The sequence below is a fragment of the Rattus norvegicus genome, chromosome 17 (genome assembly GCF_036323735.1).
Source record: "Rattus norvegicus strain BN/NHsdMcwi chromosome 17, GRCr8, whole genome shotgun sequence".
NCBI lineage: Eukaryota > Metazoa > Chordata > Mammalia > Rodentia > Muridae > Rattus > Rattus norvegicus.
Window position 1 is genome coordinate 90,691,549 of NC_086035.1, and position 72,089 is coordinate 90,763,637.

The 72,089-nt window shown below is 41.5% G+C and overlaps 2 protein-coding genes across 2 annotated transcripts; both read right to left on the reverse strand.

Annotated features, from left to right (window-relative positions):
- Positions 1–362: 362 nt before the first annotated feature.
- On the reverse strand, positions 363–4,173 carry LOC134482639 (sperm motility kinase X-like). Its single transcript, XM_063276842.1, has 2 exons — positions 2,155–4,173; positions 363–524 (listed from the first exon to the last, which is right to left on the reverse strand). Exons 1-2 carry the CDS (start codon positions 3,292–3,294, stop codon positions 363–365), a joined length of 1,302 nt encoding a protein of 433 aa, XP_063132912.1. The 5' UTR covers positions 3,295–4,173.
- LOC134482640 (sperm motility kinase X-like) lies at positions 3,635–47,308 on the reverse strand. The gene is made up of 3 exons (XM_063276843.1): positions 45,943–47,308; positions 4,333–4,424; positions 3,635–3,646 (listed from the first exon to the last, which is right to left on the reverse strand). The coding sequence occupies exons 1-3, from the start codon at positions 47,228–47,230 to the stop codon at positions 3,635–3,637; spliced, it is 1,392 nt and encodes a 463-aa protein (XP_063132913.1). The 5' UTR covers positions 47,231–47,308.
- Positions 47,309–72,089: the final 24,781 nt, after the last annotated feature.

The following is a 72,089-nucleotide window of genomic DNA, read 5'->3' on the forward strand; positions in this document are numbered from 1 at the left end:
TTTCCTGTAGCTCAGGGGATAAAGCACATGAGAAATATGTATGTGATCACAATGGTGGAGTACTATAGGGACATGCTGTTAAACTCAGCACATATCACTGCAGGATTACTATGCCAGGATCCTTGATGTCCTTTGAACAAATTAAGAGAGACACTGGGTCAGAGGGACCCTCCACGTCAGTCATATGGTATTCTGTACACCTCATGCTGTGGAAGATGTTGATACAGTCTAGTTAAAAAGAACACAGGAGATGATATCTTAAGAAATGTAACAGTAGGAGGGACAGGGAAAGCTTCCCAGAAGCTCTCACAAAGGAATTGCAAGGCTGTTTAACTGGGCATAAAAAAGCAGTGTGCAAATTCTCAGGTTAATGGAAGCAGCCTGGGTAGATTTATCCAGTGGAATGCATACTCCAGTGGAGGCCGGAAGCTGTCATGAGCTAGGGCCACACCAATTTGCTGCTCCATCATTAAGTTATTCTTTTGACTCTGCTCATAACACCTGTCCCTCCTCCTTCGAGGAGGCTGGGACACAGGTAGGAATCCAGTTAGACATTTGAAAGTTGGCCTTGAGGGAGCAAACATAGAGAGGTGAGTAATTACAGGGCAGAACTGGTGAGAGAGAGGGCACAGCTGCCTTGGGAGTCACTCCACAGTATGGGTTTTGTAAGCTTTACCCTGAGTTGGGTCTGAGGACTTAAGCAATATAAACTGTGATATCATTTGCAGGGCAGTGGGGATGGGTGAGGGTCTTGTCAAAGTTTGACAGGAGAATTCCCTTCAGAGGAGACATAGAGGTCTCATATTCCACCTGGGAACCCATTTTAGCTCAGGTCTGAAGGGCTGACTAGGGAGACTTTTCTGAGAAGTCTACTTCATGATGAAGACCATGTTCTCTGCAAGAAACAGGAAGCAAAGAACAGTACAGTCCCACAGAACAATCTCTGATGTTTACCTCTGCTAGAAGAGAGGGCAGAGGGCTACTGATCCACTGACACTTTTAGGGCACTGTTCTACTTCATCCCTCCCTTCTGAGCAAGACACAGTGAAAAGGCAGGCCTTCCTGTCTGGGGCTTTACCTGGAGAGACCTTGCTGTGGTGTGGGCAGCTCTTCCTCTGGAGAAGGGGCCTGCAAGCACACAGGCACCTGGACGTCTGGCCTGGCTCCTCTGAGACTGTATAATTTTCAGCCAGGCCAACCCCCACCACTGGCTTAAAAGCCATGGAGCTGAGGCTGCTGTTCTTCAGGACTTGAAAAGGAAAAGACAGAAAAGAGGCTCTTGGTGTCTGAAAAACAGAGAACTTCCTGTGCTTTCCATAAAGAGTCATAGCACCCCACTGGTTGTCTTAGGACTCTCTGCCCCATTTGGGCATGCCCCCACCTCCCTCTCGTCCTGCTTTAATCAGTGTCTCTGATTCCCCTTATGACTCACAAAGCATCAGAACACCCTTCAGGGGTTTCTATGGACTTAATCTTTCTGAAGTTACAGTTTGTCAAGTTTCTGTGTGCCTCAAGGACCATCCTCATTTGTCACAAAGGACAGGAGGGAATATGGATGAAATGAATGAGGACATGCACCCACCTGGTTCTGTGGGTGACGCAATGTTCTCCTCTCTTCCTGAGAGCCAAGTTATTGCAGGAGACTTGATTTTCTGATGGTGGTGGCAGACAGCAGCACAGGTTTCGAAGGCTTCTACTAATTGTCTTTTTAAACCCCTTCCAGTGGTGACGCCATCCCCGACGGGAAGCTGGGCAAGGCACTTGTGGCTGGCCACTAGTGACGGTATCTTCATGAACCATGGCCTCTTCCTTGATGAAGGTGTTTTTGTCCACGAGTGTCTCTCTCTGCCAGGTATCTCCAGAGCAGCCTGCAAGGCTTATCCCCTTAGGTGTCTGCAGTGATGCACAGAAATCATGTGGCGGTATGAAGGAGGACACATTCCGGTCTGCTGTAGTGGAATAGGTGTATTGAAGTCGAGGTGACTGGATATGTTCAGTTAGACTACAAGACAACACAGTCTTGGAGTCTGAGAATGTCTTCCTGATTTGCAGCCTGTTATCCCTGAATTCTTCAGCTATAGGACAGTCCAGGAGATCGAGCTGGAGGGTGTTGGTCCTTGTTTGCTGGTAGCCTACAGCATGCCTTCTGACAACCTTCCTGGAATTCTTCCTATCCTCCTTCTCCCGAATATTGGATGAATGTGAGGACAAGGTGAAGGAGGAGAGAAGAGGTCCCTTTCTCTTAAGAAAACGAGGGAAGGAGTGAAGATCTTCTAGACCTGGCTCCACTTGGTGGTGTGTGCAGACTTTCCTGAGTGGCTTGTGCTGTTGAATCAAGTATGTTGCCAGCACCTCGTTGATATTTTGGTCTATGAGAGACTCAGTGCTTTTCTCAGGTGTATGCCTCATGACTCTCATGGCTTTGATGGTGCTAGGGCTTGGTGTTCCTGTGAACGTCTGTATGGATGTCGGTGGTGAGTAGGCCTGGCTGTCTTTGATCATGGGGCGCATCATAATTTGCTGGATGCTGGGCCTCCTGCTGGGATTTATCATCAGCATTTCCACTATAACATTGAAAATATCGTTGTCAACGTGAGGCGGAATGCTGAAATTGGCTGAACTGATGTGTCTCCTCACCTCTGCAAATGACTTGCCTAGGAAAGGCAAGTGCCCAGTCACCATGAAGAAGAGGAGGACACCTACACTCCATACGTCAAATGGGCGGCCCTCATATTCCTCAGCTTCAAAGAATTCTGGCGCACAGTATGGCAGCGTGCCACAGAAATCAATCAGCTTCTGCCCAGGAAGTGTTTTAGCAGCTAGGCCAAAATCACAGAGCTTGGCATTCGACCTTCCGTCTATCAAAATGTTGTTGGCCTTTATGTCTCGGTGGACAATATTATTGTCATGGCAGAATTGTACTGCCTCTAATATCTGTCTAAACATTCTTCGGGCCTCCCACGATTTTAAATATCCACATTCCCGGATTCGGTCCAGTAGGTCTCCCTGAGAGGCATGCTCCATGACCAGGTGGGTGGCCTCTCTTGTCTGGACCACTTCGACCACCTTGATGATATGAGGATGGCCCAGGGACTTTAGAATGTCAACTTCCCTGCTCATCACTGAGGAGCACTTCTCGGTGTTCTTGAGAACTTTTATAGCTACACAGGTGAGGGTTGGGACGTGGTAGGCCATTTTTACGACTGAAAATCGTCCCCTTCCCAGGGTTCTTATGATCTTATAGTCAGTGGTAAAGTTCTCGATAGACTCTCGGCTCTCTGGGTCCTGCTCCATGATCAGGCCCTCCTTTATATGGCTAGAAGCAAACTTGCAATGAGAAATAAAACAGACATTTAAAAACAGGCCCCAGAACTTGTTGATACGCTCAAATTCCTACATTAAAGAGATGAGAAAAAAAGCTCAGGAAAACATCAGACAATCTAGACATGTACTTTACATATTGGGAAGGGAAGGACAAGGACCTACTGCAAAGGAGCAGATGCAAAATATGACATAGAGGCGGTTGTCAGGGACCAACTGCAAACTGAGAGAATCCTAGACACTAAAAGCCACTAAATTGGAAAAGCTCACCATCCTCTCTCCTGATCTCAGCATTCTCTTTGAGTAGAGGCATCTAGAATATCAGCTTCAAGAGAAGATGTAAAGAGAACAGATCCCCGACAACCTATACTGTGCAGGATGGCGATCTGCCTCTGGAGTTCCCAAATTTGGCTACTCAGGCAGAGGACCTGTAGGTGGTTCTCAGAACACAGGTGCCCACAGCTACCCTAACTCCAGCTCCAGGGGTTACTACACCTCTCGACTCTAAGCACACCTATACAGCACACTCACAGGTGGTATACACCACTTAAAATAGTGATACAAGTCTTTCTATATAATTTTATTAGTATGAGCTGTCAGGTTAGCAACGGAATCAGATTTCGGGGAAGTGGAACTATAGACAGGTATAGAGAGATTTTATTTTCTTACACAACTGAGTTATGCTATGTGAATATGTTATTGTATCAATCTTAGGGATTGTGTGAGAGACTCACAACCACCTGTAACTCCAGACCCAGGAAACCTGACTCCCTCTTCTGACCTCCACAGAATGCATCTGGGATATGGTACTCAAGGCATATGAGGATGCAAATCTGTCATACATATGAAGTGAAAAAATATAATACTCTAACATAGCAAACATAATTTAATAAAACGTGAAATAGAAGATAATAAAAAACATGGAAATGTAAATGCATAACTCAAGCCAGCAAATACAGAAACCAAAATCAAAAAGAGCAAGTTGAAGTGTCCAAAGTTGGAGAAACTCACTATGTCAGGGTCCAACAGCTCCTGAATGTCCAAGTCTAATTTCTGTGTCTTCAAATTATAATTTCTTTCCAGCCAAGCAACAGCTTCTGTACCTGTAAGGACAGAATGCAGCCTCAATCAGAGCTGTAAGTAGACAGGTGTCTATCCATTGTCACAGGGTTCCTTGGGAGGTTAGAGCAAAGGGTAGCCAACACTGTGGCTAGGCACGGTCCATTGCTTCACCTCTGCTTCTGTCTCCATGGACAGGAAGGCTAGTCTTGGTCATTGGAGCACTAGAGGGCAGGTTTGACTCAAGAGTCTGTCCCCAGTGTTACCCACTGACCCATTTCTTCCTACTTGTACCCCTGCCCAAGGACCATAATTGACCCCAAATTGCACCACCTAATGGGAACAATGTTCAAACACTTAACACTCCATCTTTAACAAGGACACTTTTGTCATTAATAATCAAACAAGGAATCCTGAGAATGACAATGGATGCCAGAGCTTTCGCACTCCAGTTTTTTATGGATTCTGATATTCAATTGCAAGTTGATGGACATTGTCTTCCTTCTCACATGGACCACACACTTCATAAGTTTGTAATAATTCATGTCCATATTCAATGTATTCTATTTACTTTTTAAACTCCGACAAGTGGTTGCTAAAGGATTGTAAGTCCTGACTACCTTGATTGTTGTGAGAAAATGCTATTATTCATTGCACCTCTGGGCATGAGACTACCATTTGTGGGGCTGAGAGGAATATGACACCATTAATCCCATATTGCCTGTCCTCAGGCTTGAGACTTCTGACCAAAGCTCAAGATCTAGAAACAGTGAGCTGATATGTTCCAAATGATCAAGTAAACACCCGTCAGCCAGGAACCTATAAACAACTGATGTAGTAGATGCGTTGTTCTGGAACTCTGGGTCCTTCTGCTCTCAAACACAATGCCTTGTGTTTGACCTTCAAAACAACAGAAGTTGATTACTTGTGCATCAGGATGTTAGCAAGGCAAGGACAAGTACCCAACAAATTAATTATGTACCAAGGCTGCTTTCTAATTCTAACTGGCCCTGTGTATGTATTCCCAGAGGGTCCAGAAAAAGTATGAGATCAGTGTATCTTTGGTGCAGGTGACATGTTGTGCCCTGTAGCAGTTTCCTGTGTATCCACATCTTACTACTGTTGAATTGGGGTTGAAGGTTGAAGTAGGAATTGGCACAAAACAGTCAGATAGGAAAAATCTAGACTTGGGTAAGCTACCTGGACCCAGAGTGATGAGAGTCCCTCAGGGTCCTCTGACAGACATAGGACAAAGTTAAAGTCAGGATAGTCTCATAAAGATGAGCCCATGTTAATTATAAAATTTGTGAAAGTGGAGGAGGAAGATCATCACTTCAAGTAATCTTTGGCTACTCGGAAATGATGATTCCAGCCTGTGGTCCAGGAGCGTCTGTCTCATGGAACAAAAACAAACATGCGAAATGAAAGAAAGAAGTGGCTGCTATGTATTTTTGCTTGATCTATGTTCCCAAAGCTCTAGAAAGTAACTTTAGACCCATTGGGCTTACACATGAGATTATGACATTAAGGACAGAGGTGCAAGGGCTTTTGTCGGCCATTTGCATGTGTTTGAATGTATGCTGCTATCCCCTCTCACCACAGCCCATCAGTTTTACACATTAAAGGAATCTGACAGGACTCACTAAGAACCAACTCCATGACAGATGACAAAGGAAATGGACTGCAGTTTAGCAGAGGTCAAGGAAGGACATTCCCTCTTGAAATGTTCATAGTCATATAGAAACACCACATGTGTACACATTGCACACAAAGCATTTCCTAGCAATGCTAACAAGCTAAACCTTCAAAGAATGAAACGGAGGTACAGGCATGGTCCAGCCATGGGCTTCAAAGTCCTACTTGTTAGGTCTCTAATCAGATGTTAGATTTTTGAATGTCCCAGGGAATACAACCCTCCTTCCTCAGCAATGTCATGGAAAGCAAAAAGGATCCTGAAAGGCTCTTTGTTGCTTGACTATGAAGGTTCTGTTCTGCACTCCCATTCCACTAGCAGATAAAAACTATAGGAATGGTGGAAGAAGTTTTATTCAAGCCTAGGTTTGGAAATTTGGAGAGACACATTGTCAATATAAAATTCCCTCTCTTTCTCTAAATGTTGTTGGAGTGAGTCCAGTGGAATGCTGGGCAGACCATTCCAGCACTAGGCACTTTTTGTTCCTGGACGTGTACTTTAAGCTGTTTTGCCAGCAAGACTCAAAGGCCCATGCTTGTTCCTTTGCTTCAAGTTCATTATTGGCCCGACCTCCTGTGCCTGGTACCACACTAGCTTCAGAGTCACATTTGTTCTCCTGAAGATAGAAGATAGCAATTCAGTGGAATGACAGCTGCCAACAGAATGACCCAGGTAAATGAAGGGTCATAGTATCATATGTCCCACTTTGGAAGGTTCTTCTTGGCAGTATAAAACTGGATCTTCTTAGACTTATATCTATTCTGTCCTTGAATTCTATTCAGCTACCTACTTTCATAGTTATCGTCAAAAAATTAGGATCTAAGCATTGCCTTGTAGATTGCATAGGGTCATGAGTTTGCACTGCAAGGAAGATCCCAAGTTAACCCGCTAGGGGGAGGCTTCCTTCTAAATCACATAGACCTGTTGGTGCCTTTTCTTAATAGACCACCCAATGTAGCCTACCAGTCCTCTGAATAGGAGAACTTGAAACAATTGTGCTAGCACTTGGAAAGAAAGGGAACAAACTAAAAGGGAAAAACTGAGGAACCTGAAAGGGACTAGCCAGGGAAAGTGTGATCATGGGAATATGGTCAAAGTTCTTCATGTACATGTCTGGAAATGCCATTAGGAGATTGTACGTGCTGTTTTTTTATCATAAACTATTGTTCAAAATTAGTTCATGGAATAAATGCTTGTAAAATATGACAATTCAAAATCGGGTGATAAATCAAATCAACAAAGAAAAATTCTCCTATTCAATATTCAAACAAAAATATACAGGAACAGAGACTTAGTTTAAATACAGAAAACAAACAAGTCTAAAGTGAGATATAGGAATGTAGAGGAAAACTCACTGTGTTCAGATTCAACAATTCATGAATATCCAAGTTCAGTGGCTAACTGAATAAATGCAATTGCTGTGCAAACAACCAAACAACCAACCATCCAATCAACCAGCCAACCAAACCAACCAAACCAACCAACTAACCCAGCCACCAACCACAGCTAATGCCCTGTACAGACAGGATGTGTTTTCAGTAACTAAGGAAATAAATGACCTCACAATGGTTCCTTTTGAGGTCAGAGCTGAAATGGACCAATGAGGGCTCGGCACAGTCCACTAGTTTTCTTTATTTTCTGTCCTCCAGACAGGAACGTATTAAGGTCAGTGAGGCAGTAGAGACTTGAGGAAGATGGTTACACCCAGTTCGCAGTCCCTATATCTCTATGACCTACTTCTTTCTGCTAGGTTATGTTTTTTAGATTTTCCACAACCTCAGAAACCAGGGTCACATGCCAGAGACCAATGTTCAAGCACAGGATCCTCTCTTGATAGTAGATATCCAAACCCCAATAAAGCCTCTTTCTACTTTAAAAATAATGAGTGGTATCATATGAATTATAATAAGCGATTCACAACTGATATCCAACACTGGTATATGGACAGTGTATTAGTTTGCTTTATTGTTTGTAATATTATACAGTTACATACCTATATAGTGCCATGACCTTATACTCAATGTCATCAATCAATTAAAATGTTCCATGACCTTACCTAAACTCAATTCAATTTTTTCCCAAATTACTCCAGCTTGCTTTCAATATGACACAAACTAAAGGGCACACACTATCATTCATGTATTAGTCAATGGATAACCTGGTTCATTTTTCACTTAGACCCTAACATTCTGTAACAACTGTTGGTTTGTGGAAGCTATCCCATCTGCACTTGAGAAAAATGGATCTTTTTCTTGGACTCACATAAGAATAAAATATTAACTTCTCACTGACCCAGGCATACTTTGACCAAACTACAGTGTGACTACCATCCTTAGGGGTGAGACTTTCCCATGTTTTTCCCATAGAGTCTTCATCCAGTTTCTCACCAGACAGAAAGCTAAGATTGATAGTTTATAAATGATAGAGAAAATAACTGATCATTAGTCATCTTAGAATCCTCAACCCCGAAGGCAGAGGCACACATGGTTTGTTAAACAAAACAAGCTTTTCCTCGCCAAGATTTGATAAATAGAGCAAAAATTCTCAACCAAACACCAACCTAAAGTGTGAAGACATAAATGAAGATTTAGTGTACATTTCCAGGCTAAAGCAACTCCTCAAGTCTTCCCCGGGCAGGTTTGGGCCACTGGAGCTCCCTTGACCCCTTTTGTGATCTTAGCTCTGTATTGTGTTTTGAACACTTCTGGATTTAAAATTCTGGTACAGTTTGTGTCTACCTCATTCCAAGTTCTTACTGGAAATGACAATGGAGATGTTAGTGTATTTGCTTCTATCAAACAAATGAGGAAGGACATTTTCCCTTGTCTTAACGCCTTTAATATTTGAACAAAATATACTATATTTAAAAATGTTAATATTATCATCATTATTTTAAATAACATGTACATGTCTGTGCTTGTAGTTGTATGCAGACATGACTAGAGTTGGTGGTGGAAGCCACAGGTTTTACGTGTTTGTAGATCTGGAGTTAGAGTTGGTTGTGAGACACACAGCATGGGTTCTGGCCACTGAACTCAACTCCTGTAGAGGCAGTGCCTTCTGTTAACCTGAGCTGTGTTCCAGTCTTAATTTCAATTTTTATGATTGCAGTCATGGTTCCCCTTCTTGTCTACCGCATATTTCTTTTGTAGAAAATTATTTTATTTCTAATAGCTGGTAAATTTTATGAATAGGAGAAATAAACATTTTTCTGTTTTATTTTACAAATTTAATATTCATCTGAAAGTATTTTATATTTTTGTAGGTCTTCAAAGAAAACTTCCAATGAAAAGAACAAAGTATGAAAAAATTTATTTAATCATATTTAATAAGGTAGAGTATAAAAGTTAAAGTAATATGGTGATTTTGAAATATAGTAGAAAACAAAAATTAAGAATCTTTTGTTATATTCAAATATTTCTTTTCAAAACATTTTCAAAATTCACCAATATCCTGCTAAGACTGAACCCACAGTGAACGTGATTGTTGGGGGGAGGCGGCAAAGGGGGGAGGATGGGGAGGGGAACAACCATAAAGAAGGGGAGGAGGAGGAGGGGTTTGGATATTGTTGGCCTGGAAACCGGGAAAGGGAATAACACTCAAAATGTAAATAAGAAATACTCAAGTTAATAAAAACAAAAATTGAAAGAAATGTCACCAATAGTAAAGGTGTCCTTCCTGTAAAAGTCAGGCTTTTCAGAAGCATCTGCATTGTTACTTATGTAAAACGTGGGTATTTTTCTCTTCTGTATTCTTAGTGTATGCGGTACGTAATGTAAAGACATCTGATATAACTATAATTCATTTTATTGGTAAAAGAACAAGGAAATCATATGTTTGAGCTTACCAAACTCACATCATCATCTGAGGGAAACTCAGAGGATTGTGAGATGTTCAGTCATAACACTATTTTGCAACTTATTGAACAGCTCAGGAGGCCAACCTAACGTAGGAGTTTTGCATGCAGCCTCTGTGTGTGTTATAGAGGAACATGTATTAGAGTATCACTCATGAAATATCAAAGAACAGAAAACTAGTCTCAGCAGGAGCTGCCAGCAAGCCTGAGCTTCAGTGAGAGAGCATGAAGTGTGGCTTTGGGGTTGTTGCATGAGACTCATGGGTTACAACAAAATGCCACAGGCCAGTCAGCCAGGACATTAACTTGTGGGCTGTGCCTTTTGTTGCATCCTCATGTGGCTGGAGGATTGCAGCAGCTCTCTGGAGTGAGTTTGGTAAAGGGGGCTGAATCCAGACATGATGTCTTTGCAATGTGATGTGTTGAGGAGACACTCTGAGACTACACCTGGTGTTTTCTTGGCTTCTCTCTTTAACTTAGTTATGTTAAGATTGTCTTCTATACTCTTCAAAAAATATTTTGTGTGTGTGTGTGTGTGTGTGTGTGTACACCTGGTTGTGAGCATTTGTTCTCATGCACAGTCTAGAGGAGGATTTCGGGTGTCCTGCTCTATCATTATCCTGCTTAGTCCTTTGAGATGGTGTCTGAACTTGAAACTAGGTTGGCATGCCAGCACCAATATTTTGTCTGCTGCTCTCAAGGCTTGGTTTAGAGGCACATATGTAGTCAGATGTGCTTTTTATGGAGATTTAAACTCATGTCTATATTTGCCCAGCAAACACCCATATACACCGAGCTAGTTCCCTTAAGGCTGATTGTATGTAACTGTTTTTTTTTTTGTAGTTTGCTCTTTTTATATTTTTATTTTTTATTTTATTTTATTTTTACTGGATAATTTTTCTTTATTTTTCTTTTCTCTTCTATTTTTTAATTGTACTTAGATTTCAAATGTTATTTTCTTTCCTGATATCATATTCATAATCCCCATCCCATTTGCCCTCCCCCTTCTTCTATAGGCTTGTTCCCCTCCCCAAACATCTACCTTTCCTGTCTCCCTGCCCTGAAATTCCATGACAGTGGGAGGTCCAGACATGGCAGGACAAAGGGTTTCTCCTCCCATTGGTACCCAACAAGGCCATGCTCGGCTACATATGCAGCTGGAGCCATGGGTCAGTCTATGTGTACTCTGTGGGTAGTGGATTACTCCCTAGGAGCTCTGGTTGGTTGGAATTGTTGTTCTTTTGGGGTTTTTGTTTTATGTTGGAACATCATTTGGGAATATGGCCAAGAGAAATATAGCAGGGTCCTCAGATAGTCCAATTTTCAATTTTCTGAAGAACCTCCCCAGGGATTTCCAGAGAGGTTGTACCAGTTTAAAATCCCACCATCAATGCAGGAGTGTTCCTCTTTCTCCTCATCCTTGCCAGCATCTGCTGTCACCTGAGTTTTTTTTCTTAGTCATTCTGACTGGTGTGAGGTGGAATCTCAGGGTTGTTTCAATTTGCATTCCCTGGATGACTACAGATGTATGTTGAACATTTCTTTAGGTGCTTTTCCGACATTCAATATTCGCGAGCTGAGAATTCTTTGTTTAACACTGTACCCCATTTTTTTCATGGGTTCTGTGACTCACTGGAGTCTAACTCCTTGAATTCTTTGTATATTTTTGATATTAGCCCTCTTTCAGTTGTAGGATTGGTAAAGATCTTTTCCCAATCTGTTGGTTGCCTTTTTTCCTAATGATAAAGTCCTTTGCCTTACAGAAGCTTTGTAGTTTTATGAGGTCCCATTTGTAGATTCTTGATCTTAGAGCATAAGCCATTGGTGATCTAGTCAGGAAAATTTCCCCAGTGCCCATGTGTTTCAGACTCTTCCCCACTTTTTTTCTATTGGTTTGAGTGTATCTGGTTTGATGAGGAGGTCCTTGATCCACTTGGACTTAAGCTTTGTACAGGGTGATAAGAATGAATCTATTTGCATTCTTCTACATACTGACATCAAGTTGAAATAGCACCATTTCTTGAAAATGCTATCTTTTTTCCATTGAATGGCTTTAGCTCCTTTGTCAAAGATCAAGTGACCATAGGTGTGTGGGTTCATTTTTGGGTTTTCAATTAAATTCCACTGATCTATCTGTCTGTCTCTGTACAACTAACATGCAGTTTTCATAACTACTGCTGTGTAATACTGCTGAAGTCAGGGATGGAGATTCCACCAGAAGGTCTTTTCTTTTATTGTTGAGAGTACTTTTAACTACCTTCGTTCCTTTTTGTTCGTTTGTTTGGTTTTGTTTTGTTTGTTGTTGTTGTTATTCCAAACAAATATGCAAATTGCTTGTACTGTCTCTATGAAGAATTCACTTGGTATTTTGGAGAGTATATTGAATCTGTACATTGCGTTTGACAAAATGGCCATTTTTACCATATTAATTCTGCCATTCCATGAGCTTGAGAGGTCTTTCCATCTTCTGAGATCTTCTTCAATTTCTTTCTTCAGAGACTGGAAGTTCTTGTCATACAGATCTTTCCCTGTCTTGGTTAAAGTCACACCATGGTATTATGTATTATTTGGGAGTAATATGAAGGGTATCATTCCCTGATTTCTTTCTCAGCCTCTTTAACCTTTGAGTAGAGGATGGCTACTGATATCTTGGAGTTAATTTTTATATCCAGCCACTTTGCTCATTATCAGGCTTAGTAGTTTTCTGGTGGAACTCTTGTCATCACTTAAGTATACTATGATATCATCTGCAAATAGTGATATTTTGATTTCTTACTTTCCAATTTCTATCTCTTTGACCTTCTTTTGTTTTCTGATTATTCTGGCTTAGACTTCAAAAACTATATTTAGTATTAAATAGCGAGAGAATGGGCAGCTTTTCTATTCCCTGATTTTAGTGGGACTGTTTAACATTTGTCTCCATTTAGTTTGATGTTGGCTCTGGTTTCCTGTATATTGCTTTTACTGTGTTTAGGTATGGGCCTTGAATTCCTCATCTTTCAGGACTTTTATTATGCAAGGGTATTGAATTTTATCAATTCCTTTCTCAGCATCTAATGAAATGATCATGTAGTGTTTATCTTTGAGTTTTTTTATAAAGTGGATTATGTCGATGGACTTCCATTTATTGAACCATCCCTCTATTCCTGGGATGAAGTCTACTTCCTCATGATGGATGATCATTTTGATGTGTTCTTGGATCTGGTTGCTAGAATTTTATTGAGTATTTTTGTGTTGATATTCATTAGGGAATTTGGTCTATAATTCTCTTTCATTTTTGGGTCTTTCTGTGGTATAAGTAATTGTGACTTCATAGAAGACATTTGTTGTGCTTTGTCTGTTTCTAATTTGTGGAATAGTTTGGAGAATATTGGTATGAGGACTTCTATGAAAGTCTGATAGAATTCTGCATTAAACCAATCTCGTGGTGGGCTCTATTTGATTCACAGACTATTAATCACTGGTTCTACCTCTTTAGGAGTTATGGGGTAATTTAGATGGTTTATCTGTTCATGGTTTAACCTTGGTACCTGATATTTGTCTAGAAAACTGTCCATTTCCTCCAGATTTTTAAGTTTTGTTGAATATAGGCTTTTTTTAGTAGGACCTGATGATTTTTTTAATTTCCTCAGATTCTGTTGTTTTGTCTCCTTTTTCATTTCTGATTTTGTTAATTTGGACACACTCTCTGTGCCCTCTGGTTAGTCTGTCTAAGGGTTTATCTATCTTGTTGATTTTCTCAGAGAACCAGCTCTTGGTTTTGTTGATTCTTCGTATAGACCTTTTTCCTTTCTACTTGGTTGATTTCAGCCCTGAGTTTGATTATTTCCTACCTTCTACTGCTCTTGGGTGCATTTGCTTCATTTTGTTTTAGAGCTTTCATGTGTGCTGTCAAGGAACTGATGTGTGTTCTCCCCTGTCTTTTTCTTTTTTGCAGTCAGTCACAGTTATGAGTTTTCTTCTTCACACAGCTTTTGTTGTGTCCCAAAGTTTGGATATGTTTTACCTTCATTTTCATTAAACTCTGAGAAGTCTTTTAATTTCTTCATTTTTTTCCTTGACTAAGTTATAAGTGAGTAGAGCGTTGTTCAACTTCCACGTATATGTGGGCGTTCTTTCGTTATTGTTGTTATTGCAGATCAGCCTTAGTCTGTGGGCATATGACGGAATGCATGGGACTATTTCTATCTTCCTGTATCTGTTCAGGCCTGTTCAGTGACTGATTATATCATTAATTTTGTAAAAGGGTCCAGGAGGTTCTGAGAAGAAGGTATAACCTTTTTTTAGGATGGAATGTTCTATAAATATCTGTTAAATCCATTTGTTTCCTAACTTCTGTTAGTTTCTCTACATCTCTGTTGAATTTCTGTTTCCATGATCGGTTAAATGGTTCATTTTCGAGAAGATACCATGAGGTGCTGAGAAGTAGGTGTATCCTTTTGTTTTAGGATGAAATGTTCTATTAATATCTGTTAAGTACATTTGGGTCATAACTTCTGTTAATTTCTCTATGTCTCTGTTTAATTTCTATTTCCATGGTCTGTCCATTGATGAGAGAGCAGTGTTGAACCCTTCTACTATTATTGTGTGAGGTACAAGGTGTGATTTGACCTTTAGTAAGGTTTCTTTTATGAATGTATATGCCCTTGCATTTGGAGCATAGACATTTAGGATTGAGAGTTCATCTTGGTGGATTTTTCCTTTGATGAATATGACGTTTTCTTTCTTATCTTTTTTACTGACTTTTGGTTTATTCAACATTAGAATGGCTACTCTCACTGGCTTCCTTGGACCATTTGCTTGGAAAGTCGTTTTCCAGTCTTTTACTCGGGGGTAGGGTCAATATTTGTCTCTTAGATGTGTTTCCTATGGAGCAAAATGCTGGGTACTCTTTACATATTCAATCTGTCAGTCTGTATCTTTTTATTGGAGAATTGAGTCCATTGTTGTTGATAGATATTAAGGAATAGTGATTGTTGCTTTCTGGTATTTTTGTATTTAGAGGTGGTATTATGTTTGTGTGTTTCTCTTCTTTATTTTGGTTGCAAAGAGATTAACTTTCTTGCTTCTCCTTGGGTGTGGTTTCCCTCCTTGTCTTGGGCTTTTCCACCTAATATCCTTTGTAGGGCTGTATTTGTAGAAAGAGATTTTATAAATTTGTTTTTGTCATGGAATATCTTGGATTCTTCTTCTATGTTAATTGAGAGTTTTGCTGGATATAATAGCCTGGGCTCACAGTTGTGTTCTCTTAGGTTCTGTATGACTTCTGTCCAGGAACTTCTGGCTCTCATAATCTCTGGTGAGTAGTCCAGAGTAATTCTTATAGGTCTGCCTTCATATGTTACTTGACCTTTTCCCCTTACTTCTTTGAAATTTCTTTCATTGTTTTCTGCATTTGGTATTTTGACTATTATGTGACAGGAGAAATTTCTTTTCTGTTCCGTCTGTTTGGAGTTCTGTATGTTTCTTGTATCTTTATGCGCATCTCTTTCTTTAGGTTAGGGAAGTTTTCTTCTATAATATGTTGAAGATATTTAATGCCCCTTTAAGGTTGGAGTCTTCTCTCTCTTTATACCTATATTCCTTAGGTTTGAGCTTCTCATTCTTCCATGGATTTCCTGTATGTTTTGGTCTGAGAACTTTCTGCTTTTTCCATTGTCTTTGACGGTTCTTCTGATGTTTTCCATGGTATCATCTGCCCTTGAGATTCTATCTTCTCTTTCTTGTATTCTGTTGGTGAATCTCACATCTACGACTCCTAATCTCTTCCCTAGATCTTCTCTCTCCAGGGTTGTCTCTCTTTTTGCTTTCTTTATTGTTTCTATTTACATTTTTCACTCATGGATGGTTTTGTTTAATTCCTTCTACTGCTTGGTTGTGTTTTCCTGTAATTCTTTAAGGGATTTTTGTGTTTCCTCTTTAAGGGCTTGTACTTGTTTACCAGTGTTGTCCTGTATTTCCTTAAGGGAGTTATTTCTGACCTTCTTTAAGTCCCCCATCGTCATGATAAAACGGGATTTAAAATCTAAGTCTTGCCTTTCCAGTGTGTTTGGATATCCAATATTTCCTTTGAAGGGAGAACTGGACTCTGATGATGCCAAGTAGTCTTAGATTCTGTTGTTTGTCTTCCTGTGCTTACTTCTCATCATCAGTTTGTCTCTGATGTTAGCTTGTCTTGCTGTTTCTGGCTGTGGCTTGATTCTCCTGTAGGCCCGTGTGTCTGCACTCCTGTGGACCTCTTTTCCTGTTCACTTTCAGCCAGTTCCAAGAACAGAGTGTTCTGTTCTCAGGGTTGTAGTTGCTCCTGGCAGCTGATTTTCAGCTCTCAGGGAGGGCAGGAACTAGAAGGGTCGTGCCCCTGAATGCTCCTAGGACCCTGTGTTCAGAGGGCACAGATGACACTAGGCATTTTCAAGTGGGGTCTGGAATGTTGCCAGAGAGTATTCTCCTCAATTTCTCCCATTAGAATCTTTGTAACTAATTGCTAGATTGGTCTAGGAAGTTTAAGGCTGTTTAAAAATTATGATAATACACAGGTTAAATTAAAAATGATAAAAAAGAGATATAAAATTGTGGGAACACATTTGATATTTGGAGTCTAATTATTTATTTATTTATTTATGTGTGTATGTATTTATGAATATTTACTTCTATATATAAACAGAGTAATTTGAAAACTAATATTTTTATTAATGCTTTCACAATTTTAGATGACCAAACTGAGTCCACACGTAGAAGCAGCTTGACCCTCAAGAAGTTCTGATGTATCCAGGATCACAGAATCACAGGCTCACAGGTCAACAGGCTTGCAGTAGGGACAGGCTCCAGTGAGAGACAGCTAGACCAATCAAACCCAGAGATATACAGATGGCAGCACTCAAGCACAAGGACATAAGCAACAGAAACTGTTAATACTTGGCAACATCAGAACCCAGTTCTCCCATCACAGCAAGCCCTGCACCCCCCACACACCTAAAGGATCCAGATCTACATGCTCATCTTTGTCTATTCCACACACCATTTGTGAGTAAACTGCATACTTTTCAACCCGATTGTTCACCCTTTTTACTCTTGAATAATATTGTACGTACAGCTAAAGCAAAGAGCATTAACAATGTGATAATCCAAACAGTAATGAAAACAAAGAAAGAATATTAAATGGAGTAAGGGGATAAAAGAATAAAAATAGAAACAAGTCTGGTAGCTGGGAATATTTAACCATCTACTCTTTGTATTACAAAGTTCCATTGTCCAAATTCAGTGCTTCAAAACCAAATGCATAAATGCTTCATGTTGTTAGGGTATCACTATGTGTATTTGGTTTTTTCAACTGTATTTTTTCTTGGATATTTTATGTATTTACATTTTAAATGTTACTCCCTTTCCCAGCCTCGGCCATCCCCTCCCCCTCCCTCTGATTCTATGAAGACGCACCAACTCCCACCCACCCATTCCAAACTCAACACCGGCATTTCCCTACATTGGGGAAACAAGCCTTCACAGGACCAATGGCTTCCCTTCCTATTGATGGGGACAATGCCATCCTCTGCTACATATGTGGCTGGAGTCATGGGTCCTTCCATGTGTACTCATTGGTTGCTGGTTTAGTCCTTGGAAGCTCATGTGTGAGGTCTCATTGTATGATATTGTTGTTCTTCCTAAGGTGTTGCAAGCTGCTTCACCTACTTCTGTCTTTTCTCTAACTCCGTAATTGGGGTCCTATTGTTCAACCCAAAGGTTAGCCCATCTGTATCAGTCAGGCTCTGGCAGAGCGTCTCAAAGACACCCATATCTGTCTCTTGTCAGCAAGCACATCTTGCCATCAGCAATAGTGACTGGATTTAGAGGCTGAATATGGGAAGGATTCCCATGTGGGGTAGTCTCTGGATGACCTTTTCTTCAGTTCCTGGTACACTCTATGTCCCTGTATGTCCTCCCATGAGTTTTTTGCTCTCACTATTATGAAGGAATTAAGATCACCATTTTGATCTTCCCACTTCTTGAGCTTCATATGGTTTGTGACTCGTTTCTAACATATCCTGAGCTTATGAGCTAATATCCATTTATCAGTGGGTGGTACCATGTGTGTTCTTTTGTGACTGGTTTACCTCACTCACGATGATATTTTCTAGTTCCATCAATTTTCCTAAGCATTTCATGTAGTCATTGTTTTTAAGAGCTGAGTAGTATTCCATCGTGTAAATGTACCAGATTATCTGTATCCATTTCTCTGAAGAAGGACATCTGGCTTCTTTCCAGCTTCTGGGTATTATATAAATAAGACTGGTATGAACATAGTGGAGCATGTGTCCTTCTTATATGTTGGATCATCTTTTGGGTATATGTCGAGGAATGGTATGGCAGGGTCCTCAGGTAGTACAATATCCATTTTTCTGAGGAATCTCCAGACTGATTTTTAGATTGGTTGTACCAGCTTGCAATCTCACCAACAATGGAGGAGTGTTTCTCTTTTTCAGCATCCTCAATGGGTACTTTTGCCACCTGAGTTTTTGATCTTAGCCATTCTAACTGGTATGAGGTGGAATCTCAGGGTTGTTTTAATTAGCATTTCCCTGTTGACTAAGGCTGTTGAACATGTCCTTAGGTACTTCACAGCCATTCAATATGCCTCAGGTGAGAATTATTTTTTAAGCTCTTTACCCCATTTTTAATAGGGTTATTTGAATCTCTGGAGTCTAACTTCTTTAGTTCTTTGTATATATTCGATATTAGCCCTCTATTGGATAGGATTGGTAAAGAACTTTTGCGAACATGTTGTTTGCTGTTTTGTCCTAATGACAGTGTTCTTTCCCTTACAGAAGCCTTGCAATTTTATGAGGTCCCATTGGTCAATTCTCAATCTTAGAGCATAAGCCATTGGTATTCCGATCAGGAAATTTTCCCCACTGCCTATGCGTTTGAGGCTCTTCCCCACTTTTTCTTTTATTAATTTGAGTGTATCTGGTTTTATGTGGAGGTTCTTGATCCCTCTGTACTTGAGCTTGGTACAGGGTGATAAGAATGGATCGATTTGCACTCTTCTACATGGTGATCCCCAGTTGAACCAGTGCCGTTTTTTGAAAATGCTGTATTGTTTCGTGTTTGATCATAGCAATAGAAACCAAACTAGGGCACAGTTCATTCAGGGTTACAGGGTTATCCTAATGTTTATATTAGGATAGTCTATGGAATCTTTATTAACTCTAATGTGATGTCTATGTAGTAAAAGACACATGGCATGCTACCTTAATCTGGTTCTAGCACCAGAGTTCTAAGTCTGTTACCATGTATAAATGCTTGATATCTCTAGGCATTTCATTTCTTTCTATCCCAACTGGATCTGGAAGCAGGAGAGAGACCACACCCCTATTTCAAACCCGAGCATGTATGGTGTGAAAGTACCTTCTAAGGCTCTTGTGCAGGGAGAGGCTGGCCCCTTAGCCCTGAGATAGGGGAAAAGGTGAACAAATAAACAGCACAAGAATAACAACATTTTGCCCATAAAGGCACAAGCAGAATATCGTGTGAGGAAAAACAGTCTGCCCTTGAGAACAGCTAATAACAGAAACGCTGTCCAACAGAGGTTACTATCCTTATTGCATGGCATAAAAATGGTGGTAATGGTGTCGAGAACTGGAAGCTCATCCATGGACACACTCTTCTATCTGCCTACAAGCCATGTAACCAGGAATGCCAGTATGACTGTGTTCAGTAAGACTTCTCCAGTCATTTAATCTGGATGCTAGGCTCCTGATTTGGTATGTTTTCCTATCTGTGTACTGCTAGAGAATCCACATGCTGTTTGATAACAGTTCTTTTAAATTTTTCTATAATGGTCTTTAGTAACAGACTATTCTTATGAATATTATTGAATAATTTCTTACATAAATTATTTAAATTCACGATATATTTTCTGAGAGTTAAGAATAATCAATACTGAAAGATAAATTGCCACTGTGGGGGAGCAGTCCACACTTGGGTCATCAATGCTTTGGATCCCAATGAAATCAAGTGAATACAGACATCTTCTATGAGTCTGTCTCCAGGAGTGATGGATTCTGTAACTTCTAGTCTATCACCTTCTGTGTAAAAATTGTTAGAATCATCAATAAAATAGTTCATAAAAACTGTATGGAAAAGTAAAGCTAAAATGATGCAATGTGTGTTAGTTTATTAGTAGCAGATTATTTACCCCAAATGCCTAAACTGTTATTTTCAAACAACAGCATTTTCATAGGTTAAGTGTTAACCTCAAAAAATCACCATGGGTAAAAATAAAGTATTTTAAAAGTTATTAAATGCTTTAGTAACTGTCAGAAGGATTTAGTGTTTCTCTGTGGTTTAATGTGGAATATATCCATGAATCCAAGAATGCTGCAGAAACTTGAAAGAAAGTAAAGGAACAAACCATCAGTTCTGGAAGACAGCATTTTGAAGGTACAAGGAGATTTCTCCAGAAATACTCTCAAATGAAGGGTTGTCTTCTGAGGACATTCTTGAATTCATCAAAGATACCAAGAAACCCACCAATACTCTCTGTCATGCTAAATTTTACAAAGAGGAAAAAAAATAAAGGAAGATAATAATCAAATTTCGCTGAAAGAAGTAAAAACCTTTATTCATATATTGAGTGATTACAATCGACTGAGTCTGTCTCTGTCTCTGTCTCTGTCTCTGTCTCTGTCTCTCTCTCTCTCTCTCCCTCCCCCTCTCCCTCCCTCCCTGCCTGCCTATGTAATCAGGCTTAAATATGTGTGTCTCTGGACAGGATGTGTGTGTGTGTGTGTGAGTGTGTGTGTGTGTGTGTATGTGTGTGTGTGAGTGTGTGTGTGTGTGTGTGTGTGTGTGTGTGTGTGTTGGCTTGAAATGGAGGCACATTCACTTAATTAAGATCATAGGTGAAAATTGTAAGTTTGCTATGTTTTGAATATGACATGTCACCTACAAGATCATGTGTTAGAACTCTGGTCTCTGGGTAGTGGCAATCTTTGTGGAGACTGTGGAGGCTTTGGGAGGCAGGGCCTTTCAAGAGACAGAGTTACTGCAGGAAGGAGAGAGAGACCTTGAGGATTAATTATCTTTACCCTGTGTCCCTGCCTACATGCCGGACACATGTCATGAGAAACTCAGAGGTACAGCTTTGAGGAGTCTTTTCATGAAGCTACTGACATTTAAAACGGTCAGTATAGAATTAGTATTTTTAAAATGACTTTTGTTTACTTATTTTAACGTGCATGCCACAGAACCTGTGTGGAGGTCAGAGAACAACCTGTGAAATTAGCTCTTTCCTGCCACCATGTGGGTCCTGGGAATTGAACTCAGTTTATCCTGCATGGTGGTAAGTACCTTCACTCACTAAACCGTTTCTCTGTCCTAAGTTACCATTTCTTAAAATCTTTCTAGGGCAAACATATTGGCATGCATTTTTCAAAGTGTATCTTTACTGGTTTTAATGGGCATATGGTGGCCACAATCATCTGTAATAGGATCCAATCCCCTCTTCTAGTGTGTGTCTGAAGACAGCTCCAGGATACTCATATAAATAAAAAAAATCTTTAAAAAGGAAGACCCATAACTTACGTAAAAATGCTGGGCATGGTGGCATACACTTGTTATTTCCACACTGAGGAGGCAGAGATAGGAAGATCTCTTGGTCTTACTGGCCAGCTAGCCTGGCCAAATTCATGAGCTCCAGGCCAATGAGGAATCCTGTCTGAAAGACCGTGAATGATTTGTGTTTGTGCACCCGACACCTAAGGGTTCTCCTGTGTCTACATGAATGTGTGTGCGTGCAAAACACTCCTTCCCAGAAATGCAAACACATTTAAAATATGAGGCACCCTTTGGAGGCAACCACAGTTTACATCATTCTTTAATTTTGTGTTGCCCATTATTACACTTATAAAAACCTTTCCTTATTCATTAGAAAAACAGAATCATACAGGACATGGAAATGTAGATAGATTCAAAAGGCTAGCAGTGAGGAGTACAGATGCCATCCCTGTGGAAGCAAGTCTTTCAGAAGCTTTGCCTTCCTGGGCTGAAATGTCTGCTGTACGTTCCCGCGGGGTGCTGCAGAGGACAGGGGTCATGGATGGTCACACAAAGGGGAAGATCCTTCTTAACATCCAAGAGAGCTGGGAAACTCGATCATCTCATTTCCAGTTGCATCACTGACCACTCCAGGCCCTTCAGTACATGTGATCACCCAGAGATTCCCCTGCCAGACATAACTCTCAGAGCCATATCCCTCTACAGCTACAGGAAGGAAGGAAGCAGGCCCTACTCCACCAAGGTCCTTCAAGTCTTGGGAACCCACAGGTGCTCCACCCACTGATGATGAGGCTTCAGTAGCCCCAGCACTCAGCCCAGCATCTTGGCTTTGATTCTCTCTAAACACAGTAAAGGAAGACTCACCCTTCCTTGCCCATTCCTAACCAAGTACCCATGAGTCCCAGGGTGGGTTTCAAGTCCCAGGCAGGTAATGGGACAGCACACATATCTCTCAGTGTGCCTCCAGCTTTGGTCTAGAGCAGAGAGTGGTTTGGCATTGCTAGGTCCATGGCATGGTTGTTTCTTTGTGTGCACATGACAACATGAAGCAGAGGTTTGCTGTCATCTCAGAGAGGGCAATACTGTTTGCTGGTGGAGGAAGATGATTTGATATGTGCATAGAGCCTGCTCTGAACAAGTGCCACAGACAGCAATACCATGGCTTCAAAGGGGAGGGAAATTATAAAGCACGGACAATAGGGTTGATTTTTTTAAAAAAAGAGGTGGGTGAAAGTCTTTGCTCAAACCCAATGAGATCTGCTTAAGGGCACACAAGGAAGAGGCCAGAAGAAAAAAAAAAAAAAAACTGTTCAGCCTCGGTTACTAATCCTGTCTTTAGAAGCATGCATTTTTGTAGTGTACATGATTGGAAGGCAGGTGAGGCTAAGACTGCTTCATCAGGGCATCCTTGCCTGCTAAACTGGGAAAAGAAGAGACCTAGTAGACAGGACAGTACTCTCAGTCCCCAAGGAGGAAGCAAGTCCATCAGTGGTTTCAGATGAGTCCCAGGTCACTGTGCTGGGCACATCCTGGAGACAGGAGCCTCAGTCTCAGCCATGCCAGTGTTATAGTGCCTTTGTCTGCCAAGTCACAGAGAAAATACATGCTTTCTTTTCTGTCTTAGTTGGGTCGGCCTGGAAGCTTTAGAAGGCACCTAACCAAGCCAGACTCTGTGTCCTCCAGCAGGGGGCAGCACTACATAAGATTATTGTTTGAGATGGCCAGATTTCCACTATTATTACAGATTACAGTATTATTCCAGTAGGTGGCTTCTTGTACAGAGTTTTTTTGTTTGTTTGTTCTTAGAGGCACAGGTTGGACATCCTAGCAGAGCCCCGGGCCCTAACTAGTTAAAAGCTCATGGTGCTAATATTGCATGTTGTGTTTTTGTCTGCCCCTCTGGTGTGGGTCCCCCGGACGGTGTAATCTGTCTCTGTGTATATGGCTGTCCAGTGTGGCTTTGGGACCTTCCCTTTCATTTGACTCTTCTCTACTGCACTCAAATAAAATGTATATTATATATGACCTCATTATAGACCTTTACAGGGGGAAACTTTGCTTAAAGAAAAATGCCTTTGGAAACATGGTTAAGCAGATCTTGACATTTTAATAGGAAAACAATCTCATTCCCAAGCAGCTCACCTTAATACGGGTGTCCAGGACCAAAAGTTCTTAAGGATTAATGATGATGGGGTGGAGAAATGGCTCATTGGTTAAGATCTCATACTACTTTTGTTGAGGACATGTTCAGTTCCCAACACCCATGTCTACCAACTCCACCTACAGGGGTTCCAACAGTTTAGGTCTCTACAAACACCTATACTCATGGGCACACATCACGCAGAGATATATAACTAAAAATGATCAGATATTTAAAACATGATGACCAAGCTTTCAGTAATTATTTAATCAGTTTAACATACAGTAACCTCCTTCTCCCTTGTCTCACCTTTGTGACGTTCCAGGGTATTTATGCTTCTGTAGACATCACTGACTGTAAGCTACCTTTCAATAAACTGATTTTGTACTGTAGCTGAGAATAATCCTTGGCTTTCTTTGGGCAACCCAGATCCAAGCCATCTTACATTTACAGTCAGAGTTAACTTGAAGAAATCTTTCAGTTCATCTCTCTGATGATTCTGTGCCCCTGTTAGTTAAAAATTCTCACGGAGTAAAATGCTGGGGCCACATGAATTGGGACGAGCACACATGGCTTGCAAGTGCTTGAATTATAGACATGTAACATCACATTGGTACATGCTGGGAACAAACTCAGGACTTTTGGCATGCTAGGCAAGGACTCTACCAACTTTGCGAAATTCTAGACCAACCTTGACGTTATCTCTTAGAGAATTACTCTCTCTCTCTCTCTCTCTCTCTCTCTCTCTCTCTCTCTCTCTCTGTGTGTGTGTGTGTGTGTGCGTGTGTGTGCGTGTTTGTGTGTGTAGCTAGTGTTACAGGCAGTCATGACACACCCCATGTGAGGACTTGGCCCTTAGCTTAAAAGCAGCGAGAGTTCTTTTTTATTTTATTAACTTGAGTATTTCTTATATACATTTCGAGTTTTATTGTCTTTCCCGGTTTCCGGGCAAACATCCCCCTCCCCGCTCCCCTGCTTTATGGGTATTCCCCTCCTCATCCTCCCCCCCTTGTCGCCCCCCCCAACAATCTAGTTCACTGGGGGTTCAGTCTTAGCAGTACCCAGGGCTTCCCCTTCCACTGGTGTTCTTACTAGGATATTCATTGCTACCTATGAGGCCTCTGGTGTGGTCACAAATTGGGCTGAAGTGACAAGTTTGCTTTGGTAGAGATGGAAATGAAGGGGCTTTCTAGAAACATCTGGCTAGACAGTATCAACAAGATATAGGTCAGCCTGGAAGATGTTCCTTTCATCCTCTGGGAGTTATGGGGTACACTGGAATGCTAGGGCTGGCATTTCCTAAGTTCCATCATCCCTCTATCTCTGAGCCTCACCTCCTGAGTTCCTTTGTACACAGTGATTTCCAGCACCCCTCTCATTTCCCTGCATTTGTTTCTGCTCTAAGAAGTAAGAGCTAAACCAGATATGGTGGTCCAGCACTTGGAAGGCAGAGGCAGTCGTTCAGAAATTCCAGGTCATCCTCTGCTACAGAGTGAGTGTGAAAGCATCTTGAGCTAGGAGACCCTGTGAAAACAGCCAGATGATGCATGGACAGCTTAATGAGAAAGTAGGCAACCAATCACATCTCTGAAATGTTTAGAGCCTGACCCCATGTTCTGCTGGGAGCCTAGATCATTGATGCTCACAACATCTGACTTTCCTATGAAGCTATTTATAAAAATATCTGTGTTTAGCGGCTGGAGAGATGGGCTCTGCAGTTTAGCACACCGGTACCTCTTGCAGAGCAAGAGTTTCCAGGGTCCACCAGGAGATTGATAAGCAAACTCTGTAACTCCAGTTCTAGTGTATCTGTCACCCTCTTCTGACCACTGCAGGCACCAGGCATTATAGGAAAGACATTCATACCAATAAATCTAAAGAAAAAATTGAATCGTCTGCATTTGGTCATCAGCTGACACTTTAAATATATCTGGCAATAAAATAAGGTGGACATCGATTTACTAACAGTGAACCAGAAGTGATAGGCAAGTCTCACTGTAGACGAGGTTGATTGGAGTTCTCACTGGGTGTGTGTGTGTGTGTGTGTGTGTGTGTGTGTGTGTGTGTGTGTGTGTCTGTGTCTGTGTCTGTGTCTGTGTGTGTGTGTTCGAGTACACAGTGTGCACACACGTTGTTGATAGATTATGGAGTTTGGAAGCTACCACTGGAATTTCCGAGGTTTTGTGACTAAGAACAAGGAATTGGACCAGGGACACATAGGATATTGGTAGAAAGAAAGGGATGTTTTCTTCTCTTATTAATGAAGAAAAGTTTGAGCTAAACTTGGAGTAAGATCAAAGGCTCAAAGTATGGGTCATGGGGGTTGTGCATCTTTATAAATCATTTACACACATCCTACCTTTCCTCACATGCCTATGCTATGGGATTTTCCCAGACATGTTCGAACTGTTATATGTATTCTTTGGTGGTGAAAATGGGGATTGCATGGTTTTTCTGTCCTTGATTGAAATCTCTCCACCTTACGCTTCTGCTCTCTGATTAAGCCACAGACTATTTAGTTTTTGATTGTATTATTTGGGGAGCCTTGAAAAACTGCCAAAGTATACCAAATATGTCAGTGTAGCTTTGACTTTCCCCCATGCTCCTGTTATCTCACAGCTGTGACTGGAAGATTAGGAAGGATGGCCACTAATGTGTCAAATTCCTAGAGCAGGATCGTCCTGTCACTCTTAGGTTTAGTTAGACTGTCTGTAGTGAGGCTCAGATATCCTATTATTTAATTTGTAGTTCCCACACTCAGAAGAGATTGGCATATTAAAGTACATAACCTTAACAGTCCTCAGAGAAAGCCAAAGCTGTGCACAAGTTAAAGTGACAAAGTCCAATTTTTTCCAGGGTAGTAAAACAAAAGAGACCCAGGTACTGAGCTGGCCTGCTCTCTAAACACACGAGAGATACATAGGGATGTATAGTCAAGAAATATGGAGCTCATGGTTGATAGCAACATGGGTCAATTTTAGTAACCCCAACCTTGAAAGCTTCCTGCTGAAGGCAGGCAAGCATCACAGATATCAAGGGTGGGGACAGAAACATTTTTGTAAGATAGGGAGGGGGTGATTGTGTATATGTGGGTTCATGCTAAACTGCCTTGGCGACTGCTAAAGCTGGAGTGTACAAAGATGTGCACACAAAGCACACCGGCCAAGGAGCAGGTTCAAAGTCTCACTAAAGTTTGATTTATGTAAGGATCTGTGTCAGGTGCCCGATTATATGCAACATAATTGGACAGGGCTACGAAGGGTATTATAGCTGGACCCAGAATTTATGCAAGAATCTCTCTTTCTCTACAGAAATATAAGGTTGGGTCTCAAAGATATCTGAGGATAGCCCTGCTGTCATCTCGGTGAAACTTTACTCATCCTTTTTAATCCTATGACCTCCAGCAGATGATAGGACAACAGTTCATTGTACATACTGACCGTGAACAAAATAAAACCAAAACCAAAAACAAGGAGAACTATATTCTGATGCAACTCTGAGTGAATACTGCATAGGAGTACAGATTCGGGTTTCCCCGAATTAATGACTATTGGGGAAGAGGTTGGCATGAGGACTTATAGCATAGAACAAAAGAACATAAATCAATACACAAATACAGGGGAAAGAACATTTGGTGGGCAGCCTACAGCACAGCAGGAAAATGTCCCGCTGATGATATTCTTCTTTTCCGCATTACTGAAAAGCCAGTGGTTGGCTGAGTTCAACAATACATTTCAAATGTTTTATATAACAGGTACAAAGATCCTAGGTCAGCTACAAAGGTTGGTATAAAGAAGTTTAAAGACCCCAAAGATAGTGCAAGATAATTTTGGCTACCGATGATTCATCCCCTGCTTAGTGCTCCAGTACTATTCAGGCACTTTAAGCAGTCTTCATGACAGATGTAGTTTTTTCAGTGAACCTGCACTTAAATTAGAAACAAGAGACTTGGTGCTTTTAGAAGCGGAGTCACTGGGAGGGGTGGGACTCAGAGAAGCGGCACGGGGCCCGCCCCTCTGCAGTGGTCCCGCCTTCTTCCTCTCATTGGCTGAGATTCTCAGCGCGTCACACAGGCGACCAGGTTGTGCCCGCCCTCCCAGCAGAGAGGGAATCAAAGCGCAGGAAAAGGCGCGTGTGTGCAGGTATAGAGATCTACTCTAGGTCAGGGCTATGGAAGGTGTGGAAACCCTGTTTCCTTGGTTACCTAAGAGAGCGGAGTAACAGCTCTGGTTGACCAGGCAGGTTAGGCAGGTCGGGATTCCCTTGCCAGGGTGATAATCCGCCTCGGACCACATAGCTGAGGTAAAGAATGGAGCAGGCTGCTTTAGAGGATCAGGGTCTCTATCTCAGCAGGTCCTGGCGGGAAGGTGGAGGGCTACTCTGCGGGGTTGTATCGCGCCAGGGGAAAGGTTGGTGGCCAGTGCTTGTCCTGCCCGGGTTCACTGAACTTGAGCCCTGCATGGTTGCTTACTGAGGCGGTCCCTTGCCCCAAGGGCTCTGGTAGTGGGGCGGACCCCATGCAAACTTTACTAAGCAGGGCGCTGGTGCGGCAGGCCAGGGCCCTCAGGGGTCTCTTCACCCGAGGTAATGCTCAACTGGAAGTTCCCTACCCTCAGCCTGCCTGGTCCTTCCCAGCAGGTGATTGAGGGAACTGACAGGTTGAGGGTGTCTCACTTTAAGCCTTGGGCCCATCTCATTCTCACTCAGGTGCTCCAAGTTCCTGCTCTCCTTTCCCTGCCTGTGACACCTGCTGCTGCACTCCACACACCACCCTTCCTGGTTCATGCTCATCTCTGGAGAGGTGGCTGAGATGCTAATATTATAGGGAAACGAACCAGGGAGATTTCCTCTGCCACCTGAAGCCAACATTCATGAAGGGTTGGAGCTCAGGCAGTCAAGAAAAGTGTCTTTTTCCAATCCTGAGAGAGACAAACAAAACAGCAAATCATTCTTCTCTATCTCTGTCTATATCTGTCTCTCTGTCTCCGTCTCTGTCTCTCTGTCTCTGCGCGCTCTCTGTCGCTCTCTCTCTCTCTCACACAAACACACACACACACACACACACACACACACACACACACACACACACCACAACACAGACAGACAGAGATCTGCTCCTGCCTGATAGAAGTGTGAGAAAAAAATTGTTGGTTCGTGTTGAATGCCATTTATGTTGAATTCTGGCAAGTATTTCTGTAAGCATCAAATTCATTTTCCATTTCCTCCAGGGTTTGTTTAACAGATTGATTAGGCACATTGATTTGTGTCTTTTCTTCCTGAAGGCCCTTGGATGTTCTACCCTTATGTTAACTTCCACATCTAGTAACCTTATACTAATCCACACCTAGTAATCTTATAGTAATGAAGATGTTGTTATGTAGTTAATTGGTAGGGGGTGTCCGTATGTAAAGAGCTTTACAGATAACTTTTCTGTTGCTCTTTGCTGTCATCCACATTTTTACTAACACATACAGACATTGAGAGACTTTGTGAGAGACATGAGGGGGATGGGTTTCTCTGATTTAGTTTCCATTAAGATACTTCCCAAACAGTAACTTTCATATACAGCATATGTATTTAATAAAGATCTGTTAAGTATCTATTGTGCAAGAGACGCTTTTCAACAGCAGGTGAATATCACCTCTTGGGACAGCCGTCTTCTAGAAGAACTTCAGATCATAAATAAATATAATATGCCCTTGTCAGATGATGTTATAGGACTTAAGAGAAAAAGCAGGGAGAAGGCAGAGCCAGAAATGAGTTTCAATTGGACTAGATGTCTTTTATACTTTTCAAAAATATTTTACGCATGCGAGTGTGTGTATCTATGTGTGTGTGTGTGTGTGTGTGTGTGTGTGTGTGTGTGTGTGTGCACACCTCGTTGTGAGCATTTGTTCGCATGCACAGTCTAGAGGAGGAGTTCAGGTGTCCTGCTCTATCATTGTCCTGCTGAGTCCTTTGAGATGGTGTCTGAGCTTGAAGCTAGGTTGGCATTCCAGCACCAATATTTTGTCTGCTGCTCTCAAGGCTTGGTTTAGAGGCATATATGTAGTCAGGTGTGATTTTTATGGAGAGTTAAACTCAGGTTTATGTTTGCCCAGCAAACACCCATATACACTGACCTAGTTCCCTTAAGGCTGATTGTACATAACTTCTTTTTTTTCTAAATTTGCTCCTATTTTATTTATTTTTATTATTCATTTTAATTTTATTGGGTATTTCTCTTTTTCTATTCTTTTCTATTTTTTTAAAATGTATTTACATTTCAAATGTGATTCACTTTCCTGGTTTCATATCCATAACCCCCATCCCATTCACCCTCCCTCTTCTTTTATAATTTTTTTCCTCCCCAAACATCTCCCTTTCCTGCCTCCCTGCCCTGAAATTCCACTACAGTGAGAGGTCCAGACTTGGCAGGACAAAGGGTTTCTCCTCCCATTGGTACCCAACAAGGCCATGCTCTGCTACATGAAGCTGGAGCCATGGGTCGGTCCATGTGTACTCTTTGGGTAGTGGATTTGTCCCTAGGAGCTCTGGTTGGTTGGAATTGTTGTTTTCCTGGGGGTTTTGTTTTATGATGGAACATCTTTTGGGTATATGGCCAGGAGAGGTATAGCAAGATCCTCAGATAGTCCAATTTTCAATTTTCTGACGAACCTCCAGACTGATTTCCAGAGAGTTTGTACCCGTTTGCAATCCACCCAACATAGGAGGGGTGTTCCTCTTTCCCCACATCCTCTCCACCATCTTCTGTCACCTGAGTTTTTATCTTAGTCATTCTGACTGGTATGAGATGGATTCTCAGTGTTGTTTCAATTTGCATTCCCTGGATGACTCCAGATGTATGCTCAACATTTCTTTAGGTGTTTCTCCGACATTCGATATTCCTCAGCTGAGAATTCTTTGTTTGACTCTGTACCCCGTTTTTTTCATAGGGTTATCTGACTCACTGGAGTCTAACTTCTTGAGTTCTTTGTATATTTTGTATATTAGCCCTCTATCAGATGTAGGATTGTTAAAGATCTTTTCCCAATCTGTTGGTTAAAGTCACACCATGGCATTATATATTATTTGGGACTAATATGAAGGTTATCATTTCCCTAATTTCTTTTTCAGCTTGTTTATCCTTTGAATAGAGGATGGCTACTGATTTGTTTGAGTTAATTTTATACCGAGCCACTTTGCTGTTTGTCAGGCTTAGTAGTTCTCTGGTTCAACTTTTGTGGTCACTTAAGTATACTATCATATCATCTGCGAATAGTGATATTTTGACTTCTTCCTTTCCACTTTGTATCTCTTTGACCTTCATTTGTCGTCTGATTACTCTGGCTAAGACTTCAAGAACTATATTCAATAAGCAGCAAGAAATTGGGCAGCTTTGTCTACTCCCTGATTTTAATGGGACTGTTTCATGTTTCTCTCCATGTAGTTTGATGTTGTCTACTGTTTGCTGTATATTGCTTTTACTACGTTGAGTTACCGACACTGAATTCCTGATCATTCCAGGGCTTTTATTATGAAGGGGTGTTGAATTTTCTCCATTGCTTTCTCAGCATCTAATGAAATGATCATGTGGTTTTATCTTTGAGGTTTTTTTATAAAGTGAAATCTGTTAATGGACTTCCATATATTGAACCATCCCTCTCTTCCTGGGATGAAGTCTCCTTGATCAGGGTGGTTGTTCATTTTTATGTATTCTTTGATCCTGTTGCGAGAATTTTATTAAGTATTTTTGCATTGATATTCAAAAGGGAATTTGGTCTGTAGTTCTCTTTATTTGTTGGGTCTTTCTGTGGTTTCAGTATAAGTAATTGTGACTTCATAGAAGGCATTTGGTAGTGCTTTCTCCCTTTCTATTTTGTAGAATGGTTTGGAGAGCATTGGTATGAGGTCTTCTATTAAGGTCTGATAGAATTCTGCATTAAACCCATCTTGTGGTGGGCCCTTTTTGATTCACAGACTTTTAATAACTGGTTCTAATTCTTTAGGAGTTATGAGGTAATTTCCATGGTTTATCTGTTCCTTGTTTATCTTTGGTACTTGGTATTTGTCTAGAAAACTGTCCATTTCCTCCAGATTTTTATGTTTTGTTAAATTTGGCCTTTTTTAATAGGACCTGATGATTTTTTTCATTTCCTCAGATTCTGTTGTTATGTCTCCTCTTTAATTTCTGATTTTGTTAATTTGGACACACACTCTGTGCCCTCTGGTTAGTCTGTCTATGAGTTTATCTACTTATAGATTTTCTCAGAGAGCCAGCTCTTGGTTTTGTTGGTTCTTTGTATAGACCTTTTTGTTTCTACTTGGTTGACTTCAGCCCTGAGAATGATTATTTCCTACCTTCTACTGCACTTGGTTGCAGTTGCTTGTTTTGATCTGGAGATTTTAGGTGTGCTGTCAAGCTGCTGATTTGTGCTCTCTCCTGTTTTTTGCTTTTTTCAGGCAGTCACACCTATGAGTTTACCTCTTTGCACAGCTTTAATGGTGTCCCATCAGTTTGGGTATGTTGTACCTTCATTTTCATTAAACTCTGAGAAGTGTTCTAATTTCTTTCTTTATTCCTTCCTTGACTAAGGTATGTGTGTAGAGCATTGTTCAACTTCCATGTATATGTGGGTGTTCTTTCATTATTGTTGTTATTGAAGATCAGCCTTAGTCTGTGGAATATGATGGATTGCATGGGATTATTTCTATCTTCCTGTATCTGTTGAGGTATGTTTTAATGACCCGTCATATGGTCAGTTTTTGAGAAGATACCATGAGGTGCTGAAAAGAAGGTGACTCTGGAGTCTGACTCCTTGGTCCCTGGTTTCCAACAGGGCTCCTGTCAGGACTGTGGCCCTGTCTGTAGCAGACCTCCTGTGAGGGCCTTCCAACTGGAGGATATTCAAAGGGGCAGAGAAGCTGCTGATATGTTGCCCAGGCTGCAGTAGATCTCCTGGGAGGCCTTCAGACTGTGGCGTCTTCAGAGGAACATTCAAAATGTGTCCTCTGTGAAGCTCTTCTGGGGACACAGATAAAGGGGGGTGACAATGGACTGTGGTTTCTCTTTCCTTGAGTGCAGCCACAGGACAGGGAGGCCTTTTATTGTTTTTGGCAACTGCATTCCCTCCATTTGTATTGTCACCACTGCCCCTGCCCTCCTCTCACCCCCATGGATGAAGCTGCTTCTGTCCATAACCCAGGTCTGTTCTGTTTCTGACAAAGGAGTGTTCCTCAAGTCAGGTCAGGTACTGAACACCTGTGCCACAACCTCGTCACATTGATGGAGTGGACAGTCCAAGTCAGGGTCAGGTGGGAGAGTTGCAAGGTTTAGGAAAACAGGTAGCTAGAAAACATATCAGCCAGGGAAAACTCTGATAATGAAGCCTGTAGGCATTACTGAATCATCAGTCAGAATTGTACGGGTAGTCATGAGTGTCAAAGTAAATTTATTGAAGCTTGGAATTTCTTTTGTCCTGTATCGGGTGGTTTGTTGGCTGTAAGTGGTCTAATTAATTCTTTCTGTCGTGATCTGCACTCTTCTACAATCTCCCTGCAACTTAACTTTTCTCTAACATTTGGTACGAACTTAATTGATGAAAGTCAGGGCTATCATATGAGAATTTTCTGTTTGCTCTTATTTAATATCATATGTGAACCTGGGACAAATTATTATTGAGATATGCTTATAGAGCCTTGTGGCAAATCTGGACACACTCCCAACCGTTACTGAATTGAAGCCCTAATCTGGGTGGGTTCCTTGTGGGGCCAGGAGCCATTTGTAAGCTCTGTTGAAAGATACTTTTGCCCACATGGAGCCTCTCCTGTCAGGGATGCTGGATGCCAGTTTGCACTGTGTCAGCAATGAGCAGAAGAGAAGGGAAAAAGGGGTTAAATCCTTGTGACCTTGTGAGCCACGAAACTCTGAACCTATCCTGAAGAAAAAGAGAATTCAACAAGTGTCTGCTGGGCATTAAACTCGGGAGCTCTGGAAGAGCACTCAGTTCTCTTCACCTCTGTGCCATCTCTCCAGCCCTAAGGCTGATACTGTCAATAAGGAAGGAGCTGGGTGCTGGGCTGAAGTAGGCTTTTGTTGTTTCTAGTGAAAAAGAAGTGTTTAGAAGGTAGGGGTTGAGGAGGAGGGAAAATGTCTGAATCATTTTATCCTCTATTGCTGATACCTTGGGGAGTTAAAATGTCTCTCTCCTGGTGGCCATTTAACATCAAAAGCAGCCCACTCCAAGTTTCATTAAGTGGTCCTTAATCCTAAATTCTTGAAAATGACTCAGAATAAGATTAAGGTGAGAAAACAATTCGTCCCATGTCCAAAATTTTCATCAGTCCAAGTCCAAAACATGAAAACTGAATGCACAAAAAGAACAATAAACACACAAACCAAGTGTCCCTTTTCAAGGGCAAAGTACACAGACCAAACCATCACTGCTGTGGATGTGATAAAGCAGGCTATCTGCTCCTGCCAGATGTGAGATGAACATAGGTTCTGGTGAATTTTCTGGCGTCACACTGGATCAAAGTTCTCTGACATTGCTGGCCTCTGGACAGGTCAAAGCCCTGTTACCTAGCCTCTGTGAGCCCTCCTGATACTTGCAAGAAAGAAAGAAGTCAAAAGCAGAACACTATGAAGCTAGATACAGAGAGCACAGAGAAGTCAACCTCAGTACCTAGTTGTAACTGCCACTCCTCCCTTTCACCACTCTCCCATGGGTCCCACAGAAGAAGCAAGTTTCCAGATGTATGCACCAATGTGAGGTTCAAACTGAACCGATTCCAGGACCTCTTGATTGACATTCATGGAGACAGTGATCTATACAATAGCAAGAGGAGTTTAATTCTGCCTTATTGAGGCCTTCCTCCTTAAAGGGAGATGACCCTGGGCAGATTCTGACAGGCAGATATACCTTGCTAAGAGATGGGGCAGAATTCAAGCAGTTGGTAACTAGGCAGGGTATTATTGATGGGGCGAAGTGACCTCCTACTGACTAGTAATCAGTGAACCATTCCTGCTTTTCCAGAGGGGAAGGAGAGGTGAGTTGGAAATCACAGGTAGCTTTGTTTAACAGTTTGGCTTGCAGTTCTGTGGGATCTGACTATTACCTGGAAGGGAGGGGTCATTGTGCTTGAAGGTTGGCAGTGGAACTTTCCCACTGGTCTTCAATTGACCCACACCTCTGGCTCTTTCAAGAGTGAGTCCTTCCCACAGGCAGTGGTCTTTGTTGTAGTAGAATCAAAGATGGGGGGAGTATAGAAAGGAGGCAAAAGAAGGAAATAAATAATTTAGGTTAAATAAAAGTGGCAAGAAACCATTAGACAGAAAAAGAATTTTAAGATTGGGAAGAGAAAATATCAAAAGGTAAAAATAGAAAGTACCATGTTGTCAAATACAGAGTAGTCAGTCTTGAACAAATATATACACAAGCAACAAATATGGGCTCTGCAGGTATATTTATATTTATTTCTGGATACACAAGATATGTAAAAATATATAACAAATTTAAGCACATAAAGGAGTCTATAAACTTAAGAGTGAAGGCATGAGAAATGTTTGATATAGGATAGCTGGGAGAGTTTGGAGAGGAGGTACAAAAGAGGGAGGTGATGTCACTGTTTCAATTAAAACATTAAAATATTAGATAAATACAAATGTATGAACAAAATTATATACAAATAAGAGGAATAAAAAGCAAACCTTACAAGCTTCAAAAGAAAACACAGAGAAAAAAAAAGCCACAATAAATCTATATCTCGGAGCATCTTCCTTTCATCTGCCCTCCTAGTGGAAGGAGCAGGATGTTGGAGACCCTTTTGTTATACATGGATTTTAGTCCAGGTGAGTCCCAAATGGTCCAACGGTCCACTCATCAGGCCACTCATTGTGTCCAGTCCGTTGTCCAGCAGGATCAAAAGTCATTGGCTGCCTGGACTGCATAAAGAGAACTGGAGTTAAACAAGAGAAAGAAAATAATATTCATCACTAGAAAACCCTAGTACGTATTTTGCCACGGGACTTAGGTTTATGTTCACTGGCCAAGAAATAGACAGACATGACTATAAAATTTAGACAGTCCATACTTGGAAAAGTCTAGATAGATGTATAAAGAGTTAATGTGTGCATGATACATACATTACCTCCGAGTTACCCCCCCCTCGACTTTTCTCTCTCTGTCTCTCTCTGTCTCTGTCTCTCTGCCTCTCCTTCTCTCTCTCTCTCTCTCTCTCTCTCTCTCTATGTGTGTGTGTGTGTGTGTATGTGTGTGTGTGTGATTGTGTGTGTGTTTTTTTGTTGGTGTCTGTCTGTTTGTCCTCATACCTGGAGGCCAGGAATAATCATCAAACGCTTTTTTACCTCAATATTGAGACAGAGTAATATGTCAGTAATCTCAGGCCACCAATCTGCCACACCTGCCTCTGTTAAGCTCAAGGCCTAAGATGACACCATGATTCTTCCTTGTCTTATTTCCAGAGTCCTTTTGTTGCACTGTGACACTTTACCCAACATCCATCTCCCCAGCTGCAGAGACCAGATCTGCCAGGTAAAAATATTTAGAATGTCCTTTTTCTGACAGGATTGCACTCAGCCTGGTACTTCCTCTTGCCTATACTGGCCTTGAAGTGTGTTACTTGACAGGGTAGAGTGGCTCAGAACTGAAACTTCTACATTGCAGAATTAGAGACAGGAAGAAGAGGATCGTGCTCAAGGTAATCTTTAGCTACAAGGTGGCCTGTTGGGATTTAAGAGACCTTGATGAAAACAGAAATGTTTGCAGCATAGCATTACACTAAAGGAGGAACAGAGGCAGCAAGATCAAGAGGAAGACAAAGGTAGCCTGGGCTTTCATTCTATCCCGAGTGGTATTCTCTCTGAATTTTAGGTTTGACTGTGTGAACACTAAAACCGGCATAGCAACACTATTCCAAAATAGGAAAAAAAAACAAAACAAATGTCAGAAGAAAAAAAAATGAAAGTATGCTTAATTTACATAAACATATCAGAAAATAAGAACCAGTTTCTTCTGTTTATTGTACATGGAATATGTTCCCTTAGCATACACCTGTGAGTCTGTTAGAATTAAGAGTGATATATTAAGGATTTTTATTGGAGTGGTTAGTGTTTTTCATCTGTTGGTTTTTAATTTTGTGAATCTATTTCCATCAATTGGGATTTTATATTTGATGTTTCTATTTTGTGTTTTCCACTTAAGACCATCCTGAGGGGTACATGGCTCTCTAGGAGTCCAGTATAAGAAACATCCATTGAGACCCACCTGCATGGAAGTAGTTCATGTAAAAGTAAAGACAGACACACTGACAGAGATATAGACTCACCAGGGCTTCTACATATCAGTGTATGGATGACAAGGAATCATCAGGGTGTGAGGCCAACTCTTAAAACCTAGGCTGGCCAGGGTCTGTGAGAGGTTTTCCTTGGTTTTTGTCTGAGTAGCTAACCTGGTTCAGTGCTAGAGGCCAGCAAAGAACCCCTTTAATGAACTTTCCCAAACTTGTGCATTGTGGGTTCAGATACACGAGTTCATATAGTGCTCTTCTTGCTCCAGAGTGGAATATAATGTGCTTTCCCTCTCAAATTAGACAGGAAACGATTGTCTGTCGTAAGAGAATTTCCTGTAGCTCAGGGGATAAAGCACATGAGAAATATGTATGTGATCACAATGATGGAGAACTATAGGGACATGCTGTTAAACTCAGCACATATCACTGCAGGATTACTATGCCTGGATCCTTGATGTCCTTTGAACAAATTAAGAGGGACATTGGGTCAGAGGGACCCTCCATGTCAGTCATATGGTATTCTGTACACCTCATGCTGTGGAAGATGTTGATACAGTCTAGTTAAAAAGAACACAGGAGATGACATCTTAACAAATGTAACAGTAGGAGGGACAGGGAAAGCTTCCCAGAAGCTCTCACAAAGGAATTGCAAGGCTGTTTAACTGGGCATAAAAAAGCAGTGTGCAAATTCTCAGGTTAATGGAAGCAGCCTGGGAAGATTTATCCAGTGAAATGCATACTCCAGTGGAGGCCTGAAGCTGGCATGAGGTAGGGGCACACCAGTTTGCTTCTCCATCATTAAGTCGTTGTTTTGACTCTGCTCATACACCTGTCCCTCCTCCTTCGAGGAGGCTGTGACACAGGTAGGAATCCTGTTACACATTTGAAAGTTGGCCTTGAGGGAGCAAACAGAGAGAGGTGAGTAATTACAGGGCAGAACTGGTGAGAGAGAGGGCACAGCTGCCTTGGGAGTCACTCCACAGTATGGGTTTTTTAAGCATTACCCTGAGTTGGGTCTGAGGACTTAAGCAATATAAACGGTGATATCTTTCGCAGGGCAGTAGGGGTGGGTGAGGGTCTGGTCAAAGTGTGACAGGAGGATTCCCTTCACAGGAGACATACAGGCCTCATATTCAACCTTGGAACCCATTTTAGCTCAGGTCTGATGGGCTGACTAGGGAGACTTTTCTGAGAAGTCTACTTCATGATGAAGACCAATGTTCTCTGCAAGAAACAGGAAGCAAAGAACAGTACAGTCCCACAGAACAGTCTCTGATGTTTACCTCTGCTAGAAGAGAGGGCAGAGGGCTACTGGTCCACTGACAGTTTTAGGGCACTGTTCTACTTCATCCCTCCCTTCTGAGCAAGACACAGTGAAAAGGCAGGCCTTCCTGCCTGGGGTTTTACCTGGAGAGACCTTGCTGTGGTGTGGACAGCTCTTCCTCTGGAGAAGGGGCCTGCAAGCACACAGGCACCTGGACGTCTGGCCTGGCTCCTCTGAGATTGTATAATCTTCAGCCAGGCCAACCCCCACCACTGGCTTAAAAGCCATGGAGCTGAGGCTGCTGTTCTTCAGGACTTGAAAAGTAAAAGACACAGAAAAGAGGCTCTTGGTGTCTTTGAAAAACAGAGAACTTCCTGGTTGCTGCCGCCGCAGAGAGCCCTTGGGCAGCACCCTGCGAGCAAACTTGAGCCTCGGGACCACAGGTAAGACCAACTTGTCTGCTACAAGAGAGCTGCCTGGTGAGATCGGGACACACAGAGGTAAAGTTCATCTAGGACCGGGCACGTCCTGTGTTTGCCGGAGGTCCCACGCTGGTGGATCCCGGCCCGCAGCAGCTCTCTGCTCCCAGACCCTGTGGGAAAGAGACCTCACCGCCTGATCAGGTGGGCACTCCTGAGGCTGCAGAGCGGAAGAGACCACCAACACTGCCCACCCCTGCCCACATCCCTGGCCCAAGAGGAAACTGTATAAGGCCTCTGGGCTCCCGTGGGGGAGGACCCAGGAGCAGCAGGACCCCTGCCTGAGACACCACCGGAACATGAAGGAAACAGACCGGATAAACAGTTCTCTGCACCCAAATCCCATGGGAGGGCGAGCTAAACCTTCAGAGAGGCAGACAAGCCTGGGAAACCAGAAGAGACTGCTCTCTGTGCACACATCTCGGACGCCAGAGGAAAACACCAAAGGCCATCTGGAACCCTGGTGCACTGAAGCTCCCGGAAGGGGCGGCACAGGTCTTCCTGGTTGCTGCCGCTGCAGAGAGCCCGTGGGCAGCACCCCACAAGCGAACTTGAGCCTCGGGACCACAGGTAAGACCAACTTTTCTGCTGCAAGAAAGCTGCCTGGTGAACTCAAGACACAGGCCCACAGGAACAGCTGAAGACTTGTAGAGAGGAAAAACTACACGCCCGAAAGCAGAACACTCTGTCCCCATAACTGACTGAAAGAGAGGAAAACAGGTCTACAGCACTCCTGACACACAGGCTTATAGGACAGTCTAGCCACTGTCAGAAATAGCAGAACAAAGTAACACTAGAGATAATCTGATGGCGAGAGGCAAGCCCAGGAACCCAAGCAACAGAAACCAAAACTACATGGCATCATCGGAGCCCAATTCTCCCACCAAAACAAACATGGAATATCCAAAGACACCAGAAAAGCAAGATCTAGTTTCAAAATCATATTTGATCATGATGCTGGAGGACTTCAAGAAAGACATGAAGAACTCCCTTAGGGAAACACAGGAAAACATTTATAAACAAGTAGAAGCCTACAGAGAGGAATCACAAAAATCCCTGAAAGAATTCCAGGAAAACACAATCAAACAGTTGAAGGAATTAAAAATGGAAATAGAAGCAATCAAGAAAGAACACATGGAAACAACCCTGGATATAGAAAACCAAAAGAAGAGACAAGGAGTTGTAGATACGAGCTTCACCAACAGAATACAGGAGATGGAAGAGAGAATCTCAGGAGCAGAAGATTCCATAGAAATCATTGACTCAACTGTCAAAGATAATGTAAAGCGGAAAAACCTACTGGTCCAAAACATACAGGAAATCCAGGACTCAATGAGAAGATCAAACCTAAGGATAATAGGTATAGAAGAGAGTGAAGACTCCCAGCTCAAAGGACCAGTAAATATCTTCAACAAAATCATAGAACAAAACTTCCCTAACCTAAAAAAAGAGATACCCATAGGCATACAAGAAGCCTACAGAACCCCAAATAGATTGAACCAGAAAAGAAACACCTCCCGTCACATAATAGTCAAAACACCAAACGCACAAAATAAAGAAAGAATATTAAAAGCAGTAAGGGAAAAAGGTCAAGTAACATATAAAGGCAGACCTATCACAATCACACCAGACTTCTCACCAGAAACTATGAAGGCCAGAAGATCCTGGACTGATGTCATACAGACCCTAAGAGAACACAAATGCCAGCCCAGGTTACTGTATCCTGCAAAACTCTCAATTAACATAGATGGAGAAACCAAGATATTCCATTACAAAACCAAATTTACACAATATCTTTCTACAAATCCAGCACTACAAAGGATAATAAATGGTAAAGCCCAACATAAGGAGGCAAGCTATACCCTAGAAGAAGCAAGAAACTAATCGTCTTGGCAACAAAACAAAGAGAATGAAAGCACACAAACATAACCTCACATCCAAATATGAATATAACAGGAAGCAATAATCACTATTCCTTAATATCTCTCAACATCAATGGCCTCAACTCCCCAATAAAAAGAAATAGATTAACAAACTGGATACGCAACGAGGACCCTGCATTCTGCTGCCTACAGGAAACACACCTCAGAGACAAAGACAGAAACTACCTCAGAGTGAAAGGCTGGAAAACAACTTTCCAAGCAAATGGTCAGAAGAAGCAAGCTGGAGTAGCCATTCTAATATCAAATAAAATCAATTTTCAACTAAAAGTCATCAAAAAAGGTAAGGAAGGACACTTCATATTCATCAAAGGAAAAATCCACCAAGATGAACTCTCAATCCTAAATATCTATGCCACCTACATATGGGCACCTAGATATGTAAAAGAAACCTTACTAAAGCTCAAAACACACATTGGACCTCACACAATAATAGTGGGAGATTTCAACACCCCACTCTCATCAATGGACAGATCATGGAAACAGAAATTAAACAGAGATGTAGACAGACTAAGAGAAGTCATGAGCCAAATGGACCTAACGGATATTTATAGAACATTCTATCCTAAAGCAAAATTATATACGTTCTTCTCAGCTCCTCATGGTACTTTCTCCAAAATTGACCATATAATTGGTCAAAAAACGGGCCTCAACAGGTACAGAAAGATAGAAATAATCCCATGCGTGCTATCGGACCACCACGGCCTAAAACTGGTCTTCAATAACAATCAAGGAAGAATGTCCACATATTCTTGGAAATTGAACAATGCTCTACTCAATGATAACCTGGTCAAGGAAGAAATAAAGAAAGAAATTAAAAACTTTTTAGAATTTAATGAAAATGAAGGTACAACATACCCAAACTTATGGGACACAATGAAAGCTGTGCTAAGAGGAAAACTCATAGCGCTGAGTGCCTGCAGAAAGAAACAGGAAAGAGCATATGTCAGCAGCTTGACAGCACACCTAAAAGCTCTAGAACAAAAAGAAGCAAATACACCCAGGAGGAGTAGAAGGCAGGAAATAATCAAACTCAGAGCTGAAATCAACCAAGTAGAAACAAAAAGGACCATAGAAAGAATCAACAGAACCAAAAGTTGGTTCTTTGAGAAAATCAACAAGATAGATAAACCCTTAGCCAGACTAACGAGAGGACACAGAGAGTGCATCCAAATTAACAAAATCAGAAATGAAAAGGGAGACATAACTACAGATTTAGAGGAAATTCAAAAAATCATCAGATCTTACTATAAAAACGTATATTCAACAAAACTTGAAAATCTTCAGGAAATGGACAATTTCCTAGACAGATACCAGGTACCGAAGTTAAATCAGGAACAGATAAACCAGTTAAATAACCCCATAACTCCTAAGGAAATAGAAGCAGTCATTAAAGGTCTCCCAACCAAAAAGAGCCCTGGTCCAGACGGGTTTAGTGCAGAATTCTATCAGACCATCTTAGAAGACCTCATACCAATATTATCCAAACTATTCCACAAAATTGAAACAGATGGATCACTACCGAATTCCTTCTACGAAGCCACAATTACTCTTATACCTAAACCACACAAAGACACAACAAAGAAAGAGAACTTCAGACCAATTTCCCTTATGAATATCGACGCAAAAATACTCAACAAAATTCTGGCAAACCGAATCCAAGAGCACATCAAAACAATCATTCACCATGACCAAATAGGCTTCATCCCAGGCATGCAGGGATGGTTTAATATACGGAAAACAATCAACGTGATCCATTATATAAACAAACTGAAAGAACAAAACCACATGATCATTTCATTAGACGCTGAGAAAGCATTTGACAAAATTCAACACCCCTTCATGATAAAAGTCCTGGAAAGAATAGGAATTCAAGGCCCATACCTGAACATAGTAAAAGCCATATACAGCAAACCAGTTGCTAACATTAAACTAAATGGAGAGAAACTTGAAGCAATCCCACTAAAATCAGGGACTAGACAAGGCTGCCCACTCTCTCCCTACTTATTCAATATCGTTCTTGAAGTTCTAGCCAGAGCAATCAGACAACAAAAGGAGGTCAAGGGGATACAGATCGGAAAAGAAGAAGTCAAAATATCACTATTTGCAGATGATATGATAGTATATTTAAGTGATCCCAAAAGTTCTACCAGAGAACTACTAAAGCTGAAAAACAACTTCAGCAAAGTGGCTGGGTATAAAATTAACTCAAATAAATCAGTTGCCTTCCTCTATACAAAAGAGAAACAAGCCGAGAAAGAAATTAGGGAAACGACACCCTTCATAATAGACCCAAATAATATAAAGTACCTCGGTGTGACTTTAACAAAGCAAGTAAAAGATCTATACAATAAGAACTTCAAGACACTGAAGAAGGAAATTGAAGAAGACCTCAGAAGATGGAAAGATCTCCCATGCTCATGGATTGGCAGGATTAATATAGTAAAAATGGCCATTTTACCAAAAGCGATCTACAGATTCAATGCAATCCCCATCAAAATACCAATCCAATTCTTCAAAGAGGTAGACAGAACAATTTGCAAATTCATCTGGAATAACAAAAAACCCAGGATAGCTAAAGCTATCCTCAACAATAAAAGGACTTCAGGGGGAATCACTATCCCTGAACTCAAGCAGTATTACAGAGCAATAGTGATAAAAACTGCATGGTATTGGTACAGAGACAGACAGATAGACCAATGGAATAGAATTGAAGACCCAGAAATGAACCCACACACCTATGGTCACTTGATTTTTGACAAAGGAGCCAAAACCATCCAATGGAAAAAAGATAGCATTTTCAGCAAATGGTGCTGGTTCAACTGGAAGTCAACATGTAGAAGAATGCAGATCGATCCATGCTTATCACCCTGTACAAAGCTTAAGTCCAAGTGGATCAAGGACCTCCACATCAAAGCAGACACACTCAAACTAATAGAAGAAAAACTAGGAAAGCATCTGGAACACATGGGCACTGGAAAAATTTTTCTGAACAAAAAACCAATGGCTTACGCTCTAAGATCAAGAATTGACAAATGGGATCTCATAAAACTGCAAAGCTTCTGTAAGGCAAAGGACACTGTGGTTAGGACAAAACGGCAACCAACAGATTGGGAAAAGATCTTTACCAATCCTACAACACATAGAGGCCTTATATCCAAAATATACAAAGAACTCAAGAAGTTAGACCTCAGGGAAACAAATAACCCTATTAAAAAATGGGGCTCAGAGCTAAACAAAGAATTCACAGCTGAGGAATGCCGAATGGCGGAGAAACACCTAAAGAAATGTTCAACATCTTTAGTCATAAGGGAAATGCAAATCAAAACAACCCTGAGATTTCACCTCACACCAGTGAGAATGGCTAAGATCAAAAACTCAGGGGACAACAGATGCTGGCGAGGATGTGGAGAAAGAGGAACACTCCTCCATTGTTGGTGGGATTGCAGACTGGTAAAACCATTCTGGAAATCAGTCTGGAGGATCCTCAGAAAATTGGACATTGAACTGCCTGAGGATCCAGCTATACCTCTCTTGGGCATATACCCAAAAGATGCCCCAACTTATAAAAAAGACACGTGCTCCACTATGTTCATTGCAGCCTTATTTATAATAGCCAGAAGCTGGAAAGAACCCAGATGCCCTTCAACAGAGGAATGGATACAGAAAATGTGGTACATCTACACAATGGAATATTACTCAGCTATCAAAAACAATACCTTTATGAAATTCGTAGGCAAATGGTTGGAACTGGAAAATATCATCCTGAGTGAGCTAACCCAAACACAGAAAGATATACATGGTATGCACTCACTGATAAGTGGCTATTAGCCCAAATGCTTGAATTACCCTAGATGCCTAGAACAAATGAAACTCAAGACAGATGATCAAAATGTGAATGCTTCACTCCTTCTTTAAAAGGGGAACAAGAATACCCTTGGCAGGGAATAGAGAGGCAAAGATTAAAACAGACACAGAAGGAACACCATTCAGAGCCTGCCCCACATGTGGCCCATACATATACAGCCATCCAATTAGACAAGATGAATGCAGCAAAGAAGTGCAGGCCGACAGGAGCCGGATGTATATCGCTCCTGAGAGACACAGCCAGAATACAGCAAATACAGAGGCGAATGCCAGCAGCAAACCACTGAACTGAGAACGGGACCCCTGTTGAAGGAATCAGAGAAAGAACTCGAAGAGCTTGAAGGAGCTCGATACCCCTTATGAACAACAATGCCAATCAACCAGAGCTTCCAGGGACTAAGCCACTACCTAAAGACTATACATGGACTGACCCTGGACTCTGACCTCATAGGTAGCAATGAATATTCTAGTAAGATCACCAGTGGAAGGGGAAGCCCTTGGTCTTGCTAAGACTGAACCCCCAGTGAACGTGATTGTTGGGGGGAGGGCAGTAATGGGGGGAGGGATGGGAGGGGAACACCCATAAAGAAGGGGAGGGGGAGGGATTAGGGGGATGTCTGCCTGGAAACCGGGAAAGGGAGTAACACTCGAAATGTAAATAAGAAACACTCAAGTTAATAAAAACAAAAAAAGAATGTTAAAAAAAAATAAAGAAACGAAACAGAACCCCGGCAAAAAAAAAAAAAAAAAGAAAAAGAAAAAGAAAAAAAGAGAACTTCAAGTGCTTTCCATAAAGAGCCATAGCACTCCACTGGTTGTCTTAGAACTCTCTGCCCCATTTGGGAATGCCCCCACCTCCCTCTCGTCCTGCTTTAATCAGTGTCTCTGATTCCCCTTATGAGTCACGAAGCATCAGATCACCCTTCAGGGGTTTCTATGAACTTAATCTTTCTGAAGTTACATTTTGTCAAGTTTCTGTGTGCCTCAAGGGCCATCATCATTTGTCACAAAGGACAGGAACAAATATGGATGAAATGAATGAGGACATGCACCCACCTGGTCCTGTGGGTGACACAATGTTCTCCTCTCTTCCTGAGAGCCAAGTTATTGCAGGAGACTTGATTTTCCGATGGTGGTGGCAGACAGCAGCACAGGTTTCGAAGGCTTCTACTAATTGTCTTTTTAAACCCCTTCCAGTGGTGACGCCATCCCCGACGGGAAGCTGGGCAAGGAACTTGTGGCTGGCCACTAGTGACGGTATCTTCATGAACCATGGCCTCTTCCTTGATGAAGGTGTTTTTGTCCACAAGTGTCTCTCTCTGCCAGGTATCTCCAGAGCAGCCTGCAAGGCTTATCCCCTTAGGTGTCTGCAGTGATGCACAGAAATCATGTGGCGGTATGAAGGAGGACACATTCCTGTCTGCTGTAGTGGAATAGGTGTATTGAAGTCGAGGTGACTGGATATGTTCAGTTAGACTACAAGACAACACAGTCTTGGAGTCTGAGAATGTCTTCCTGATTTGCAGCCTGTTATCCTTGAATTCTTCAGCTATAGGACAGTCCAGGCGGTCGAGGTGTAGAGTGTTGGTCCTTGTTTGCTGGTAGCCCACATCATGCCTTCTGACAACCTTCCTGGAATTCTTCCTATCCTCGTTCTCCCGCATATTGGATGAATTTGAGGACAAGGTGAAGGAGGAGAGAAGAGGTCCCTTTCTCTTAAGAAAACGAGGGAAGGAGTGATGATCTTCTAGACCTGGCTCCACTTGGTGCTGTGTGCAGACTTTCCTGAGTGGCTTGTGCTGTTGAATCAAGTATGTTGCCAGCACCTCGTTGATATTTTGGTCTATGAGAGACTCAGTGCTTTTCTCAGGTGTATGCCTCATGACTCTCATGGCTTTGATGATGCTAGGGCTTGGTGTTCCTGTGAACGTCTGTATGGATGTCGGTGGTGAGTAGGCCTGGCTGTCTTTGATCATGGGGCGCATCACAATTTGCTGGATGCTGGGCCTCCTGCTGGGATTTATCATCAGCATTTCCACTATAACATTGAAAATATCGTTGGCAACGTGAGGCGGAATGCTGAAATTGGCTGAACTGATTTGTCTCCTCACCTCTGCAAATGACTTGCCTAGGAAAGGCAAGTGCCCAGTCACCATGAAGAAGAGGAGGACACCTACACTCCATACGTCAAATGGGCGGCCCTCATATTCCTCAGCTTCAAAGAATTCTGGCGCACAGTATGGCAGCGTGCCACAGAAATCAATCAGCTTCTGCCCAGGAAGTGTTTTAGCAGCTAGGCCAAAATCACAGAGCTTGGCATTCGACCTTCCGTCTATCAAAATGTTGTTGGCCTTTATGTCTCGGTGGACAATATTATTGTCATGGCAGAATTGTACTGCCTCTAATATCTGTCTAAACATTCTTCGGGCCTCCCACGACTTTAAATATCCACATTCCCGGATTCGGTCCAGTAGGTCTCCCTGAGAGGCATGCTCCATGACCAGGTGGGTGGCCTCTCTTGTCTGGACCACTTCGACCACCTTGATGATATGAGGATGGCCCAGGGACTTTAGAATGTCAACTTCCCTGCTCATCACTGAGGAGCACTTCTTGGTGTTCTTGAGAACTTTTATAGCTACACAGGTGAGGGTTGGGACGTGGTAGGCCATTTTTACGACTGAAAATCGTCCCCTTCCCAGGGTTCTTATGATCTTATAGTCAGTGGTAAAGTTCTCGATAGACTCTCGGCTCTCTGGGTCCTGCTCCATGATCAGGCCCTCCTTTATATGGCTAGAAGCAAACTTGCAATGAGAAATAAAACAGACATTTAAAATCAGGCCCCAGAACATGTTGATACGCTCAAATTCCTACATTAAAGATATGAGGAAAAAAGCTCAGAAAAACATCAGACAATCTAGCCACGTACTTTCCATACTGGGAAGGGAAGGACAAGGACCTACTGCAAAGGAGCAGATGCAAAATATGACATAGAGGCGGTTGTCAGGGACCAACTGCAAACAGAGTATCCTAGACACTAAAAGCCACTAAATTGGAAAAGCTCACCATCCTCTCTCCTGATCTCAGCATTCTCTTTGAGTAGAGGCATCTAGAATACCAGCTTCAAGAGAAGGTGTAAAGAGAACAGATCCCTGAAAACCTATACTGTCCAGGATGGCGATCTGCATCTGGAGTTCCCAAATTTGGCTACTCGGGCAGAGGACCTGTAGGTGGTTCTCAGAACACAGGTGCCCACAGCTACCCTAACTCCAGCACCAGGGGTTACTACAACTCTCTACTCTAAGCACACCTATACAGCACACTCACAGGTGGTATACACCACTTAAAATAGTGATACAAGTCTTTCTATATAATTTTATTAGTATGAGCTGTCAGGTTAGCAACGGAATCAGATTTCGGGGAAGTGGAACTATAGACAGGTATAGAGAGATTTTATTTTCTCACACAACTGAGTTATGCTATGTGAATATGTTATCATATCAATCCTAGGGATGGTGTGAGACACTCACAACCACCTGTAACTCCAGACCCAGAAAACCTGACTCCCTCTTCTGACCTCCACAGAATGCATCTGGGATATGGTACTCAAGGCATATGAGGATGCAAATCTGTCATACATATGAAGTGAAAAAATAGAATACTCTAACATAGCAAACATAATTTAATAAAACGTGAAATAGAAGATAATAAAAAACATGGAAAAGTAAATGCATAACTCAAGCCAGCAAATACAGAAACCAAAGTCAAAAAGAGCAAGTTGAAGTGTCCAAAGTTGGAGAAACTCACTATGTCAGGGTCCAACAGCTCCTGAATGTCCAAGTATAATTTCTGTGTCCTCAAACTCTAATTTCTTTCCAGCCAAGCAACAGCTTCTGTACCTGTAAGGACAGAATGCAGCCTCAATCAGAGCTGTAAGTAGACAGGTGTCTATCCATTGTCACAGGGTTCCTTGGGAGGTTAGAGCAAAGATCAGCCAACACTGTGGCTAGGCACGGTCCATTCCTTCTCCTCTGCTTCTGTCTCCATGGACAGGAAGGCTAGTCTTGGTCATTAGAGCACTAGAGGGCAGGTTTGACTCAAGAGTCTGTCCCCAGTGTTACCCAGTGACCCATTTCTTCCTACTTGTACCCCTGCCCAAGGACCATAATTAACCCCAAATTGCACCACCTAATGGGAACAATGTTCAAACACTTAACACTCCATCTTTAACAAGGACACTTTTGTCATTAATAATCAAACAAGGAATCCTGAGAATGACAATGACGCCAGAGCTTTGGCACTCCATTTTTTAATGGATTCTGATATTCAATGGCAAGTTGATGGACATTGTCTTGCTTTTCACATGGACCCCAGACTTCATAAGTTTGTAATAATTCATGTCCATATTCAATGTATTCTATTTACTTTTTAAATTCCGACAAGTGGTTGCCAAAGGATTGTAAGTCATGACTACCTTGATTGTTGTGACAAAATGCTATTATTCATTGCACCCCTGGGCATGAGACTACCATTTGTGGGGCTGAGAGGAATATGACACCATTACTCCCATATTGCCTGCCCTCAGGCTTGAGACTTCTGACCAAGCTCAAGATCTAGAAACAGTGAGCTGATATGTTCCAAATGATCAAGTAAACACCCGTCAGCCAGGAACCTATAAACAACTGATGTAGTAGATGCGTTGTTCTGGAACTCTGGGTCCTTCTGCTCTCAAACACAATGCCTTGTGTTTGACCTTCAAAACAACAGAAGTTGATTACTTGTGCATCAGGATGTTAGCAAGGCAAGGACAATACCCAACAAATTAATTATGTACCAAGGCTGCTTTCTAATTCTAACTGGCCCTGTGTATGTATTCCCAGAGGGTCCAGAAAAAGTATGAGATCGGTGTATCTTTGGTGCAGGTGACATGTTGTGCCCTGTAGCAGTTTCCTGTGTATCCACATCTTACTACTGTTGAATTGGGGTTGAAGGTTGAAGTAGGAATCGGCACAAAACAGTCAGATAGGAAAAATCTAGACTTGGGTAAGCTACCTGGACCCAGAGTGATGAGAGTCCCTCAGGGTCCTCTGACAGACATAGGACAAAGTTAAAGTCAGGATAGTCTCATAAAGATGAGCCCATGTTAATTATAAAATTTGTGAAAGTGGAGGAGGAAGATCATCACTTCAAGTAATCTTTGGCTACTCGGAAATGATGATTCCAGCCTGTGCTCCAGGAGCGTCTGTCTCATGGAACAAAAACAAACATGCGAAATGAAAGAAAGAAGTGGCTGCTATGTATTTTTGCTTGATCTATGTTCCCAAAGCTATAGAAAGTAACTTTAGACCCATTGGGCTTACACATGAGATTATGACATTAATGACAGAGGTGCAAGGGCTTTTGTCGGCCATTTGCATGTGTTTGAATGTATGCTGCTATCCCCTCTCACCACAGCCCATCAGTTTTACACATTAAAGGAATCTGACAGGACTCACTAAGAACCAACTCCATGACAGACACCAATGGAAGTGGACTGCAGTTTAGCAGAGGTCAAGGAAGGACATTCCCTCTTGAAATGTTCATAGTCATGTAGAAGCACCACATGTGTACACATTGCACACAAAGCATTTCCTAGCAATGCTAACAAGCTAAACCTTCAAAGAATGAAACGGAGGTACAGGTATGGTCCAGCCATGGGCTTCAAAGTCCTACTTGTTAGGTCTCTAATCAGATGTTAGATTTTTGAATGTCCCAGGGAATACAACCCTCCTTCCTCAGCAATGTCATGGAAAGCAAAAAGGATCCTGAAAGGCTCTTTGTTGCTTGACTATGAAGGTTCTGTTCTGCACTCCCATTCCACTAGCAGATAAAAACTATAGGAATGGTGGAAGTAGTTTTATTCAAGCCTAGGTTTGGAAATTTGGAGAGGCACATTGTCAATATAAAATTCCCTCTCTTTCTCTAAATGTTGTTGGAGTGAGTCCAGTGGAATGCTGGGCAGACCATTCCAGCACTAGGCACTTTTTTTCCTGGACGTGTACGTTAAGCTGTTTTGCCAGCAAGACTCAAAGGCCCATGCTTGTTCCTTTGCTTCAAGTTCATTATTGGCCCGACCTCCTGTGCCTGGTACCACACTAGCTTCAGAGTCACATTTGTTCTCCTGAAGATAGAAGATAGCAATTCAATGGAATGACAGCTGCCAACAGAATGACCCAGGTAAATGAAGGGTCATAGTATCATATGTCTCACTTTGGAAAGTTCTTCTTGGCAGTATAAAACTGGATCTTCTTAGACTTATATCTATTCTGTCCTTGAATTCTATTCATCTACCTACTTTCATAGTTATCGTCAAAAAATTAGGATCTAAGCATTGCCTTGTAGCTTGCATAGGGTCATGAGTTTTGCACTGCAAGGAAGATCCCAAGTTAACCCGCTAGGGGGAGGCTTCCTGCTAAATCACAGAGACCTGTTGGTGCCTTTTCTTAATAGACCACCCAATGTAGCCTACCAGTCCTCTGAATAGGAGAACTTGAACAATTGGGCCAGTACTTGGAAAGAAAGGGTACAAACTAAATGGGAAAAACTGAGGAACCTGAAAGGGACTAGCCAGGGAAAGTGTGATCATGGGAATATGGTCAAAGTTCTTTATGTACATGTCTGGAAATGCCATTAGGAGATTGTTCGTGCTGTTTTGTTATCATAAATTATTGTTCAAAATTAGTTCATGGAATAAATGCATGTAAAATATGACAATGCAAAATCGGGTGATAAATCAAATCAACAAAGAAAAATTCTCCTATTCAATATTCAAACAAAAATATACAGGAAGAGAGACTTAGTTTAAATACAGAAACAAACAAGTCTAAAGTGAGACATAGGAATATAGAGGAAAACTCACTGTGTTCAGATTCAACAATTCATGAATATCCAAGTTCAGTGGCTAACTGAATAAATGCAATTGCTTTCCAACCAACCAACCAACCAACCAGCCAACCAACCAGCCAACCAAACCAACCAAACCAACCAACTAACCCAGCCACCAACCAACAGCTAATGCCCTGTACAGACAAGATGTGTTTTCAGTAACTAAGGAAGTAAATGACCTCACAATGGTTCCTTTTGAGGTCAGAGCTGAAATGGACCAATGAGGGCTCGGCACAGTCCACTAGTTTTCTTTATTTTCTGTCCTCCAGACAGGAAAGGTTTAAGGTCAGTGAGGCAGTAGAGACTTGAGGAAGATGGTTACACCCAGTTAGCAGTCCCTATATCTCCTATGACCTACTTCTTTCTGCTAGGTTATGTTTTTCAGATTTTCTACAACCTCAGAAAACAGGGTCACATGCCAGAGACCAATGTTCAAGCACAGGATCCTCTCTTGATAGTAGATATCCAAACCCCAATAAAGCCTCTTTCTACTTTAAAAATAATGAGTGGTATCATATGAATTATAATAAGCGATTCACAACTGATATCCAACACTGGTTTATGGACAGTGTATTAGTTTGCTTTATTGTTTGTAATATTATACAGTTACGTACTTATGTGGAGCCATGACCTTATACCCAATGTCATCAATCAATTAAAAGGTTCCATGACCTTACCTAAACTCAATTCAGTTTTTTCTCAAATTACTCCAGCTTGCATTTAATATGACACAAGCTAAAGGGCACACAGAAACATTCATATATTAGTCAATGGATAACATGGTTCATTTTTCACTTAGACCCTAACATTCTGTAACAACTGTTGGTTTGTGGAAGCTATCCCATCTGCACTTGAGAAAAATGGATCTTTTTCTTGGACTCACATAAGAATAAAATATTAACTTCTCACTGACCCTGGCATACTTTGACCAAACTGCACTGTGACTACCATCCCTAGGGGTGAGACTTTCCCATGTTTTTCCCATAGTGTCTTCATCCAGTTTCTTACCAGACAGAAAGCTAGGATTGATAGTTTCTAAATGATAGAGAAAATAACTGATCAGTAGTCATCCTAGAATCCTCAACCCCGAAGGCAGAGGCACACATGGTTTGTTAAACAAAACAAGCTTTTCCTCGCCAAGATTTGATAAATAGAGCAAAAATTCTCAACCAAACACCAACCAAAAGTGTGAAGACATAAATGAAGATTTAGTGTACATTTCCAGGCTAAAGCAACTCCTCAAGTCTTCCCTGGGCAGGTTTGGGCCACTGGAGCTCCCTTGACCCCTTTTGTGATCTTAGTCTGTATTGTGTTTTGAACACCTCTGGATTTAAAATCCTGGTACAGTTGTGTCTACCTCATTCCAAGTTCTTACTGGAAATGACAATGGAGATGTTAGTGTATTTGCTTCTATCAAACAAATGAGGAAGGACATTTTCCCTTGTCTTAACGCTTATAATATTTGAACAAAATATACTATATTTAAAAATGTTAATATTATCATCATTATTTTAAATAACATGTACATGTCTGTGCTTGTAGTTGTATGCAGACATGACTAGAGTTGGTGGTGGAAGCCACAGGTTTTACGTGTTTGTAGATCTGGAGTTAAAAGATTTGGTTGTGAGACACACAGCATGGCTTCTGGCCACTGAACTCAACTCCTGTGCAGAAGCAGTGCCTTCTGTTAACCTGAGCTGTGTTCCAGTCTTAATTTCAATTTTTATGATTGCAGTCATGGTTCCCCTTCTTGTCTACTGCATATTTCTTTTGTAGCAAATTATTTTATTTCTAATAGCTGGTAAATTTTATGAATAGGAGAAATAAACATTTTTCTGTTTTATTTTACAAATTTAATATTCATCTGAATGTAAATTATATTTTGTAGGTCTTCGAAGAAAACTTCCAATGAAAAGGACAAAGTATGAAAAAAATTTATTTAATCATATTTAATAAGATAGAGTATAAAAGTTAAAGTAATATGGTGATTTTGAAATATAGTAGAAAACAAAAATTAAGAATCTTTTGTTATATTCAAATATTTCTTTTCAAAACATTTTCAAAATTCACCAATATCCTGCTAAGACTGAACCCACAGTGAACGTGGGGGGAGGCGGCAAAGCGGGGAGGATGGGGAGTGGAACAACCATAAAGAAGGGGAGGAGGAGGGGTTAGGGGTTTGTTGGCCTGGAAACTGGGAAAGGGAAAAACACTCGAAATGTAAATAAGAAATACTCAAGTTAATAAAAACAAAAATTGAAAAAAAAATGTCACCAATAGTAAAGGTGTCCTTCCTGTAAAAGTCAGGCTTTTCAGAAGCATCTGCATTGTTACTTATGTAAAACATGGTTATTTGTCTCTTCTGTATACTTTTGGTTTGGGGTACATATTATAAAGACATCTGATATAACTATAATTCATTTTATTGGTAAAGGAACAAGGAAATCATATGTTTGAGCTTACCAAACTCACGTCATCATCTGAGGGAAACTCAGAGGATTGTGAGATGTTCAGTCATAACACTATTTTGCAACTTATTGAACAGCTCAGGAGGCCAACCTAAGGTTGGAGTTTTGCATGCAGCCTCTGTGTGTGCTATAGAGGAACATGAATTAGAGTATCACTCATGAAATATCAAAGAACAGAAAACTAGTCTCAGCAGGAGTTGCCAGCAAGCCTGAGCTTCAGTGAGAGAGCATGACAGTGTGGCTTTGGGGTTGTTGCATGAGACTCAGGGGTTACAACAAAATGCCACAGGCCAGTCAGCCAGGACATTAACTTGTGGGCTGTGCCTTTTGTTGCATCCTCATGTGGCTGGAGGATTGCAGCAGCTCTCTGGAGTGAGTTTGGCAAAGGGGGCTGAATCCAGACATGATGTCTTTGCAATGTGATGTGTTGAGGAGACACTCTGAGACTGCACATGGTGTTTTCTTGGCTCCTCCTCTCTTTAACTTAGTTATGTTAAGATTGTCTTCTATACTCTTCAAAAAATATTTTATGCGTGTGTGTGTGTGTGTGTGTGTGTGTGTGTGTGTGTGTGTGTGTACACCTGGTTGTGAGCATTTGTTCTCATGCACAGTCTAGAGGAGGATTTCGGGTGTCCTGCTCTATCATTATCCTGCTTATTCCTTTGACATAGTGTCTGAACTTGAAGCTAGGTTGGCATGCCAGCACCAATATTTTGTCTGCTGCTCTCAAGTCTTGGTTTAGAGGCACATATGCAGTCAGATGTGATTTTTATGGAGATTTAAACTCATGTCTATATTTGCCCAGCAAACACCTATATACACCGAGCTAGTTCCCATAAGTCTGATTGTATGTAACTGGTTTTTTGTAGTTTGCTCTTTTTATATTTTTATTTTTTATTTTATTTTATTTTTACTGGATAATTTTTCTTTATTTTTCTTTTCTCTTCTAATTTTTTAATTGTACTTAGATTTCAAATGTTATTCTCTTTCCTGATATCATATTCATAATCCCCCATCCCATTTGCCCTCCCCCTTTTTCTATAAGCTTGTTCCCCTCCCCAAACATCTACCTTTCCTGTCTCCCCGCCCTGAAATTCCACTGCAGTGGGAGGTCCAGACATGGCAGGACAAAGGGTTTCTCCTCCCATTGGTACCCAACTAGGCCATGCTCGGCTACATATGCAGCTGGAGCCATGGGTCAGTCTATGTGTACTCTGTGGGTAGTGGATTACTCCCTAGGAGCTCTGGTTGGTTGGAATTGTTGTTCTTTTGGGGTTTTTGTTTTATGTTGTTACATCTTTTGGGAATATGGCCAAGAGAAATATAGCAGGGTCCTCAGATAGTCCAATTTTCAATTTTCTGAAGAACCTTCCCAGGGATTCCCAGAGAGGTTGTACCAGTTTAAAATCCCACCATCAATGGAGGAGTGTTCCTCTTTCTCCTCATCCTTGCCAGCATCTGCTGTCACCTGAGTTTTTTTTTATCTTAGTCATTCTGACTGGTGTGAGGTGGAATCTCACGGTTGTTTCAATTTGCATTCCCTGGATGACTACAGATGTATGTTGAACATTTCTTTAGGTGCTTTTCCGACATTCAATATTCCCGAGCTGAGAATTCTTTGTTTAACACTGTACCCCATTTTTTTCATGGGTTCTCTGACTCACTGGAGTCTAACTCCTTGAGTTCTTTGTATATTTGTGATATTAGCCCTCTTTCAGTTGTAGGATTGGTAAAGATCTTTCCCAATCTGTTGGTTGCCTTTTTGTCCTAATGATAAAGTCCTTTGCCTTACAGAAGCTTTGTAGTTTTATGAGGTCCCATTTGTAGATTCTTGACCTTAGAGCATAAGCCATTGGTGATCTAGTCAGGAAAATTTCCCCAGTGCCCATGTGTTTCAGACTCTTCCCCACTTTTTTTCTATTGGTTTGAGTGTATCTGGTTTGATGAGGAGGTCCTTGATCCACTTGGACTTAAGCTTTGTACAGGGTGATAAGAATGAATCTATTTGCATTCTTCTATACTGACATCAAGTTGAAATAGCACCATTTCTTGAAAATGCTATCTTTTTCCATTGAATGGCTTTAGCTCCTTTGTCAAAGATCAAGTGACCATAGGTGTGTGGGTGCATTTTTGGGTTTTCAATTAAATTCCACAGATCTATCTGTCTGTCTCTGTATAACTAACAAGCAGGTTTCATAACTACTGCTGTGTAATACTGCTGAAGTCAGGGATGGAGATTCCACCAGAAGGTCTTTTCTTTTATTGTTGAGAATACTTTTAACTACCTTCGTTCCTTTTTGTTTGGTTGGTTGGTTTGGTTTTGTTTGTTGTTGTTGTTATTCCAAACAAATATGCAAATTGCTCATACTGTCTCTATGAAGAATTCAGTTGGTATTTTGGAGAGTATATTGAATCTGTACATTGCGTTTGACAAAATGGCCATTTTTATCATATTAATTCTGCCAGTCCATGAGCTTGAGAGGTCTTTCCATCTTCTGAGATCTTCTTCAATTTCTTTCTTCAGAGACTGGAAGTTCTTGTCATACAGATCTTTCACTGTCTTGGTTAAAGTCACACCATGGTATTATGTATTATTTGGGAGTAATATGAAGGGTATCATTCCCTGATTTCTTTCTCAGCCTCTTTAACCTTTGAGTAGAGGATGGCTAGTGATATCTTTGAGTTAATTTTATATCCAGCCACTCTGCTCATTATCAGGCTTAGTAGTTTTCTGGTGGAACTCTTGTCATCACTTAAGTATACTATGATATCATCTGCAAATAGTGATATTTTGATTTCTTACTTTCCAATTTGTATCTCTTTGACCTTCTTTTGTTTTCTGATTATTCTGGCTTAGACTTCAAAAACTATATTTAGTATTAAATAGCGAGAGAATGGGCAGCTTTTCTATTCCCTGATTTTAGTGGGACTGTTTAACATTTGTCTCCATTTAGTTTGAAGTTGGCTCTGGTTTCCTGTATATTGCTTTTACTGTGTTTAGGTATGGGCCTTGAATTCCTCATCTTTCAATACTTTATTATGCAAGGGTATTGAATTTTATCAATTCCTTTCTCAGCATCTAATGATCATGTAGTGTTTATCTATGAGTTTTTTTATAAAGTGGATTATGTCGATGGACTTCCATTTATTGAACCATCCCTCTATTCCTGGGATGAAGTCTACTTCCTCATGATGGATGATCATTTTGATGTGTTCTTGGATCTGGTTGCTAGAATTTTATTGAGTATTTTTGTGTTGATATTCATTAGGGAATTTGGTCTATAATTCTCTTTCATTGTTGGGTCTTTCTGTGGTATAAGAAATTGTGGCTTCATAGAAGACATTTGTTGTGCTTTGTCTGTTTCTAATTTGTGGAATAGTTTGGAGAATATTGGTATGAGGTCTTCTATGAAAGTCTGATAGAATTCTGCATTAAACCCATCTTGTGGTGGGCTCTATTTGATTCGCAGACTATTAATCACTGGTTGTACTTCTTTAGGAGTTATTGGGTAATTTAGATGGTTTATCTGTTCATGGTTTAACCTTGGTACCTGATATTTGTCTAGAAAACTGTCCATTTCCTCCAGATTTTTAAGTTTTGTTGAATATAGGCTTTTTTTTAGTAGGACCTGATGATCCTTTTAATTTCCTCAGATTCTGTTGTTATGTCTCCCTTTTCATTTCTGATTTTGTTAATTTGGACACACTCTCTGTGCCCTCTGGTTAGTCTGTCTAAGGGTTTATCTATCTTGTTGATTTTCTCAGAGAACCAGCTCTTGGTTTTGTTGATTCTTCGTATAGACCTTTTTCCTTTCTACTTGGTTGATTTCAGCCCTGAGTTTGATTATTTCCTACCTTCTACTCCTCTTGGGTGCATTTGCTTCATTTTGTTTTAGAGCTTTCATGTGTGCTGTCAAGGAACTGATGTATGCTCTCCCCTGTCTTTTTCTTTTTTGCAGTCACTCACAGTTTTGAGTTTTCTTCTTCACACAGCTTACGTTGTGTCCCAAAGTTTGGATATGTTTTACTTTCATTTTCATTAAACTCTAATACGTATTTAATTTCTTCCTTTTTTTCTTGACTAAGTTATACGTGAGTAGAGCGTTGTTCAACTTCCATGTATATGTGGGCGTTCTTTCGTTATTGTTGTTATTGCAGATCAGCCTTAGTCTGTGGGAACATGATGGAATGCATGGGACTATTTCTATCTTCCTGTATCTGTTCAGGCCTGTTCGGTGACTTATTATATCGTTAATTTTGGAAAAGGTTCCATGAGGTTCTGAGAAGAAGGTATAACCTTTTTTTAGGATATAATATTCTACAAATATCTGTTAAATCCATTATGTTCATAACGTCTGTTAGTTTCTCTACATCTCTGTTGAATTTCTGTTTCCATGATCGGTTATATGGTTCATTTTTGAGAAGATACCATGAGGTGCTGAGAAGTAGGTGTATCCTTTTGTTTTAGGATGAAATGTTCTATTAATATCTGTTAAGTACATTTAGGTCATAACTTCTGTTAATTTCTCTATGTCTCTGTTTAATTTCTATTTCCATGGTCTGTCCATTGATGAGAGAGCTGTGTTGAACCCTTCTACTATTATTGTGTGAGGTACAAGGTGTGATTTGACCTTTAGTAAGGTTTCTTTTATGAATATATATGCCCTTGCATTTGGAGCATAGATATTTAGGATTGAGAGTTCATCTTGGTGGATTTTTCCTTTGATGAATATGACGTTTTCTTTCTTATCTTTTTTAATGACTTTTGGTTTATGCAACATTAGAATGACTACTCTCACTGGCTTCCTTGGACCATTTGCTTTGAAAGTCGTTTTCCAGTCTTTTACTCTGGGGTAGGGTCAATATTTGTCTCTTAAGTGTGTTTCCTATGGAGCAAAATGCTGGGTACTCTTTAAGTATCCAATCTGTCAGTCTGTATCTTTTTATTGGAGAATTGAGTCCATTTTTGTAGAGAGATATTAAGGAATAGTGCTTGTTGCTTTCTGGTATTTTTGTATTTAGAGGTGGTATTATGTTTGTGTGTTTCTCTTCTTTATTTTGGTTGCAAAGAGATTAACTTTCTTGCTTTTCCTTGGGTGTGGTTTCCCTCATTGTGTTGGGCTTTTATACATAATATCCTTTGTAGGGCTGTATTTGTAGAAAGAGATTTTGTAAATTAGGTTTTGTCATGGAATATCTTGGATTCTTCTTCTATCTTAATTGAGAGTTTTGCTGGATATAATAGCCTGGGCTCACAGTTGTGTTCTCTTAGGTTCTGTATGACTTCTGTCCAGGAACTCTGGCTCTCATAATCTCTGGTGAGTAGTCCAGAGTAATTCTTATAGGTCTGCCTTCATATGTTACTTGACCTTTTCCCCTTACTTCTTTGAAATTTCTTTCATTGTTTTCTGCATTTGGTATTTTGACGATTATGTGACAGGAGAAATTTCTTTTCTGTTACAGTCTGTTTGGAGTTCTGTATGTTTCTTGTATGTTTATGCGCATCTCTTTCTTTAGGTTAGGGAAGTTTTCTTCTATAATATGTTGAAGATATTTAATGCCCCTTTAAGGTTGGAGTCTTCTCTCTCTTTATACCTATATTCCTTAGGTTTGAGCTTCTCATTCTTCCATGGATTTCCTGTATGTTTTGGGCTGAGAACTTTCTGCTTTTTCCATTGTCTTTGACGGTTCTTCTGATGTTTTCCATGGTATCATCTGCCCCTGAGATTCTATCTTCTCTTCCTTGTATTCTGTTGGTGAATCTCCCATCTACAACTCCTAATCTCTTCCCTAGATCTTCTCTCTCCAGGGTTGTCTCTCTTTTTGCTTTCTTTATTGTTTCTATTTACATTTTTCACTCATGGATGGTTTTGTTTAATTCCTTCTACTGCTTGGTTGTGTTTTCCTGTTATTCTTTAAGGGATTTTTGTGTTTCCTCTTTAAGGGCTTGTACTTGTTTACCGATGTTGTCCTGTATTTCCTTAAGGGAGTTATTTCTGACCTTCTTTAAGTCCCCCATCGTCATGATAAAACGGGATTTAAAATCTAAGTCTTGCCTTTCCAGTGTGTTTGGATATCCAATATTTCCTTTGAAGGGAGAACTGGACTCTGATGATGCCAAGTAGTCTTAGATTCTGTTGTTTGTCTTCCTGTGCTTACTTCTCATCATCAGTTTGTCTCTGATGTTAGCTTGTCTTGCTGTTTCTGGCTGTGGCTTGATTCTCCTGTAGGCCCGTGTGTCTGCACTCCTGTGGACCTCTTTTCCTGTTCACTTTCAGCCAGTTCCAAGAACAGAGTGTTCTGTTCTCAGGGTTGTAGTTGCTCCTGGCAGCTGATTTTCAGCTCTCAGGGAGGGCAGGAACTAGAAGCGTCGTGCCCCTGAATGCTCCTAGGTCCCTGTGTTCAGAGGGCACAGATGACACTAGGCATTTTCAAGTGGGGTCTGGAATGTTGCCAGAGAGTATACTCCTCAATTTCTCCCATTAGAAATTTTGTAACTAATTGCTAGATTGGTCAAGGAAGTTTAAGGCTGTTTAAAAATTAGGATAATACACAGGTTAAATTAAAAATGATAAAAAAGAGATATAAAAATTGTGGGAACACATTTGATATTTGGAGCCTAATTATTTATTTATTTGTATATGTGTGTGTATGTATATATGAATATTTACTTCTATATATGAACAGAGTAATTTCAAAATAATATTATTTTTAATGCTTTCACAATTTTAGATGACCCCACTGAGTCCACACGTAGAAGCAGCTTGACCCTCAAGAAGTTCTGATGTATCCAGCATCACAGAATCACAGGCTCACAGGTCAACAGGCTTGCAGTAGGAACAGACTCCAGTGAGAGACAGCTAGACCAATCAAACCCAGAGATATACAGATGGCAGCACTCAAGCACAAGGACATAAGCAACAGAAACCGTTAATACTTGGCAACATCAGAACCCAGTTCTCCCATCACAGCAAGCCCTGTACCCCCCACACACCTAAAGGATCCAGATCTACATGCTCATCTTTGTCTATTCCACACACCAGTTGTGAGTAAACTGCATACTTTTCAACCCGATTGTTCACCCTTTTTACTCTTGAATAATATTGTACGTACAGCTAAAGCGAAGAGCATTAACAATGTGATAGTCCAAACAGTAATGAAATAAAGAAAGAATATTAAAAGGAGTAAGGGGATAAAAGAATAAAAATAGAAATAAGTCTGGTAGCTGGGAATATTTAACCATCTACTCTTTGTATTACAAACTTCCATTGTCCAAATTCAGTGCTTCAAAACCAAACGCATAAATGCTTCATGTTGTTAGGGTATCACTATGTGTATTTGGTTTTTTCAACTGTATTTTTTCTTGGATATTTTATGTATTTACATTTTAAATGTTACTCCCTTTCCCAGCCTCGGCCATCCCCTCCCCCTCCCTCTTATTCTACGAAGACGCTCCAATTCCCACCCACCCATTCCAAACTCAACACCGGCATTTCCCTACATTGAGGAAACAAGCCTTCACAGGACCAAGGGCTTCCCTTCCTATTGATGGGGACAATGCCATCCTCTGCTACATATGTGGCTGGAGTCATGGGTCCTTCCATGTGTACTCATTGGTTGCTGGTTTAGTCCTTGGGAGCTCTTGTGTGAGGTCTCATTGGATGATACTGTTGTTCTTCCTAAGGTGTTGCAAGCCGCTTCACCTACTTCTGTCTTTTCTCTAACTCCGTAATTGGGGTCCTATTGTTCAACCCAAAGGTTAGCCCATCTGTATCAGTCAGGCTCTGGCAGAGCGTCTCAAAGACACCCATATCTGTCTCTTGTCAGCAAGCACATCTTGTCATCAGCAATAGTGACTGGATTTAGAGGCTGAATATGGGAAGGATTCCCATGTGGGGCAGTCTCTGGATGACCTTTTCCTCAGTTCCTGATACACTCTATGTCCCTGTATGTCCTCCCATGAGTATTTTGCTCTCACTGTTATGAAGGAATGAAGATCACCATTTTTATCTTCCCACTTCTTGAGCTTCATATGGTTTGTGACTCGTTTCTAACATATTCTGAGCTTATGAGCTAATATCTATTTATCAGTGAGTGGTAACATGTGTGTTCTTTTGTGACTGGGTTACCTCACTCAGGATGATATTTTCTAGTTCCATTAATTTTCATAAGCATTTCATGTAGTCATTGTTTTTAAGAGCTGAGTAGTATTCCATTGTGTAAATGTACCAGATTATCTGTATCCATTTCTCTCATGAAGGACATCTGGCTTCTTTCCAGCTTCTGGGAATTATATAAATAAGACTGGTATGAACATAGTGGGGCATGTGTCCTTCTTGTATTTTGGAACATCTTTTGGGTATATGCTCAGGAATGGTATGGCAGGGTCCTCAGGTTGTACTACGTCCATTTTTCTGAGGAATCTCCAGACTGATTTTTAGATTGGTTGTACCAGCTTGCAATCTCACCAACAATGGAGGAGTCTTTCTCTTTTTCAGCATCCTCAATGGGTACTTTTGCCACCTGAGTTTTTGATCTTAGCCATTCTAACTGGTATGAGGTGGAATCTCAGGATTCTTTTGATTAGCATTTCCTTGTTGACTAAGGCTGTTGAACATTTCCTTAGGTATTTCTCAGCCATTCCATATGCCTCAGGTGAGAATTCTTTTTTGAGCTCTGTACCCCATTTTTAATAGGGTTATTTGACTCTCTGGAGTCTAACTTCTTTAGTTCTTTGTATATGTTCAATATTTGCCCTCTATTGGATAGGATTGGTAAAGAACTTTTCCAAACATGTTGTTTGCTGTTTTGTCCTAATGACAGTGTCCTTTGCCTTACAGAAGCCTTGCAATTTTATGAGGTCCCATTTCTCATTTCCCGATCTTAGAGCAGAAGCCATTGGTATTCTGATCAGGAAACTTTTCCCAGTGCCCATGTGTTTGAGGCTCTTCCCCACTTTTTCTTTTATTAATTTGAGTGTATCTGGTTTTATGTGGAGGTCCTTGATCCCCCTGTATTTGAGCTTGGTACAGGGTGATATGAATGAATCGATTTGCACTCTTCTACATGGTGATCCCCAGTTGAACCAGTGCCATTTTTTGAAAGTGCTATATTGTTTCGTGTTTGATCATAGCAATAGAAACCAAACTAGGGCACGGTTCATTCAGGGTTAGAGGGTTATCCTAATGTTTACATTAGGATAGTCTATGAAATTTTTATTAACTCTAATGTGAAGTCTATGTAGTAATAGACATATGGCATGCTTCCTTAATCTGGTTCTAGCACCAGAGTTCTAAGTCTATTACCAAATATAAATGCTTGATATCTCTGGGCATTTCATTTTTTTCCATCCCAACTTAATTTAGGTATTACCCTTCTTATTCAAGTAATTTAAGAAATTCCTAGTGGATTCATTCTTGTAGTATATGGGTGTGAGTTAAAATATTACAGCTCCAAGAATTTCTTTCGTAGTATATATTGGTCACAAATATATAATGCCCAGGGGTTTTATTGATCCTCATACATAAATAATAGTTCTCCATAGTATTCATTGGAGGTTGGTTTCAGGCATCCCATGAATACCAAAAGCTATGAATATTAAAAATTCCTTCTAGAAAATGACGTATTTACATATAACATACATATAGCCTCTTATGTAAGTTAAACTATATTTAAGTTACTTGTAATATGTCAAAGAAATGCCTTATAAATAGTTGTTATGCTCTATTTTTTGAGAATAATCAGAAGGCAAGGCATAAATGTTCATCCTAGATGCAATTCTCACATATTTTCATTCTGATGTTGGCTGAATCCTCAACAGCAGAATTCATGGACAATTTTCAAGTCATGTCTATAGAAGAACTCGCTGGAGTCTTATGCCTTCAACATGAAAGCAACTGTTGAGGATGAGAAACTTCAAGGCAAGATAAATGATGAAGACAAACAGAAGATTCTTGACAAGTGCAATGAAATCATCAGCTGGCTGGATAAGAACCAGACTGCGTAGAAGGAAGAATTTGAGCATCAGCAGAAAGAACTGGAGAAGGTCTGCAACCCTCTCATCACCAAGTTGTACCAGAGTGCTGGTGGCAAGCCTGGAGGAATGCCTGGTGGCTTCCCTGGTGGAGGAGCTCCTCCATCTGGTGGTGGTTCTTCAGGCCCCACCATTGAAGAGGTGGATTAAGTCAAAGTAGAGGGTATAGCATTGTTCCACAGGGACCCAAAACAAGCAACATGGAATAATAAAACTATTTAAATTGGCACCAAAAAATCTTTCCTTATTCATTAGAAAAACATACAGGATTAGAGAATCATACAGGAGATGAAGATGTAGACAGGTTCAAAAGGCTAGCAGTGAGGAGTACAGATGCCATCCCTGTGGAAGCAAGACTTTCAGAAGCTTTGCCTTCCTGGGCTAAAATGTCTTCTGTATGTTCCCAGGGGGTGCTGCAGAGAACAGTGGTCATGGATGGTCACACAAAGGGGAAGATCCTTCTTAACCTCCAAGAGAGCTGGGAAACTCGATCATCTCATTTCCAGTTGCATCACTGGCCACTCCAGGCCCTTCAGTACATGTGATCACCCAGAGATTCCCCTGCCAGACATAACTCTCAGGGACATATCCCTCTACAGCTACAGGAGGGAAGGAAGCCGGCCCTACTCCACCAAGGTCCTTCAAGTCTTGGGAACCCACATGTGCTCCCCCCACTGATGATGAGGCTTCAGTAGCCCCAGCACTCAGCCCAGCATCTTGGCTTTGATTCTCTGTAAACACAGTAAAGGCAAGACTCACCCTTCCTTGCCCATTCATAACCAAGTGCCCATGAGTCCCAGGGTGGGGTTCAAGTCCCAGGCAGGTGATGGGACAGCACACATATCTCTCAGTGTGCCTCCAGCTTTGGTCTAGAGCAGAGAGTGGTTTGGCATTGCTAGGTCCATTGCATTGTTGTTTCTTTGTGTGCACATGACAACATGAAGCAGAGGTTTGCTGCCATCTCAGAGAGGGCAATACTGTTTGCTGGTGGAGAAAGATGATTTGATATGTGCATAGAGCCTGCTCTGAACAAGTGCCACAGACAGCAATACCGTGGCTTCAAAGGGGAGGGAAATTATAAAGCAGGGGCAATAGGGTTGATTTTTTAAAATAAGACTTGTTTGAAATCTTCGTTCAAACCAAATGAGATCTGCTTAGCTGCACACACGGAAGAGGCCAGAAGGAAAATAACTGTTCAGCCTCGGTTACTAATCCTGTCTTTAGAAGCATGCATTTTTGTAATGTACATGATTGGAAGGCAGGTGAGGCTAAGACTGCTTCATCAGGGCATCCTTGCCTGCTGAACTGGGAAAAGAAGAGACCTAGTAGACAGGACAGTACCCTCAGTCCCCGGGGAGGAGGCAAGTCCATCAGTGGTGACAGATGAGTCCCAGGTCACTGTGCTGGGCACATCCTGGTGACAGTAGACTCAGTCTCAGCCATGCCAGTGTTATAGTGCCTTTGTCTGCCAAGTCACAGAGAAAATTCATGCTTTTTCTTTCTGTCTTAGTTGGGTCCGCTTGGAAGGCTTGGAAGGCACCCAACCAAGCCAGACTCTGTGTCCTCCAGCAGGGGGCAGCACTACATAACATTATTGTTTGAGATGGCCAGATTTCCACTATTATTACTAAGTATTATTACAGATTACAGTATTTCCAGTAGGTGGCTGCTTTGTACAGAGGTTGTTTGTTTATTTGTTCTTAGAGGCACAGGTTGGACATCCCAGCAGAGCCCCGAGCCCTAACTAGTTAAAAGCTCATGGTGCTAATATTGCATGCTGTGTTTTTGTCTGCCCCTCTGGTGTGGGTCCCCAGGACTGTGTAATCTGTCTCTGTGTATATGGATGTCCAGTGTGGCTTTGGGCCCTTCCCTTTCATTTGACTCTTCTCTACTGCACTCAAATAAAATGTATATTATATATGACCACATTATAGACCTTTACAGGGGGAAACTTTGCTTAAAGAAAAATGCCTTTGGAAACATATTTAAGCAGATCTTGACACTTTACTTAGGAAAACAACATCATTCCCAAGCAGCTCACCTTAATACGGGTGTCCAGGACCAAAAGTTCTTAAGCGTGAATATGATATGTTGGAGAAATGGCTCATTGGTTAAGATCTCATATTACTTTTGTTGAGGACATGTTCAGTTCCCAACACCCATGTCTAGCAACTCCAGCTCCAGGAGTTCCAATACCTAAGGTCTCTACAAACACCTATACTCATGGGCACATATCAGATAGAGATATGTAACTAAAAATGATCGGATATTTAAAACATGATGACCAAGCTTTCAGTAATTATTTAATCAGTTTAACATACAGTAACCTCCTTCTCCCTTGTCTCAGCTTTGTGACGTTCCAGGGTATTTATGCTTCTGTAGACATCCCTGACTGTAAGCTACCTTTCAATAAACTGATTTTGTACTGTAGCTGAGAATAATCCTTGGCTTTCTTTGGGCAACCCAGATCCAAGCCATCTTACATTTACAGTCAGAGTTAACTTGAAGAAATCTTTCAGTTCATCTCTCTGATGAATCTGTGCCCATGTTAGTTAAAAATTCTCACAAAGTAAAATGCTGGGGCCACATGAATTGGGATGAGCACACATGGCTTGCATGACATTTTGTTTTCTTCTTGAGGCATGGGCTCATATATCGAAGGCTGACCTCACACTCACTTTATTGCTAATGATAACTTTGAATTTCTGATCATCTACTTCTGCCCAAAAGTGCTTGAATTATAGACATGTAACATCACATTGGTACATGCTGGGAACAAACTCAGGCCTTTTGTCATGCTAGGCAAGGACTCTACCAACTGGGCTACATTCCAGACCATGCTTGATGTTATCTCTTAGAGACTTACTCTGTGTGTGTGTGTGTGTGTGTGTGTGTGTGTGTGTGTGTGTGTGTGTGTGTGTGTAGCTAGTGTTACATGCAGTCGTGACTCACCCCATGTGAGGACTTGGAACTTAGCTTAAAAGGAGCAAGAGTTCTTAAGTGCTGAACCATCTCTCTAGCCCTGCTAGACAGTTTCAATCCAAGGCTAGAAATGCAAGTTCAGTGAACACTTACAAGCACAGCTGTGTTCTGGAGATGCATCGTGACCAGTTCAGATTCAAGACTGAAGGGCTGTGACAGTGATGGCTGAGATGATCAGCTGCCCCAGGCCAGTCATGAACAGTACTCACTCTGGAAATTTCTGGTGTATGTAAATTGTGTTTGGCTCGGTATGGTAGCACATCCCCCCACCCCCTACTCAAGAGGTGAATTCAGGAGGATCATGAGTTGAAGAGCAGCCTCAGCTACATACCAAGTTTGAGGAGACTCTGGGCTATGTGAAACCTTATATACCTAATCTCCATTAATCAGTTGTTTCTATCAGAGTATTTTTCATCTTAGTTCCTGGTGTAAAATCAGTAGCATTAGGAAGTTTTTTAGTTTTTGGGTTTTTTTTTTCTTCTGTGTTCAACTGGAGAGCATTGGAAGCCATCCTTTTAGCTGCTGTGTCCAAACCATAGAGTCTGTCCCAATGTTTTAAGTAGAGCAGAGTTTCTACTGAACTGTGGACATAGGTAGAGAGGCAGGAGCTAACTCATGCCCTTCTACCTCGACTTTCTGCTGTGCCTCTCCCCTTGCCCCTTCCAGGAAGACGAGTGTTTAGGAACAAGGGTATCTTTCTATCTTCTTACCAGAGACAAAGAGTTGGAGTTCCTCCTCTCCCTTCTTTTCTCTGTGTGGGGAAATGGCAGGCCTAGAGGTAGAAGGAACAGGATAGAGGTTCCCCTAGTCCAGTGCCTCTGGTGTGGCCACAAATTGGGCTGAAGTGACAAGTCTGCTTTGGTAGAGATGGAAATGAAGGGGCTTATCAAAAACATCTGGCTAGACAGTGTCAACAAGATATAGGTCAGCCTGGAAGATGTTCCTTTCATCCTCTGGGAGTTATGGGGTACATTGGAATGCTACGGCTGGCATTTCCTAAGGCTCCATCATCCCTCTTTCTCTGAGCCTCACCTCCTGAGTTCCTTCGTACACAGTGATTTCCAGCACATTTCCCTGCATTTGTTTCTGCTCTAAGAAATAAGAGCTAAACCAGATATGGTGGTCCAGCACTTGGAAGGCAGAGGCAGTCGATCAGGAATTCAGGGTCATCCTCTGCTACAGAGTGAGTGTGAAAGCATCTTGAGCTACAAGACCCTGTGAAAACAGCCAGATCATTCCATGGACAGCTTAATGAGAAAGTAGGCAACCAGTCACATCTCTGAAATGTTTAGAGCCCGCCCCCTCTTTCTGCTGGGAGCCTAGATCATTGATGCTCACAACATCTGACTTTCCTACGAAGCTATTTATAAAAATATCTGTGTTTAGCGGCTGAAGAGATGGGCTCTGCTGTTAAGCACACCGGCTCTTCTTGCAGAGCAAGAGTTTCCAGGGTCCACATCGAGATTGATAAGCAAACTCTGTAACTCCAGTTCTAGGGTACCTGTCACCCTCTTCTGACCACTGCAGGCACCATGCATTCATACCAATAAATCTGAAAAAAATCATTGAAACGACTGCATTTGGTCATCAGCTGCCACTTTAAATATATCTGGCAATAAAATAAGTTAGACATCGATTTACTAACAGTGAAACAGACGTGATAGGCAAGTCTCACTGTAGACGAGGTTGATTGGAGTTCACACTGGGTGTGTGTCTGTGTGTGAGTGTGTGTGTGTGTGTGTGTGTATGTGTGTGTGTGTGTTTTCACACAGTGTGAACACAGTGTGCACACATGTTGTTGATAAATTGTGGGGTTTGGAGTTACCACTGAAATTTCCAGGCTTTTGTCACTAAGAGCAAGGCATTGGACCAGGGACACATAGGATATTGGTAGAAAGTAAGGAATGTTTTCTTCTCTTATTAAGGAAGAAAAGTTAGAGCCAATCTTGGAGTCAGATCAAAGGCTCAAAGTATGGGTCATGGGGGTTGTGCATCTTTATAAATCATTTACACAGATCCTACCTTTCCTCACATGCCTATGGTATGGGATTTTCTCAGATATGTTCTAATTGTTATATGTATCCTTTGGTTGAGAAAATGGGGGTTCCACGATTTTTCTGTCCTTGATTGTAATCTCTCCACATTACGCTTCTGCTCCTTGATCCTGAGTCCATAGACTATTTAACTTTTGATTGTATTATTTGGGAAGACGTTTAAAACTGCCAAAGTATAACAATTATGTCAGTATATCTTTGACTTTCCCCCATGCTTCTGTTATCTCACAGCTGTGACTGGAAGATTAGGAAGGATGGCCACTAATGTGTCAAATTCCTAGAGCAGGATCGTCCTGTCACTCTTAGGTTTAGTTAGACTGTCTGTAGTGAGGCTCAGATATCCTACTATTTAATTTGTAGTTCCCACACTCAGAAGAGATTGGCATATTAAAGTACATAACCTTAACAGTCCTCAGAGAAAGCCAAAGCTGTGCACAAGTTAAAGTGACAAAATCCAATTTTATTCAGGGTAGTATAACAAAAGAGACCCAGGTACTGAGCTGGCCTGTGTTCTAAACACACGAGAGATACATGGGGATGTATAGTCAAGAAACATGGAGCTCATGGTTGATACCAACATGGGTGAATTTTAGTAACCCCTACCTTGAAAGCTTCCTGCTGAAGGCAGGCAAGCATGCACAGATATCAAGGGTGTGGATAGAAACATTTCTGTAAGATAGGGAGGGGGTGATTGTGTATATGTGGGTTCTTGCTAAACTGCCTTGGCGACTGCTAAATCTCGAGTGAACAAAGATGTACACACAAAGCACACAGGCCAAGGAGAAGGTTCAAAGTCTAACTAAAGTTTGATTTGTGTAAGAATCTGTGTCAGATACCCGACTGTATGCAATGTAATTGGACAGGGCTACAAAGGGTATTGTAGCTGGACCCAGAATTTTTCAAGAATCTCTCTTTCTCTAAAGAAATATAAGGTTGGGCCCCAAAGATATCTGAGGATAGCCCTGCTGTCATCTCGGTGAAACTTTACTCATCCTTTTTAATCCTATGACCTCCAGCAGATGATAGGACAACAGTTCATTGTACATACTGACCATGAACAAAATAAAACCAAAACCAAAAACAAGGAGAAGTATATTCTGAGGCAACTCTGAGTGAATACTGCATAGGAGTACAGATTCGGGTTTTCCAGAATTAAAGACTCTATTGGGGAAGAGGTTGGCATGAGGTCTTATAGCCATAGAACAAAAGATAATAAATCAATACACAAATACAGGGGAAAGAACATTTGGTGGGCAGCCTACAGCACAGCAGGAAAATGTCCCGCTGATGATATTCTTCTTTTCCGCATTACTGAAAAGCCAGTCGTTGGCTGGGTTCAACAATACATTTCAAATGTTTTATATAACAGGCACAAAGATCCTAGGTCAGCTACAAAGGTTGGTAATAAGTTTAAAGACCCCAAAGATAGTACAAGATAATTTTGGCTTCCGATGATTCATCCCCTGTGTAGTGGTCAAGTACTCCTCAGTCACTTTGAGCAGTCTTCAACACAGATGTCGTTTTTTCAGTGAACCTGCACTTACATTAGAAACAAGAGTCTTGGTGCTTTTAGAAGCAGAGTCACTGGGAGAAGCTGCACAGGGCCCGCCCCTCTGCACTGGTCCCGCCTTCTTCCTCTCATTGGCTGAGATTCTCAGCGCGTCACTCCGGCGACCAGGTTGTGACCGCCCTCCCAGCAGAGAGGGAATCAAAGCGCAGGAAAAGGCGCGTGTGTGCAGGTATAGAGATCTAGTCTGGGTCAGGGCTATGGAAGGTGTGGAAACCCTGTTTCCTTGGTTACCTGAGAGGGCGGAGTAACAGCTCTGGTTGACCAGGCAGGTTAGGCAGGTCGGGATTCCCTTGCCAGGGTGATAATCCACCTCGGACCACATAGCTGAGGTAAAGAAGGGAGCAGGCTGCTTTAGAGGATCAGGGTCTGGACCTCAGCAGGTCATGGGGGGAAGGTGGAGGGCTACTCTGCGGGGTTGTACCGCGCCAGGGGAAAGGTTGGTGGCCAGTGCTTGTCCTGCCCAGGTTCACTGAACTTGAGCCCTGCAGGGTTGCTTACTGAGGCGGTCCCTTGCCCCAAGGGCTCTGGCACTGGGGCGGACCCCATGCAAACTTTACTAAGCAGGGCGCTGGTGCAGCAGGCCAGGGCCCTCAGGGGTCTCTTCACCCGAGGTAGTAGTGCTCAACTGGAAGTTCCCTACCCTCAGCCTGCCTGGTCCTAACCAGCAGGTGATTGAGGGAACTGACAGGTTGAGGGTGTCTCACTTTAAGCCTTGGGCCCATCTCATTCTCACTCAGGTGCTCCAAGTTCCTGCTCTCCTTTCCCTGCCTGTGACACCTGCTGCTGCACTCCACACACCACCCTTCCTGGTTCATGCTCATCTCTGGAGAGGTGGCTGAGATGCTAATATTATAGGGAAATGAACCAGGGAGATTTCCTCTGCCACCTGAAGCCAACATTCATGAAGGGTTGGAGCTCAGGCAGTCAAGAAAAGTGTCTTTTTCCAATCCTGAGAGAGACAAACAAAACAGCAAATCATTCTTCTCTCTGGCTCTGTCTCTATCTGTCTCTCTGTCTCTCTCTCTCTCTGCTCTCTCACTCTCTCTCTCTCTCTCTCTCTCTCTCTCTCTCTCTCTCTCTCTCTCACACACACACACACACACACACACACCACAACACAGACAGACAGAGATCTGCTCTTGCTTGATAGATGTGTGAGAAAAAAATTGTTGGTTCGTGTTGAATGCCATTTATGTTGAATTCTGGCCAGTATTTCTTTAAGCATCAAATTCATTTTCCATTTACTCCAGGGTTTGTTTAACAGACTGGTAAGGCACAGTGATTTGTGTCTTTTCTTCCTGAAGGCCCTTGGATGTTCTACCCTTATGTTAACTTCCACATCTAGTAACCTTATACTAATCCACACCTAGTAATCTTATAGTAATAAAGATGTTGTTATGTAGTTAATTGGTAGGCGGTGTCTGTATGTAAAGAGCTTTGCAGGTAACTTTTCTGTTGCTCTTTGCTGTCATCCACATTTTTACTAATACATACAGACATTGAGAGACTTTGTGAGAGGACATGAGGGAGATGGGTTTCTCTGATTTAGTTTCCATTAAGATACTTCCCAAACAATAACTTTCATATACAGCATATGTA

Bases quoted from the DNA above. Each gene is read 5' to 3' on its own strand.
- LOC134482640 (XM_063276843.1), bottom strand. From the start codon at position 47,230: ATGGAGCAGGACCCAGAGAGCCGAGAGTCTATCGAGAACTTTACCACT. The intron at 4,425-45,942 runs GTAGTCTAACTG...CTGTCCTTACAG, and splicing joins CTCCAAGACTGTGTTGTCTT to GTACAGAAGCTGTTGCTTGG.
- LOC134482639 (XM_063276842.1), bottom strand. From the start codon at position 3,294: ATGGAGCAGGACCCAGAGAGCCGAGAGTCTATCGAGAACTTTACCACT. The intron at 525-2,154 runs GTTGTCAGAAGG...CCTGTGTCCCAG, and splicing joins ATAGGAAGAATTCCAGGAAG to CCTCCTCGAAGGAGGAGGGA.